General features: G+C 39.0%; 1 long non-coding RNA gene across 2 annotated transcripts; it reads left to right on the plus strand.

Moving 5' to 3' along the window:
- The first annotated feature begins 52,886 nt into the window (after positions 1-52,886).
- On the plus strand, positions 52,887-56,280 carry LOC117016162 (uncharacterized). 2 transcript variants are annotated; one of them, XR_004421838.1, is made up of 5 exons: positions 52,887-53,032; positions 53,338-53,400; positions 55,205-55,306; positions 55,478-55,632; positions 56,084-56,280. It is a non-coding gene; the product is annotated as an uncharacterized LOC117016162 (long non-coding RNA). The 2 variants fall into 2 exon arrangements; XR_004421839.1 differs by having other exon boundaries at positions 56,087-56,280.
- Positions 56,281-72,089: the final 15,809 nt, after the last annotated feature.

Consider the following 72,089-nt stretch of genomic DNA (forward strand, 5'->3'; position numbering starts at 1 on the left):
GAACCCACTTGTTAGTCTTTCTGGTGGTCCAGGATACGCATACAGTGCTCCTCCACCACCATATTTCGAATCAATTTGTTTCCTCTCAGCTTTCTTCAGAGTCCAACTTTCACATCCATACATAGTAATTGGGATTACAAGTGATCTTAGCCTTGGCCTAAGCAATGACACATCTTTGCTCTTGCTGCTCTTTCCTAATTCTTCTATTGCTACCCTTGAGTCTCAGCCTTCCCTTGATTTCTTGAGTGCAGGAACTCAAGAAATATAACAGTGAATAGAACATTGTACCTGTCTTTGAGGAGTTTATAATGAGGTGAGAGAGACCATTGAGGATTAAATATAAATATGGCCCCACTTCTTCACCTCTCTCTGTAGCACATCCCTTTGTCCTGTGACTTTGCAGCAGCCTTGATCAAGAGAATATCTTATATCTGGGCTCGACTTGTGACTTGATTTGACCAATAGAATGTGGTAAAAGTGACCTTGTGCCTAGTTCTCAGCCTAGACCTCAAGGCCTTGTGCAAGAAACTTCCCTGTCCCCTTTCTCTCTCTCTTCCTTTCAGAACCTGGCCCAGCTGCTTTGTGAATAAGTCAAGCTAGAGAATAGAGAGCACACACATGGACCAGAGCCAAGTCAGCCCCTTTAAGACCTTCCCAGTCAAGCTAGTGCCCACACAGCTGACCACAATTGCATGAGCAATCACAGCTGGGCACAGTCCATGGACTTACAAAGCCACTCAGTGCTGAAGAGATTTGTATGCAGCTATCTCTCACTAATAGAGAGATAGTCCAACTGATGTGGCATCAATCACCACATAGTCATAGAGATAAATGCAGGGCCTCAGAGGAGCTTTCCCAATGGGAGACATTACTAAGCTGAGGCCTGAAAGATAAAGATGAAGGAAGGAGATGTTTCAGGCAGAAGGAACAGCATGAGAAACCTGGAACATGAAGCACAAAATTCATTTTTTTCTGCATGCTTACAGGGACACATAAATATAAATATTCCTTTGCTCAAGGAGCTTCTTATGTAACTGTGATGTCAAGATTTGCACACAAATGAAGAAGTCAATTATTAAATAAAGTGAACTATATTAATTGCAGAATTTGTCCAGACCCTGATGCAAGAAGTGAGAAGAGCACAGAGAGAGATCAATAAGGACTTAAATAAACAGCCAAGAAGACTTCTTGAAAGATAATCTAACTGTGATGAGACTTAAGGAATGGGAGACTTAAGGATGGCTAAGAGCACAGGGGAGAGGAAAATGTTCTGGCACCATTTTGGAACCATTTTGGGAGGACCTACTTTGTCATTCTTGCCCACTGAACATGTACTGTTTGCTAAGGCCTGTGGGAGGAACCACGGGAGAAGAAAAAAGGCAGGAAACATTACCTTGTTTTCATGAAATTGAGAGTTATGCTTGCCTTTGGGGTGCCAAGCTCCTTTTAAGTTACATCTTGGCTTTTGCACAATATAAACTCAGCCTATCATGTCTTTTCTTTCCATCTGTATTATTGTGGTGGGGTGCAGGGGGTGTTACTTTGTGGTGGGGTGCAGGGAGAGCCATGAACTTATAGATCTATGAGTATACTTTCAGGTGTTCTCCATAGCAGCAAGGGGTTTGGTTGCCAGTTTTTCCAGAAGATGTTGTCTCATGACCATTTTTCAGAGACTGGGGAGTTTTGTCTCTCAGCCCCTGAAGTATGGATTTCATGCTGAGGTGAAGATTGGAGCCCCAGTACGTTAGCACCTCTTGAGAGCTTTATCTTCTCTGTTTGAAGTTTTTAGTGAGCCTTGTTGGGATTTAGAAGCTTATAGGGTGTTTTCTTAGGCATAAGTCTTTGTAAAACTTGATTATCAGAAATAAACATGAGCAACCCTCACCTTCTGAAAACAGTGTTTAAGAAATCCTTAATTTGAAGTGAGAGAAAGCCCAGACAGCTCTGGCACTAGCTCAGGCTGGCAAACCTGTGCTGAAGCAGAAGTGGCTGATTTGTGGGAAACATATTTATTGAATCATAAAAGAAAGCGGCCATCAAAACTAAGCCCAGACGTTCAGTGACATATGTGAGATAATTCATGCTGTCCCCTTTTTCAGTTTGCTAATGTCTTTGGGATGACAGGGCTGAGAGTGGGGGTAAAGAGTCTTTTTAAAGAGCCACATGAGCCCTCAGTGGCTAGTGGAGTCACTATTTCTAACCCTGTCTGTTCTTATCTAGGCTTTTTTCATGGGCTCTCAAAGACATTTGAAAATAAACAAGTGAGAAAGTTTTCTAAGACCATCCTAGCAATCCACTCTGACATTTGATGAGACAATAGGCCAAAGCTGGTCCTTGTCTATCACTTCTCTGGTTTAGCATTCTGAGATTCTTTTCCTTGTTAGTTCAGGAGTAAGGTTGTACATGTTACTGTCAAATGGTCTGGTCAGACAGAGCTTTAGTCTTTTGCCACAATTTTAGTGAACTACTGGTTCAATGTGTATATATATATATATATATATATATTCAATGTATATATATACACACACATATATATATATACATGTATATATAAATGTGTATATATATATGTATATATATAATTATATATATATAAGCTTTTAATATTATCTGTGGCTTCTGGACCCAAAGTCTCTTACTCATTTCAAATGTATTTAAATATAGTGGGCAATTGTGGGCTAACAGAGGAAGTTCCTGTGGTTAACTGTTTTCTCCTCAGTTTTTGATTAACTATACAGAAAAAATTGTAATTTATATCAGATAAAGGGTAGGTTTCCATAATATATAAAAAGTGCCTACATATCAATAAGAATAGACCAACACTTAATAGAAAAATGGACAAAAGATATGATCAGGTAGTTCACTAAAGAGCAAATTAGTGAAACAAATTAATCTTGCATATATAAAAAGCCACTCAAACTCATCCATGATAATATGTATATTAAAACTATAATAAGGTAGTTTTAACTTCCCAGATTATCAAACACCTAAATGTTTAATAATATATTCTGTTGAAAAGATGTGAAGAATCTGGAATTCTCGTACCTTATTAGTGGACATTATAAATTGGAACAAACAATTTGGAGGACAATTTGGTACTAGCTACAAAAATGGCAAATGTCCTTTGCATAAAATGTCTTTGGATACACACAAAAAATGGAAGTAGCATTTTCTTTCAGAAGTGATTGGAAGACAGAGGTATGAGGGAGAATTTATATTTTATTGTGTATCCTTTCATACATTTGGGATTTTGTATCATGTATATAAATGTATTACTCACAAAAAATCTGAGCCCGAATCAGAATTCCCAGGTAAATGTTCTTTTAAGATTTTCTTCCATTTGAAAATTCGGAATTGTTCTTCCTCAAACCTACCTGAGAGACTATTTGCTTCATGAGGTCGGAACCTATCATGATCTTCTTCCCTTTGCCTAATCTAGTGCCTGGCAGAGTAGGGTCTCACAAAATATTTGTTAGAAATATAAATGAGGGTGGCTGCGTGGCTGAGGTGGTTGGAGTGCTTTGCTCCTAACACCTAGGTCGTCAGTTCAATTCTCACTTGGGCTACTGAGCTGCGCCCTCTACAGCTAAGATTGTGAACAACAGTTCAACCTGGAGCTGGGCTGCCGTGAGCGGCTGGCAGCCAGCGGGAGCGGCCGGCAGCTGGAATGAACTGCCGGTGAGCTGCTGTGAGCGGCTGACTGACAGCCGGTGACCGGTAGAGCACAATGATCATAATACCAATATAGGCCAGTGAGTTGTGTCCTCCACAACTAGACTGAGAACAACGGCTTGAATTGGCGTTGGGGGCAAGGAGGGAGGGGGAAAAAAAGAAATATAAATGAAATCATAGAATGCATGAGATGACTTTACACAGAGGTTAGCAGATCCCAAGAATCCACTGTGGGGCTGGTTTATGCCCACCATGATTTCTGGGGGAGTAATTTTACATTGAAATTGATCACTTTCCTTCTTAAAGAAAAAAAAAAAACTGAAGAAAGGAAATGAACTTACTTGAGAATGTGTGATTAAAAACTGGTATGACTAAATTGATGGAACCACTCCTAGACTCCTAGACACAACCGTGGTCAGTGGTCACTGGTTACTGATGAATCCCTTCTGAGAAGATGGAGAGTGAGCAGAGGAATCTGTAGGCATGGCTTTGACCAGTGGTATACTGGTAAAAGTTTACTAACTGGCTTCTTGGAAACCAGCAAACAAACAAACAAACCCTGGTTCGTAGTGTCTGCCAGTTTCTACGGTGTAAATACTCCCACCATAGCTGATTCAGGATATCAAAGGGGCATCACTGAAAGTGGAGTTGGGAAGAGATGATAGCAATTGGCTGTCATCCAGTTGGAGCAGGTCCAGCACACCGTTGGTTACCACTAGGCAAGAATTCGCCTTCCATAGTTAAAAGCAGTTAAGGCTTTAGAGCAGGAGTGTCCAAACTTTTTTCAACGTTTTTACCAAGGGCCATATGCGGTAAAAGACACAAACAGCCGGGCCAAAGACACAAACTTCACTCGAGGTGAAGTAGGTATTGCCTCACCTGGTTTTTTTTAAGTAAACTAAATATATTTTTGGAATTTGCTGTGGGCCAATTAACAATGGATTGCGGACCGCAGTTGGCCCGCGGGCTGCAGTTTGGACACCCCTGCTTTAGAGCGTAAATGGACCCTTTGAAAGCTTAAGTAATTCTTCTAAGCCAGTGGTTCTGAAAGTGTGGCCCATGGAAATTGTGGGGCTCCAAACCTACCGAATCAGAAACTCTAGGTGGTGGAACCCAGCACTCTAGATTTTTAAAAGCCCTCCAGGTGACTTTGATGCATGCCAAAATTTGAGGGCCACTGCTCTAAACCTCTGCTTTCTCTGGAAATGGTTACGAGTATTAAAAAATATAAGTCTATACTAAGGATTGTACAGAATAGTAATTATAAAGCACTTGGCCCAGGACACATAAACTATGATAATGAAGATATTTTCTATGGCTCTGCCAGGCATTTAAGAGGCATTAAATAAGTTTGAGGTATACTGAATTCCTTTTCTGTCAAAGGTGCAAGAGCTGCACCAAGAGAAACATCCATAGCTTTCCATATAGTGGACCATGTATAATGACCTCAATTCTCATTGTATCATTTGGGAGAAGTGAACACCAGCACTGTTTTTCCATAACATGCTTATATAGGACAAGATACATCAGACTAAGGCCAGAGAGATTTCCCCTCCAATGCCAAGTTACTTGGCAGCCCCGAGCCTTTGCCTAATTGATTGAACTGACTTATTACACCTGCACCAAAAATATCCTCCATGAAAAGAAGATGATTAGAAGGAGTGGGAGATGAGAGGACATGTTTGGAGATGTAGGACTTGAATCTCAAGAAAGTTTCAGATTTGGGTCGCAACATTTGTTGTTTGGAGAATATTAACTTCATTTATTGAGCATCTACTACCTACTAGACATTGCAACATGACTTTTCACCCTAGGTATTATCTCCATTTTGTAGATGAAGAAATTGAGATGGAGAACTTAAGTAAGGTGTTCAAGGTCCCAGAAGAGACAGTTGGCCTCTTAATTGCCACTGTCCTCTTTTCTTTTATGCATTTTTCCCCTTTATGCCTTGAGCCTGTCACTGATACAGATCTTGGGACTAGAAGGGCCACTAACTCCTCTTACAGGCTGTTGTTGTTGTTGTAGTTGTTGCCTTTAGGCATATATCAGAAATACTCACACTGGAATGGTCCATGGCAGCCTTCCCTGAAGGCACAAAAATTAACTTCCAAAAAAGTCAGTGCAGTGCAGTAGTGAGAACATGTAGGTCTCACAGACCTGTGGTTGAATTCTGTCTCTACAACTCATTAACTCCCTGACCTTGAGTATATGATTTATTCTAAGTGTCTTAGGTCAAATTCCTTAGAGGCAGAGCCTGAGATGGGGGTTTTTGGGCAAATGTTTTATTAAGGGAGTGCTCTCAGGGGTAATCTGAAATAGAATGAGGGAAGCAGGAGAGGGAAGAGGAAGATGCTGAGCAAGAATGTAGAATCTGGTCAGCTGTAATCTAGCTTCAGCCTGATCCCACAGGAAGCTCTGGAGTGTGAATTGTACCAGACAGTTGATCCCAAGGGGTTCAGATTTTGCAGCCCCGTCAGTCAGTTTTTGTCTAGGGGCTGCCATGGAAGGGTATAATCTTCCTGTGAGGTGTTTCTGTCATAAGAGAGCAAGTCTCAGGAGAAGGGGACAGCTCTGAGCATTAGCAGACATTATTCACAGTAGCTAGGTCTCAGTGAGATCTGGGTAGGGCAGCATAGCACCTACTATAGCCATTCTCAGCTTTTTGTATATAAAATGTAGATAACAGTGCCCAATCAAAGGGAGGAATGGTAAGGATTAAATGATATGATGCATTCAAAGGATTAAGCACAGTGCCAGTCAGAATAATCACTAAATCGATGTTTCCCTTCCTATTTTGTTTAAAGAGACTGACTTCATCTCTTTGGTCGAGGTAAAGGATATTTTCTCAAAGGAATCAGCTTATTCCCACCTCCCCACACCTGACCTTCAGATTATAAGAAAATATTTGGGGAGCGTTATTTACTTTTCCTTCAAAAATATTTACTTAGCACCTACTGTGTGCTAATCACCGTTCAAAGTGGTGGGGATATAGTTGGAAATAAGACAGGCAAGGTCCTTGCTCTAATGTGACTCACCTTCTACTGTAGAGGAACAGACACTAAACAAAGAAATAAAACTAGCAAATATTAGTTATGATAAGTACTATAAAAATATATGTTAGGGGGATGGAATCCAAAATGACTTAGGTGTTCTAAGAAATTTTGATTTAATCCTAAATCTCAAAGGAAGCCATTGGTCAGTTTATACAGGGGAGTAAAATGAATATATATATACAGAGGGTGCCAAAAAAATGTATACACATTTTAAAAAAGAAAAAAATTGTATTAAAATTGCAATAATATATACTGATAACAAAAGATGAATACACACACACACACACACACACACACACACACACACACCGGGGATGTCAAAAAAAATGTACACACATTTTAAGAGATGTTATCTATGTATTACGTTTTGAAGTTGAATTGAATTACAGTAAATATGTGTAGTACGATGTTTGCTCAAAAGATTGTAATTGCAGAAGTCAAATGTGACTTGTATTCATCTTTTGTCATTGGTATATATTGAGTATTACAATTTTAATACAGTTTTTTCCTTTCTTAAAATGTCTATATATGTTTTGCCATATATATTAATATATATATATCTATCCATATATCTATATATAGATATACCCATATACAGATATATCTATATGTCTATCTACAGATATCTCTAGATATCTAGATATCTAGGTATATATATGTATATATGTGTGTGTGTGTGTGTGTGTATATATATATATATATATATATATATATATATATATATATATATAATTTCAACTACTTGTGACAAATGGATTATAGAACAAAAGTGCAAGCAGATAGGCCAGTTAGTAGATCATTATAAAGGTAATACAGTAGTACCTTGGTTTTGGAACGTCTCCGTTGACGAACATATTGGTTTATGAACGCTGTAAACCGGGAAGTAAATGCTTCGGTTTTCTAACATGACTCAGAAGTCGAACATGTCACACGGCTTCCGCTGAGTGCAAGATGCTGAGGCCTACCTGTCGGCTGTTTTCAAACATTTCAGAACTTGTGGGTTACGTTAGAAAACCGAGGTACCACTGTATTGTCTTGGAGCAAGGTAGTGGAACAAAGGAAATAGGTGTAAGTGGATTGGAGAAATGTATTGGAGGCAAATTCGGTGTTCCATATTGATGGATTGGATGTTGGCCATAAAGAAAAGGAGAAATCAAAGATGAGTCCTCCATTTATGGCATGAGCTTTAGGGCACATGGTTTAGCTTACTGAGATGGGAAAAACCAAGGGAGAGGTAGGGATCTTGTGTATCATAGAAAGAAGGAAGCATATGAAAGCTATAGGGAGTGAAAAGGCAGAAAAGGGATGTGCGACAATGTACAAAATAAAATGGAGAAAATGTAAAATTACAAGAAAATGAAGCACACAAGAATAAACAAAAGTTTAATAGTATTGGCTGGAAAATGTGCTACACAATATGACGAGATGCTTTGGAGTTTGAAAGGATTATTCAGAGGAGGATGGTCTGGTGATGAGCATTTTCAGAGAATGGCAAAGACAAATTTATTCTTCCAGTTCCTCTAAAAGGAAGCGTCTGGGGTATTTAGGTTCTGGAATCTTGGAAGGACTGAGAGTTTACTTAAGAATTAAATGTGTTTTATTATTTTTTTTTTCTCAAACCTAGCCATCAAAGCCATAAGTACCAGGGATGAAATCCTTCTTAAATAGGGATATTTTCTGAGTAGTATACTTTCAAAATCTCAATAGATGGGTAGAAAAAAAGCTAAGTCTCAGCTTTTTCCATTGGCCTGACTCCATTTTGGGGACAAGAGGCAGGAGCTGGCATTCTCTTTCCATCATATTCAATAGTAAAAAATTATGAAGCAAATGTAGCATTTCTCCTTCAAAGATTTAAAATTAAGAAAAATATTTTGGGGTTGGAAACTTGGGAGCGATGTGTTGCGCTGATCTGTCTGTCCAAGACCCAAAATTCCAAAGAGCTTAGAAGAAAACACAACAGAAAACCTCCTGTAGCTTTGTTCTTGGTTTACTCTTCTTCCTTCAAAGCAGACCTTATTCTTCCCAATTAAGTTTCCTTCTATTTTAATTTTTTAAGAACCCCAAAGATTAAGGGAGGAAGATTGATGTAGAGGTGATTGAGATGTTGATATTTTTTTTCCTGGCTGTGTTGTTATGTTTTTTAAAGCAGCTACCAGGAGCCAAGGGAAGTCCTGAGGATTCCTTCAGAACCATTTGAAACCATTTAGTGGCCATCCAGTTGGAGTTGGGACCCTCTAATCAGGAATCTCTCTTCCTTCTACTCCTCTAGTGGCAAAAGGATAAGATCTTAATGCAGTTGAAAGAAAATAAAGGTGGGTCTTAGTTGACAGTTCTAATGTCCAAGTCTAATACAACTGAGAAGATTAGAGGGAAAGCATTATTTCTTGATATCTACTATGTTCCTGGTCCTACATTGGACATGTTATACATCTCATTGTTTTATTCCTCACATCAACAGCTGAGCACTATAATTTCCATGTGAATGCAGTTCTGCCTAGCTGGATCTGAGGTAGGGACACATCAGACAGGAAAAGTTGAGTGACATGTCTTCCTCTAGGTTACTATGTGTACTGACTGGTTTTCATGGGATTCTAAACATTTTCTAGGGAAGGAAAATAATCTTGAATTGGAATGGACTTGGCAGGGGAAAGGGTTACAACAGAAAATTCAGGGAGGGACTCTGGAGACCCCGATGAGGATTAATCCTAATAGAAGAAAAAGAGCAGAATGAGGCAGATTCTGCAATAAGGCCTTCATTGATGTTGCTCCGGGGTTTAGCACTGAGGCTGGCACATGACACTCTGATAGTACATATGAACGACTGGAAGAAAAGGGCAATCTATGCAAGCTAGAACTCTAGTAGATGTTGTCCAGTAGCAATTTCTGTGATGAAGAAAATGTTCGAAATGTGTGCTCTCAGTATTCACTGGCTACATGAGGCTACTGAGCACTTGAAATGACTGAGGAACGGAACTTGACTTAAAAGCCTACGTGTGTCTAATGCCCACCACAGCCAAATGCGTCAGTACCTACAGTGCCGTGGGGTCCCCACAATTAGGCATAGCTCAGTAAAGCCCAGTTAGACATGTGGAAGCCAGTGGGGGCAAAGTACAGCAGAGAAACGTCAGATGAATACAGCCCACATCAATTTTACAGCCTGATAGCAAGCAACTTATGTACTGGATTTCCTGTATAAGTAGGAGAAGGTTCAGAGCTGGTAAAGTATGTGTATTAATGACCTCATCTGGACCCACGTAGTAATGAGCTTTGGGTTACACTTAGAAGGGGCAATTGGGCTCATTGCTCTGCAGAGTGCTCTAGTCCTTAGCACATTGCATGTGTTTAATAAATATTTGTTTTGGATGTATGGATGGATAAATGGGATATAAAGGTACTCACTCACTTGAGCTCATTATCATCAGTTAGCTGTCGCCATAGTAATGCTGCATAACAAACTGCCCCCAAAAGCAGTGACTTAAAAGAAGATTCATTTATTCTTGCTCAGAGATCAGGAGGTTAGCTGGATGGCTTGCATCGTGTGAATTCATTCACGGGCACTAGAGAAGCTATTTTCAGGGAAATGGCCAAAACACAAGAGGGCAAGCAGAAGCTTATATGAGTATGTTCTTAAGGTGGGTCCTCAGAACTGTCATGTCACTTCCATGCATGTTCCATTGGCCAAAACGTATCTCCTCACTAAGCCTAAAGGTAAGGGTTCGAGAAATGCCCTATGCCCACAATGCAAGGAGGACTATGAGTTTACATGGCGAAGAACATGCTCCAGGAAGGGGTGAAGAATTGAGGCTCAAAACTCAATCTGCCACAGTCATGTGGGAAGCCAGGGTCAGATCTGCAGTTCATTCTATTTTTTTTCCAGTTCCATAGTCTATGTTTCTTCCTCTACTCTACATTCTTCATGTACAATCAAAGACAGTTTTACCATCCATGTGACTCCTGGTCTCCAGGGCAGATGTTATGTTTCCATCCTTTAAAAAATCTGATATTCTGCGTTTTAAAATTTTGTTATTTATCTCATTGAATGATTGTCATTTTTGTGGTACTGGACTGCAATCAATCCACATGATTTGGCTCTGTCATAGCGTTGGAGGTGTAGTCTCATGGAGGTTCAAAGAATCTGTTAGTCTGCAAATATTTTTGCTTTAATCGTGGACCGTCTCAGTTACTAAGGGCCTGGGATGCGGCTGCCAATGGCTGAAGCACAAGAGGGTGGAACTTGCAGTCCCAGTACTCTGGGTTTGGTTTTCAGTTTTGACTGAGGTTCCTTGCTGCTGTCAGAATCTGCCTTTATAAAAAAGTTATTCACTTAAAAAAAAAAAATACACACAGCAAAATTCTCATTTTTTTGGTGGGTGTAAAATCCTATGAATTTTGACAAATGTACACACTCCTATAACTACCAACACAATCAAGATATATTCGTCACCTGCAAAATTCCCTTGTGCTGCCCCTTTGTAGTCAATCCTTCGCCACACGTCCAGCCTTTTCTAGAATGTCATATAAATGAAATCATACAGTGTAGTCTTTTTGAGTCTGGCGTCTTTTAGTTAACATGATATATCTGAGATTCATGATGCTGTTGTGTGTTATCAACAGCTCATTCCTTTTTGTTTCTGAGTAGTATTCCATTGTATGAATGTACAAAACTTTATTTATCCATTGTCGTGCGGGGCGTCCTGCGAGGTCTCTGCTCCTGCTCCCCACATAAGAACGCAGGACATGGTGAGGCCAAAAAGGAACACCCACGGAGCCATAGGTAGGGGAGTCATACCACTATACTCTCACTGGCGGCTGGGTTGGAGACACACAATTATCAACTCTCACTGTGCCGCTTGCAGACTCAGCCACCATCTTCTTGCTAGCCCCCATTTTTCTGCTAGCCTAGCCACGGCAGTTATATTAGTGCCCAGTGGCTCACTGGTTACAGCTGAGGGCCAACTAGCCACAGCTGATGGCCATTTGATCCCAGTCGATGGCCATTTACTACCTGAGCCAGCACCTTTCTATGTGATGCCGAGAGCCTGGAAACTGCTTTTTGGTGCTCTGTCCCCACATCCATTCTGTAGTTGAGGGACATTTGGCAGTTTGTTTCCAGTTTTTGATAGTTATGAAAAACCTCCTATAAATATTGGCCTATAGGTTTCTGTGTGAATGTAAGTTTTCATTTTTCTTGGGTAAATGCTTATAGTGGAATTGCTGGATTATATGGTAAGTGTATGTTTTAATATTCCAATTCCCTATTAGAATATTGGAATCCAAACCAACTTTTTAAGAGACAGCCAAATTGTTTTCCGAATTGGCTGCACCATTTTCATTCCTACCAATAGTAAGAGGTCCTACTGTGATTTTTAATTTCTCTATTTTCCTCTCTGCTACTTACTTCCTTCTATGAACTTCCAATCCTAGACCCCATTTACTTCCGCAAATTGATTTTCTTTTGGCCTTCCCTGGTAGTTTAAAAAAGGCTGTTACCTGGATCAGATCTTTTTTGGAATAAAATACATCACAGTTCTCTGCATGGTGTAGTAGATGAGCATACTGGAGTTTCGAGTGCATGGGGTTGAAATATTAATTTGCCATTAGTATACTGATCATCCAAGGGCAATGTCCTTCTTGACCCTTGTGACCTCAATACAAAAATAGAGAACACGTACAGTTTCTATAAAGCTGAATCAATGATTTCTGCTTTCTTAGCTTTAGCTGTTTGCAAAAATTTGGGTCATCAACCTACCATCATTTTTGATACTTTTTTTTTTTTAAACGTGCGCCCATTTATTTTTTTTTATTGGGGAATATTGGGGAACAGTGTGTTTTTCCAGGGCCCATCAGCTCCAAGTCATTGTCCTTCAATCTGGTTGCAGGGGGTGCAGCACACCATCCCATGCAGGAATTGAACAGGCAACCTTGTTAAGAGCTCGCGCTCTAACCAACTGAGCCATCTGGCCACCCCTATTTTTGATGCTTTTGAAGCTGAATTCCTGACTTTGGCCTTTACCATTTCAATACATACCGACCCATCTCTCAACTGCCGGTACCTGCCTCTTTTTGTCTGAGAGCACTCTCCTGCCATCAAAGTGTACTTGGCTCATGTGCATGGCAGGTTGGAGTGCCATGGAATTACACCACCAGCAGCAGCCCTCAACCACTGACTGACAAAAGAAATAGATTAAATTGGTGTACAAACACTCCATTTCTCTCACACTCTGGGTGGGATAACTCTGAAGTTCATGGCTGTACACTGGGTTTCAGAGATCTCCGTGGGTTTCAGCTCCAGTTGCCCACAGTAGTAACTTGCTCGATAATTCAAACTTTATTTCCTGCCTTCCTTTCCTTGTTTGATTTCTCCACTCCCTTTACCTGCCAGATCAACTATTTGAAATCAGTTCTTGACTCTGTGTCTGCCTTTTGGGGAACACACATCAAACCTGACCTGTTTCTGATTTAGATTCTCAACTCCGTTATTTTGGTTGCTGTATTCCTGAACTTCATGTGTTCTATTTTTCATTAACTGAGTCAATTCAAACTTATATTTAGTTCCCCAGATCCTGACATATTCTGAATGTCTCTGCTCTCTTGCTGCCCATGAACACGATAGAGCATTTGGTGTGGTGGAAAGGTCATGGCTGTGGGAGGCACATTAGTGTGAATTTGTGTAACTGATATAATTTATCCAACTTTACTTATGACATCTTTAAAATGAAGTCCCATCAGGAAGATGGTTTAAAACTTAAAATTTCTTGTCGGTGTTTAGTAGGTTGTATAGGTCAGCAGCATAAATTGGTTCTGCTGTTTCTCATTGTCTGATCATTCAGAGACCAATTCTTATCTCTCTCATGGCTGACCACTTTTCAAGAGCACACGTCAAGGAGTCAGTCTGTTTTTATCTATGGCACTTGGTTTTCTGTTGATGGGAAGTGGTGTTTCCCATCAGTGGTAAAAACTAATGTATTTGGTTTTTCATTGCTGGGAATATGACATGATATAGTTGTGCCATAGTTCCTGTCTTGGTAGATTATTTCAATAAAAGAAATATTTCCTTTCACTGTTGCAAATCAGAAATTTAAGCAAAAATTACAGAGTTTTCATAAGTGTATATTGAGGTTGGGTGAAAAAAAGTACAATATATGAAAAAAAATGACTTATTTTTGCTTTCAACCCCGACTACAATGAAAGAGAGAAGACTCAGAGCAAAACAAAACAGGATCTTAGAGTTAGAAACAACATGAAGGGCCACCTAGTAACAATAATAGTAATAGTTAATATTTATTGAATACTTGGGATGTGCCAGATAGTTTTCCAAGTGCTGTATAGATGCTCTCTCCACAACAATCTTCTGAGGTGGGTCCTATTATCATGCCCATTTCACAGATTTCAAAAAAGGTCAGAAAAGTTAATTAACTTGCCCAAGGTTACACTGCCATTAAGTAGTGAGGCAGGAGTCAAACCCAAGGGGTCAGACATCAGAGCCAACACTTTTAACCTCTGTGCCATGCTGCCACCCCAGCCTGAGCAGTCCTGTCGTGGAGAGTCAATGGTTTTCCACGCATTTTGTTTTGTGTTGAATAATCTTAGTTCTTTATCTTGAGTATAAATCAGCTTCGAAGTTTCTTGAACCCTTTGATCCTGGTTTTAACTTTCAGAAAAGATTATTTCTACCTTGACAGCCTTTGAGGCTTACTACATCCCCCTGCATATTTTCTCTTCCAGAATAAATAGGACCTAAAAAATCCTTTCTATAAATCACTTGTGTATTATGTGTATTCATGATCACTAGAAGGCTGCTGCACATCCCTACTGGTCGTTGCTGAAGCTAGTTCTTCACTAGGTACCAGTTTGTATTAGGTTTACATCATGCCCAGCCTTAGGCTTGTTTTCAAGGAAGGAAAATTCAAAGGGACTGAATGGAAGCAGAAATGTAATGTTCTACAGGAAGAAATGAAGAGCTCCAGAAATAATGCATACATGGGTAAATACAGAGGGTGCCAAAGGAATGTGTACACATTCTAAGAAAGGAAAAAACTATATTAAAATTGTAATACTCAATAAATACTGAAGACAAAAGATGAATACAAGTCACGTTTGACTTTTCCAATTACAAGAGGTGCTCAAAGAGGTTACCATCAGCATCCAGACACTTCTGATTATGGCGAACTACTGCTCGAGCAACATTGACCAAAGTGTCGACTTGTATACATTTTTTTTAGCACCCCCAGTATATACAATTTTTTTCTTATTTATTTATTTATTTTTAGAAAGATCATTGACTATTTCAAAAAAAGAATAAGCCATGTATTTTGCGATTTATAACATATGATAACAGTCACATAAAGATGAAAGTGAAGTAAAAGGAAGACTACTGTTGTAAGATGTATATATATATATTAAATGTGACATGGTCTAATATTAATTCACAATAGATTATGATAAGTTAAGAATGCATATTATAATCCTTAAAATGACCAGAATAAAAATAATCAAGAGGTATAGCTAAAAAGATAGTAGAATAGATAAAAAAGAATACTAAAATATACTTGATCAACCGATCCAAACGAATACGGTAAATCAGAAACAAAGGAACAAAGAAAAGAAAAAAAAGGAAGAGTGTAGTGTCAAACCCAGCCATATCACTAATTTCATTAAATATTAATGGACTAAACACTCATATTAAAAGGCAGAGATTGTCAGACCGGGTGAAAAAATAAAGTCTGCCTATGTTTCATTTACAAAAGATACCTTTTTGATATCAAGACACAGAGAGGTTAAAAGTAATAGGATGAAAAAGGACACACCTTGGAAGGGACTGACCACATAAACTGGGGATGTCTGCCTTACCTGAAGCAGAAAGTATAGGGTACCTATATAGATGCCCACAGCCTTAACAGAAAAGGAGGAAACATGAAAAGAATGACTCCTTGGAGCAAGGAAGTGCCTAGTGCTGATGCCTGCTGAAAACATTTCCCCAGAGATCCAGCAAGTTTAGCAAACAATCAAATAATGTCTTTCCCTTTCTTCTTTCTAGACAACTGCCAATAAGTACCTATGTGTAGTTGTGTGGAAATGGTGTTTATATGCCACCTCTGCCAGGATGGATCTTTAGTCTCACCCAACATCTGGGCTGTAAGCAGTAGAAATCGCATGACTTGGGTACCAGTTTTCTTCACCAGTTGTGTTTTGGTGATAGAATTAGCTGGCTGCCATATTTTTTTCCTGGTTCAGTATGTCCTCTTTTCCTGCTGGCCCCATGGCAGGGGCTGTTGCCAAAGCAAACAATGACAGAATATAAGAAAGACAAATGATCTGTTGGCATATTTATTGCTCCAATTTTGCTGGTGGACTGAAGGGTGTAAAAAGGAAAGAGATGTTGTTGTGGCTTTGTTCATCATGCTTTGCTGTGCGGGTGTTATTTAGTAAAAAGTAAGCTTTCCGAGTGGCATGTTCTTTTCTACACATGCAGCACATATGCAATATGTACCTAGCTCTTCCTGAGCTGAGAAAACTGCCGGTCCTCTGTGGGGGGGACGGGGGGGAAGGAAGCCTGCAATATTCCCTCTCTCCCTCTGCCCTCCTGCTAAGACTCCTGCTTAACATCCCTCTAAAATGCTCCTCAGCTGGGCAATTGCAAGAATGTAATTCCATTGACAAAATTCATGGTTTCAGTCCAGCACATGAAATGAGTTTCAGCTAAAATGGGGATTGTCTGCTACTGTGATCCAGGGTTTGACTGGGCTGTGGAGAAATTTTCTGTGGTGGGTGGTTGTTTTTCTGGGAGTGACTTTAATTAACCTGTCTTCGTTAAGCCTGCACACTGGAAAGACTCTTGAAGGTGGCATTTTCCCCTGGCTGTTCAAAGGGAATGAAGGTGACAGTTGAGTTTATTCTCAGCATTGTTAACTTAGTTGATATTGGGACCTTTCCAAAAAAATTACTAAAGCTATCATAGAAAATGAAGGGTAACACATTTGAGAAGGATTCTGGAACATTTGGCTCTTGTAGTGGCCTGCATAATGTCTGGCAAAAAAAAAAAAAAAAAAAAAAGGAGGGGGAGAAGAAAAAGATAAATTCACTATCTCCAAATAGTGGAAAATATTATAAATGGCAGTAAATGAAGTAAATGGGAGTTTCCACTGTAATGTACAATTCTTTAAGCTAGCCACCCAGAAAGAACACAGCTTGGTTTGCTGGGTGGGGAGTCTGAGCTGAAATGCAAGAGACTGTTCTTGGGCTCCGAGCGATGTTTGGGAATAAGGCATTCCTTCTGCCGCTGTGGATCTTCTGGTTTATTGATCATCTGGGCTATGCATGTCTTGCAGCCTGTTGAAATGAACCCATATGGAGTTCTCACCTCTTCAACTTAGATCTGACCTGAGGGTGTTACTTTCCTGACTGACTCAGCCTCCAGGGGAAAAGAAAATAAGAGTCTAACTTCTCTTTTTATGAGGAAATGGTCTCTCTTGCTTTTGGATGCCTCTCCTGCAACACAAAAGCCATTGGTGTTTCTCCTGTATCAGTGGGATCCATTCCTAAGCATGTCTGCTCAGGCCTGGGCTATGACGCTTCTCCTCTGCAGACCCCGCCCTCCTATCCTGGGGGCTGAACTTGTGACTTGACAGCTTTCCCACACAGCACCAGAAAGCCGAGTCCATCACCACCACCACTACAGTCTTCCTCTCCTGCTATAAAAGACCCGTGAAAGGGATTCCCCCACCTTAACTGGCTTCTTGATGCCACCTTCACCTAAATGAGTGAGTTATCCCCGGCTCAGGGTGGAGGCAAGGTCCACGTGAAGGGGTTATCTTCTGTTCTTCTGGCTGGTATAGTGAGTTATCTACAGCCTAGCATCTTTTCTTGCTTTCCTTCACTAATTTTAGTGATTTTTGAGAAACTGTGAAATATATATAGGTAATTATAGGCTCTTGGTACCTGATATTTGCTATGGATTCCAGAAAATGGGATAACTATGCCTATATATAAATTGTAAAATAAACTCATCTCTAGGGTTCTATTTTCTACATTTTATTCTGACTACAAACTGCCTTGTACTGAGCAAAAAACAGCCCTGAAGTTTGGTCTGTGAATTCTTGCTGGTCCATGGAATTTGAGGGGTACTTGTGCCAGATTTAATTCTACAAGTATTGTTGAGAACTCACTATGTGCAAATTCCAAAAGAAATATGAGTCACAGCTTCAGACTTTAATAAGCATAAAATCTACTTGAAAAGCAGAACAAACACATATGAGTATGGAACACCTGGTATGTATTTCCTCCTATTTGATGTGTGTGTACGCATATGTACATACACACATACCCATACACATAGGCATGCATTCACACATATACATATAAACATATACATGTCCACACACATACATGTACACATAAAAATACTTATATATGTGTATAAGACATGTATATACAATAATACACACATATTTAAATATATATATAAATGTATAGCTATTTATGCATAGACACATATACACACATATGTACGTTCATGTATTTATACATACCTACACACACAGCATATACACTCATACGCACTCTCACACACATATACTTATTCTCTCACACATATATACATATACAAATGCACGTTCTCACATGCATGTACACACACATATACATTCATACACATGCACATCACATATATACTCACATGTACATACACACTTGCACACATATACGCACTCACTAGTATATACACTCATACACTTTTACATACACAGACACACACACACTTTTTTATTTTGGTCCATTAATTTAATAGTTAGAACCCCTAGACTCATATTAATAGTTGTGTGTCCATATTTTAAAACTTATTTTGATGTAGGTACTACTAGTGTTTCACTATTAAGACTGGTGCTGACTTTTGTTTTGAAATATGCATTTACATATATATTTTACAAACTATATTGAGAGACTTTCTTTCTGTCCTTAATTTACTGTGGGATTTTTTGTTGTTGTTGTTCTGAGAAATTTGAAAAATACCCCAAACTATGATGAATAATGACATATTTATATAACAACCAATCAGAATTCAGGATTGGAAATATTTTGCTCCATTTATTTCGTCCTTATTTAAATGAAAGAAATAAAACATTACAGAGAAAGCTGGCACTATAGAGAAAGATTTTTTTTGTCTTCCACCTGCAGTTTTTTCCTCATGCCCCAAATCCTGAAGAAAATGTGAACTGAGCACATATCTTTTTCACTTCAGTTTAATACACTTACATACATATGTATGTCTCAATAAATAATCTATAATGTTTAGTTTTTGATTTAGAAATTCGACATAAATATCAAGGTGTGTGTCATCTGAAACTTGCTTTTTTCCATCAACGTTCCACATAATTGGAACTCCAACTATATGACTGAATAGAGAGAGTTACATTATTTTAACAGTTGCATAGTATTCTAGTGTACGAATATACCAAATGTTAGTTATTCATTCTCCTATCGATGTAATGTAGAGGTTTTGTTCCCCATATTTTGACAAGCTTTGCAATGGAAACAATCGGACATGTCTGTTTATAAACATAGGGAAGAATTTCTCTAGAATATATATATACTCAAGAGTAAAATTGCTTGGTCACGGTATGTAGGTTTTCAATTTTATTAGATACTGTCAAATTGTTTTTCAAAGTGATTAGACCAATTTAAAGTCCCACCAGGAGTATTTGAAAGTTGTTTTCCTACATCCTTGCTATCTTTTTTATAGTTTCAGATGTTTAAATGTTAGCCTATATGGGAATGTGAGGTGGTATTATATTGTTGTTCAATCCCATTCTTTAGAAATGGCAATAAATATTGTTTCTATTCAATGCCTTTTCTGAAAAATATTGAGTTTTTTTTAGCCATTTGCATTTTTAAATTATTTTAACTGACTTTTCATAATTGAATCACCTTATGATTCCCATAGCTCATGATTTCTTATTTGTTTAATGCACTGCCAAATTGCATTACTAATATTTAATTTATGAGTTTTTCATATCAATATTTATAAATAAGTTTGTTTTATAATTTTTTTTCCTTGGGCAATTGTTCTCAGATTTTGGTATCAGTTTTATGTTCTCATCATTAAAAATTTAGGAAATACCCTTTTTTTAAACTCCAGAACATATTATGTAGTATCGGAAAAAATCTCTTTGTTTTTAAAAATCTCTTTTGAAAAATTTACTCTTGAAGCCAGCTGATCCTGGTAACTTCTAGATTTCAGATAGAGTAGTTTGGGAGGGGCTTTGGGGAGACATGGAGGTAACTCTATATAAATGTTCACAGTTTCTTCCTTGGCCATTCATGTTAGATTTTTCTACCTTCAAATTGCTTCAACTTTGCTAATTTTGTCCCTAGAAAGTCAGATATTTCCCAGGTTTCAAATTAGTTCACTTATAGTGAAAGTCAGATATATTAGTGATCTTTCAGAATATATAGAGCTATTATAATTCAACAATAAAAAGACAACTCAATTTAAAGAAAAAAATGAGCAAAGAATCTGAATAAACATTTCTCCAAAGAAGAGATACAAATATCCAAAAACACATGGAAAGATGCTGAAAATCAGTAGTCATTAGGGAAATGTAAATCAAAACCATAAAAAGATAGGACTTCACACCCACTGGGATGGCTATAATAAAAATGATAGACAATGACAACTATTCACTAATACGTGGAAAAGTAGGAACCGTTATACATTGCTAGTGGGAATGTAAAATAGTGCAGCTGGTTGGGAAAACAGTCTGACAGTTCCTTAAGAAGTTAAAAATTAAGATACCATATGACCCAGCAATTCCACTCCTAGGTATATACACAAGAGAATTGAAAACATATGTCCAGGGCCGGCCCGGTGGCTCAGGCAGTTAGAACTCCATGCTCCTAACTCCAAAGGCTGCCGGTTGGATTCCCACATGGGCAGTGGGCTCTCAACCACAAAGTTGTCAGTTCAATTCCTCGACTCCCACAAGGGATGGTGGACTGCGCCTCCTGCAACTAGCAGCGGCAACTGGACCTGGAGCTGAGCTGCGCTCTCCACAACTACGACTGAAAGGACAACAACTTGAAGCTGAATGGCACCCTCCACAACTAAGATGGAAAGGACAACAACTTGACGTGGAAAAAAGTTCTGGAAGGGATTTTAGAGGTCATCAATGTCAAACTTGATGTAATAGAGACGGTCAAGATCTTTGGTTCAGGTCCTTACTTCTCTAAGCTGGAGCTCAAAACCATTCAAGAGAGATGACTCAATTTTTGACCACAAGAACTTAATGGTCAGAAAGAGTTCTTTTTCATTGACTTGAGATCTTCTTTAAACGATCTCCCACTGACTTGTGTGATAATCAAAACAGAGGAAGTCTCTCTGCCACATGCTTCTCTGACACATATTTAAAGATAGACACCATGTCTCGTCTATGTCTCTCTTTCCCAAAAATGTTGATTTGGGGACAGTAATATTAGCGGAGGTTTCATTTTGTATCTCCCCTTTTTGTGTGTGTAGTTTTTCTAAAACTATTGCAATATCGTCTGTGTTATGTAATAGGATGAAAAAGATATTGGTAAAAGATGCCCTTTCCAAATGGAGACTGACTCGAGCGGGGGAAGGGGCAGTGGGTCTGTTTATTTATTTGTTGCAGGTCTAACTTAGGGCAAGATTTTAAGGATTACAACTATGTCAACTCCCTTTCGTTCCCCAGCCTTGCTGATTGAAGAACCATATTTTCTTTGTTTCTCCTTATTTGAAAGCACAGGGAGGCAGAAATGGAAAACCTAGCTCTCATCCTCAATTAACTCAGAATCTTTGCCCTCCAAAAGATACCAATTTCCCTTAATAGCTTCTAATTTTGCAATGGTAGCAAAGAATAGAAGTCCTTTTCTGAAGAAGAGGCTAAGATGAATAGAAATACAGGTAAGAGGGCTTAACAAAAATCCGTATGTCCCGTGCAGGAGTGAATGAATGTGGTTAGAATCAAAGAAGAAAAGAATGCCTGTTTCTTTTCCTTGCCACAAACATGCTCCTTGGATAAACCTGTCAGACACAAAACACTGGGCAGATGGATCCTAGGTCTGACCCAGTGCAATTGAAATTAGGATTCATCCCTCTTCTCACTGACCTGTGATTGATGGACTATGATGCTGGTTAAAAATGCAGATTCTGTAAGTGATGGCCTGGGTTTGAATTCCAGATCCATCTCATTTTCCTCCTCTACGAAATGGGGACGATAATGATTACAACTTTATAGGATTGCTATGGGGATTACAGCTAATACATGTGTATAGACACTGAAATTTATGTAAATCACACACATTCGTATACATACAAAAAGAGAATAAGAGGTAGAGAGAAGAAAGAGAATATTGAAAGCAGCTCCAGGCGCATAGTATGAGCAATACAAACATATATAAATGTTAGCTACTGTCACTGCTATTGTTTTTGCAGGTGGTGTTTAGGCCTTAATCTAAATTTGGTTTATATTTTAAAAGTATAGCACATGCTAATTTTTCATTTATATTCAATGGACACTCTCTACTTAATCTACCTATGGCTCCTGCTGACCTAGATTTGCTGCCTTTTTTAAAAAAAAATGTTTCTTTATTATTTCTTTCATTCTATTGAATGCTATATGACATTATAACTTTTCTTTTATTATTTATTTATTCATCTATCTATTTATTTATTTTTCACCCATTCCCCTACCCCTCCCCTCTGGCAACTATCAGCTTGTTCTCTGTATCTATGGGTCTGTTTCTGTTTGTTTATTTATTTGTTTTGTTTTATAGAATCCACATATAAGTGAGATTATACAGTATTTACCTTTCTCTGTCTGACTTATTCATGTAGCATTATATTCTCCATGTCCGTCCATGTTGTTACTAATAGCAAGATTTCATTCTTTTTTTATTGCTGAGTAATTATATATATATGTATATCTATATATATTTATATAGACACCTAGGTTGCTTCCATATCTCGGCTACTGTAAATAATGCTGCAATGAACATAGGGGTGCATATGGTTTTTGAATTAGTGTTTTGGTGTTCTTTGAATAAATACCCAGGAGTGGTATTGCTGAGTTGTATGGCAGTTTTATTTTTAATGTTTTGAGAAATTTCTGTACTGTTTTCTATAGTGGCTGCACCAATTTACAACCCCACCAACAGTGTATGAGCGTTTCCTTTTCTCCACATCCTCAGCAGCACTTGTTATTTGTTGATAGATTTATTGTCTTTATAATTCCTCTTCCAGCTTTTCACAGCAAAGAGGCCACATTGCAAAGCTGAATAGGAAATGGTTCAATGATGAAGCTACAAAACCTCCAAAACTCCCTAATCCATAGGACAGTTTTTGACTGCTTTATCCCCAACTGCCCTCCCCTCCGCCTTCCACATAGGGACCTGCTGGATTCTCATTTTCATGTCTCCACTCTGTGGCCTTTTACTTGGTACTCTGACTTCCCTGTATTCTTCAATGGGTGGAATGAGGCTGGAATGAGGCTCTTCTCTGCTTAACTGTGTCTTATGTTCTTTGTGTTCTTAATCATGCCCAAAATGAGTCATCCATTCATTCGTTTGCTCAGTCATTGATTTGGAGTCTTTATTGAGAGCCTACCACATGCTGCACTTTGCAGGGGATGGATTCACTCATGAATCAAACAGATATTGGCCCCATCCTCAAGGAATGAGTAGGATATATGGTATTGAAGAAGGTGGTATTGACTTTTCAGCATCAAGGGTAACTCCCAGACTTTTTGTAGTAAATTTGATGAAGGAAGTCATTTAGGAAATCCTAGAGGAGAAAGAGGTTGGGTGTGAGAACAAAACATAATGTTTAATTTTTGATATGTTAGTTTAAGATCCTTGAAAGACCTAAGGGAAGATGTGGCTACATGGTTCTAGAGTAGAGCTCTCCAGTATAAATATAATACAAGCCATATATGTAATTTTAAGTGTTCTAGTAGCGACATTAAAATAAGAAAGAAGAAATGGGTGAAATTAATTTTAATACAATTTTTATTTAACCAAAAATATCTAAAATATCATCATTTCAGCATGGAGGAAATCCTGCCATCTGTGAAAATAGGGTTGGAACTTGAGGGCATTATGTTAAGTGAAATAAGCCAGACAGAGAAAGATACTGCATGGTATCACTTATATGTGAAGCTTAAGAAAAAACTCATAGAAACAGAAAGTAGAAAAGTAGTTGGCAAGGGCTGGAGGGTGGGGGAAATAGGGAGAGGTTGGGAAAAGGGTACAAACTTTCAGCTATAAGATGAATAAGGTCTAAGGATCTAATGTAAAACATGGTGACTATAGTTGATTTATATACTTAAATAGTTCCAAACAGAATTAACAGCATTCCAATAGTTGAATTGAGTATCATTTTTAAAAAACCTAAATAAATTAAAATTAAATTAAATTTAAAAACTCAGTTGCTCAATTGTTCTAGCTGCATTTCAAGTGCTTAATAGCCATATGAGTATGCAACTAGTGGCAACTGTATGCAACTTGTACGCTAGTAGAACTGTAGTGCAGTTCTAGAGCTTAAGAGACGGATCTGGGCTGAATATTCCTCAGCCGACAGATGGGATTTGACACTAAGAGAATGAGTGAGATCACCCAGGAAGAATACGCATACATAGAAGGAGAGATTCTGAGTGATCTCCCTGAGCTGCTCCTCTCTGTGCTACTACTGAGATTTCAGCCACTATTTATAATGGTTCATTACCTTAGATTTGGGGATATGATCGAGATCCTAGGCTATGTTTGAAAATGGGGCCACTGAGATTGTCATTGAGATGTGAGTATCTACTCTGTATCTTTTGCTTGAGTACAAGAGTATATAGATGTTTGGTTACCCCTCCTGTGTGCCGAGCCCATAAGTTTGCTGAGTCCTTCTGATTCCTTGGAGATCGGGGTTAACGCCTCACTATCCCCATCTCAAGGCCTGCAAAAGTCACTGCTGTCCTGAGATTCCTTCAGCTCCTCCACCTCCTGTAACCTACAGGGTGGCTGTGCTCTCTGTGTCACTTTAAGTTAGCTGGTCTGGAAACCTTGACCCTCCACTGCTTTCTACAAAAACTTCCTGTTGGATTTGGACACCTCACAGAAGGTTGGGGACGTTGAAAAAGTGGGCAGCTGTTAATGACTTCTCTGGCTCCCCTCTGCACCCTAACCTCTTCTTTCTTTTGCATTGCTCTCCTCCTCGTTCAGGGTCAAACGACTCTCTGGTTTCCCCATAACAGTTCAGTAGCTTAAACTGGTTCTTGGTGTATTTTCATAAATCCTAAATGTCCTGTCAGACTTTTTCATCCAAACAAATACAATAGCTTCTGTAAGAAAAAATTTAGGTGCATGAAATGATCCCCACTCATTACAACTGCTTTTTGAACTGTCTCTTTAATTCTTCATCTCATCTTGTGTCATGGCTCATCTTCATGTACCCTGCAGTGCCTGCGCACAGAAAGTGGTCAGTTTATATTTGTTTAATGACCACCCCTGTTTCCTACTTCCCATAAAACCTCCCTTTCAGAGGAGAATTGAACTAATTGCTCCTTTACCCATTTTATCCAGGCCACAGACAAAACCACAGCTCATTTGGTGGCTGAAGTTTACTGAAAGCTTCCTTTCCTCTTGATGCAGTCAGTTTATTTAATCACATGTCAGGGTTGGCCTGAGGGTAACAATGGACAAGAGTTGTTGGAACAGTTACTGGTTATGGTTGTGGGATGAGGGCCTTGCCTTCAAGATTTAGCATGCTGCGGCCCAGGAAATTAAACCTTGATGTCTACAGACTTGCAGTGAGTGTGATCAAGATGGGAGTATTGGTTGATTTTGAGACTCATGAAGAAACAAAAAATAAGTTGGGTATTTTGGATACCTACTGATGGCTGAGGAAGAGAATAAGAATTTGTGTAGCCTTAAAGGGTAAAAATCAGAGAAATACCCATGGCCTTCGATGCATATCATATAGGCAAAGCAAGGTGGAAGCTTGAGTTGCCAAGAAATTATTTTGTTTGTTCAGTCATTTATTCAGTAGGCATCTTCTAGGCTAACATTTATTGATTAACATATATCAGACAATATTCCAAGTACTTTTCTTGTATCAACTCATTTAATCTTCCCAATGACCTACTAATCTGACACTATAAGAAGTTAACTTGCTCAAGCTTACATGGTTAGTAACTGGTCGAGTCAGAATTTGAACCAGGATGTCTGATTCCAGAATCTTTGACTTTACTACTAGATAGGTGAACAGATTGTGTTCCTGCTCTCGTGGACTTTACATTCTAGTAGTTGAGACAGCCAATAAACACGTAAGTAAACATTAAACAGGAAATATTATTTCAGATAGTTAGCAAATATATTATAGAATAACAAGATTGACTAAGTGGGAGGGTCAATCTGGCTACTTTAGCTCCATGGCTACTCAGAAAAGATGACACTTTGTACAGGGCTGCAAGTGATAATGAGAAGCTAGACACATGAAGTTCTGGAAGGAAAGTGTTTTAGGCAGAAGGAATAGCTAAAATAAGTTCTTAAGGTGAGTCTAGTAAAACTGTTAATGCCCTGACTAGATTCTCTTCCCTAGGCCAACGCAGCCATTCCGTAGTTGCTGTGAGTGTTGGCTGCTCACAACTACAGTTGCTCTCAGCTGGAGGAGAATGGTTGACATTATGTTGTCCTTTGGAGGTGGATCCCAGCCAATGGCTGATTGATAGTGTGGTACAGGATACTGGCCCCTTTCCTCAAGTGGGGCCATGAGATCATCAGGCTGAGCCTATTCTCCAGTGGAGACCACATTTTCGCTTGGCTTTTTCCCTTTTCTTGTTCTGCTTCCCTCACTCTCAGTTTTGTCTTGAGATTTTTCCCTCAATAGACCACATGTGCAAGAACCTCCATCACAGGCTCTGCTTCTAGGAAACCCAATCTAAGACAATGGAAGGACAGCAAGGGAGGCCAGGGGGGCTGAAGCATAGGGAGAGAGAGAGAGAGCGTGTTGGGGTGTGAGGGTACAGGTGGGACAAGGCAACAGCTGAAAGAAAATTATGCAGGCTAGGTGAAAAGCTTAGATTTCTTTAGAAGGACAATGGGAAGCCTTTGGAAGTTAATTTAAGTATTTCAATACTTTCCCCAATTGTGGTGTGGAGAATCAACTATGGGGGCAGATAAAGCAGAAAGCCTAGTTAACCAAAAATTATAATATTCCAGCCCCAAACTGATAGTGCCTTGAATTTTAAAAAAGGTAATATTGGTGAAACAGGTGAGCACGGGCTGGATTTGGGAAATATTCTAGAAGTAGAGTAAGGACTTTTTGTCAAATTAGACATGATAGAATTAAGAACTCTAGGTGTAGTTAGGCAAATGGCTCTAGGTGTGGTGGGAATGGTACTTGCTTGTCCTTAAGCCCTGGAAATTTCTCAAATGGCTTGTCTATTTTTAATCCCAGCTTCCTCATTGGTGGGTGAAGCTGAAAGCTAATACAGTTTTGAATTAAAATGATACAAAATGGCAGTTAGGGGAATTTACTGGAATCATTTGATTGTGTTTCTTTCCATTAAGGCTTCCCTCTAATTGTTCATACTTAAGGGTGTTTGCTCTTTCTTGCTCTTCCTATTTCTTGAACAGCTCTGGTATGGCTTTGATCAGATTCTCCTTTTAAACTGGGAGAAGGCAATTCCATAACACCCTGCTTTCTTCTGGGCAGGCCACCTTGTACCTGGCTTACTGCCACAGCAATGGCCTTATTAAGCAAAGGCCAAAGAGCCACGCAGCACCAGGGAGGGCCGGACTCCATTCCCCCCTTGCTCTCAATTCCAAGCGGATGTGAGTGGGAAAGAAAGCATGGAGTGACTGTTTGTGTGAGGATGATTACCTTTCCCTTTGGAGGGCCTCCTGGAATATGGAATAGATTAGGATACTCGGAAGCTGTGAATGCCGCAGATCATGCCCAGAGGGGTCGTGACCATCCCAAGGGCCCAGGCCTCCCTGATTTCAGGGTGAGGCCTGGAATTGATGGGACGCCCCAGATGTGGAGTCGAGGCTGCTGGCGGAGGAAGGGAGCTTTCCTTAATTCTCCTTTGTTCACAAGAGACTTTTTTTCCCCCTCTAGTGGGAGGTAGGACACACGCATAGCCCGAAATTTATTAATTCCTCTTAATTTTCCTTACTTGGGGGCAGAAATGTCAGCATCAGTGTCTTCCAGCAGACGATCACTCACAGAACTCCTTGGGATTTGGGGATGTCATGATTGGGAAAGCAGATCCAGGCACTCATGCTAAAAAGAAAAGTGAGTCTTGATCACAGAGACATGCTTAACAGACCCACAAATAATTGGAAGGACAGAGTCCACATGGGCCTTTTAATTGATGGAAGTAAAGCATTTACACTGTGAACAATAAGTGGAAAAGAGGTCACAGCTTTCCTAAATCCAGTATGCCCAAACCAGACACCCCCATTACTTCCTGTTTCATGCATTGCCCTTGTGCCTTGACTTGCAGCCAAAATAAGTACTGAATTTTCTATCTCTAGGTGTACAAGCAATGTTTGTCTAATTTTGGGTGATGTCTGCATCTGTTATCAGTGTCTTGCACAGTGTAAACGTTAGGAGGATCAAGAGGCAACATTTAGTGCCAAACACAGAAGTAGATGCAACTTTGCCGCTTTGGGTCAAGATCTGGCCTTGTCCCCTATCTCATACTCTTCCCCTAGCCAGGTAAAATCATCTTTTGCTTTTACCTGAAGGCCTGTTGAGCCTCAGAGTGACACCAGCTCCTGCCCCCAGCCAGAATCATATAAGAAGATTCCTGAAAGTTATGCAAAATTATGCATCTTCTCTTTTCATTCTGCCCCAATCCCATTTGGCAAAGTGGTTCTTGTTGTCACATGAATTTTGCTTAACTAGAACTTGAGGAGTCAGTGGGCCACACTTAGAAGGATGTCAGGTAGGTGGCTGAGGTGTTTAGCAGGTGATGGAGATGTGGTCTGGAATTTTGAAGTGAGTCAGAAGTGAGGATATGCCTTTGGGAACCACATAGTAAAGATGGGAGCCAATGAAAATCCTCATGGGATAGAGATAGTGCAATGAGCAGAGAACAGGCCAAAGCTGGTATTTTGGGGAATAATCTACATTAAATGATAGACAAAGAGTACAGAAAAAAAAAAAAAAAAACCAACCACCAACAAAACAAACAAACAAAACAAACAAACCCTGAAGGACACTTCAAATGAGCAGTAGGAAAAGTTGGAAGGAAACAAACATCACAAAGACCAAGGAAGACAAGGGTTCATCTTGAGAGGCGAGAATGCTGCATACACAAGCAGGATGGGCAGCAAACAGGCCTTTGATTTTGTTTGACCTTTGTGAAGACAATTTCCAAAGACAGGAGAGAGGAAGAGTCAAGATGCATGAGACTAAGCAATGAGCCTTCCATTTATTTGATGCCTTCTAAACTTCATGCTGGACAGCATTCAGACAGTATCTTATTTTAGTGAGGGTTAAGAGAGCTCAGGAGGCAGAAGACTAGGAGGGAGATTGGCAGAAAAAGGAAGGAGAGTAGATCTAGAAGGGGTGTTATTGGTGTTAGCATATTTATTTCCTTTTGGATGAGAAGATTTGAGCATGTGTTGAGGAACTGGACAAGCAGCTGGTGGGGAGGAAAAACAGAGACCATAGTCATGAGAGGGAGGTCCCATCATCATAGGAGGCAGGTGAAGGGGTTAACCTGTCTGTGTGGCAGGGAAAGTTTCTTCTAAGATGGGCGGGAAGGAAGAAAGTTTGGGTGATGATCCAAAGAAAACTTAAAGAGTTGGGAGGAAACTTGTGGGAGTTCTCATCAGATGTTCTCAATTTTCCCAGGGAAGTAGGTGGAGAGGTCATCTTTGAGAGTGAAAGGGCAGGAGAGGAAACAGACCTGGAGGAGAATGAAGGCAGTAGGGAAGGCTGTGGTGGTGAATTTCATGACAGGGAGTTCTCTGTGGGTGATAAGAAGGATAGCCGCCAGGCATGGAGCACAGCTACTAAGGTCCACCTTCTCTTTTCTCTGCCCCAACCCCCTCTGGATGTGAGGCTGACAAGCCTAGGAGAGGCTTTACATCCTCAGAGATTTATTAAAAGAAGGGGAGATAGTAAAGGGAAAACAATTTTGAATTGCTCATAAATAGCCAGGGAAGGCTTTACAGAGGAGCAGAAAGTTTAGAAGGGCTTGATCTGAGAACACAGAGAAAGTTTGTGGAATAATAAGGGATCAGATGGGCCTCTCCGGAAACATATCCCTAAGCTTTTTGGGAGAAGGGGGAGAAGAAATTATTATTCAGTGGATTACCCGAATTCCTCTTTTTACTTCATTGTATTACTGCCAGAGATTGATTTGTAATGCAGTTCAGCCACGTAACCACATCTTACCTCTTATAAATGATGGATTGGGGGTTTTTCAGGTTACATGTGTTTTTCAACCATTGGCTTTATGACTGAGGGACTATTTTCATTGCAGTAGGTATATGTTTAATGCCATCTCCAAGCCAGGGATGAAAGTTGTATTTGAAGTTTTACTTTTAAATACATTCTTAACCATGATCTTGACCTTCAATTTGTAGAGACTTCCTTATTTTTTTCCAGTTTTGATGGAGAATATCCCAGTCTGGAAATCCATCTGACATTAACTTCCTTCGATTACAAACTGAAAACAGTGATCTACGTACATATTCGAGTGTGGGTCTGTGCCTCTAAGTTTATCAACTTGAATCTACTGCAGAGAAGGCTCAAGGCAGATTATTTTAAAATAGCTGGTGATGTTTAGTTTGCTGATAACTGAGCTGAAACAATCAGGACTGGCTATATAATTTGCAGGTCCCAGAGCAAAATGAAAATGTGAGTTCCTTGTTCCAAAATTATTAACAGTTTCAAGATGGCAACAGCAGAGCTTTAAACCAAGTGTGGGGCCCTCCTAAGCATGGGTCCCTGTGAAACTGCCTGAGTCACATGCTCACAGTGCTGGTCCTGGAAATAATCCAAGGGCAGTAACACAAGTTGCAGAAACCTCACCAACTTTCTCCATCCCCTGCCTCTCACTACGAAGCTGTAGTTTTGGATACTTGGCCTAAACCCTGAGCCAGGTTTTAAAACCCTTTCTCTTTTAACCCTCTCTCCTTTTGGAAAACTGAAATCAGCCCAACACATCACTGTTATGATCTGCTGCCCTGTGACCACCCTGGGAGCCTGGGCAGGGAGGTGACAATGGGATGATGTGCTGGACAGAACTGGGCATGGGTCAATATGGGAGCCATGTCCCCGTAAAGGACCACACGTTGGCTCGTAAGTAATTTGTAATTCTTGCCCAGAAGTGACTTAATTGGCAGTCAAAGCAGGCGGTTCAAGCTAGGACAATCTTGCGGGGGTTGGGGTGGGGAGCCCATGTTGCCATTGGGCACAGGCTTCCAACTGGAAGAAGGTATGTGTCCAATTTGTGAGCTTATTCACAGTAGAAATGTTTCTCCCTTCTCAGCTTTCTTATGGAGAGTATTCTAAGCCATAACTATGAAGTTTTGACTTCAATAATTAAGTCTGATAAATCTCATCTAACTTAAAAGGTTTGAGGGTGGGGGAAAAATTCTCCATCCACAAAGGAACTTCTGTAGCTGCGGGGGGAAACCTATCGAGGGGTCCTGTCAGACGAGAGTGAAGCGGCAGGGATTTGAGATTCAAGAAAGACCATGGGTTAGAAACCCTGAAGCCTGTTAAAAATTAAATGCAAATAACTACGCAAGTTCAGAATAAGAAGTAGGTCAGAAGTCAAAGAGAAGAAGGAGAATTGGTGGGGAGGGGCAGCCCAGTCCCTGGAGGGCTTAACAGAAAGGTGCTGGAAGGTTTAGGCAAACATCATCTGGGGGAGTGGTGGGATGTAGGAGGACTGGACAAGAAAGACAGCCAAAGGGCCAGGCCATATGAAAACGTTGGTTACCAAGGCAACTTGTTCTACATGTTCTCTTATTTCCTCTAAGGTATGTGAGGTCCAGTTGCCAAGCAGAGGTGACCGTTGGCTGAAGTGGGCATGATGAGAGGCAGAGCAAGAGGAAGTTCTGTAGAAAAGAGTGTAAAAACACGTAAGTATGCACTTCTCTTGTTCTGAAGAGGAACTCTTTGCATTCTCTATTTTTGGTCTGATAAGTAAGCTCTTAAGGGCAAAGATCATTCATTCTATTTTTGTCCTTCTATAGCATATGACACCATTATCGTGCCCTCCGTCCCTCACCCTAGTTGTATTATTGAGCCATAATTTGAATACAAGTAAAATTAACAGATTTGGAGACTAAGCTTGATGAATTTCTACCTGTGTAACCACCGCCTGGGTGAAAATAGAGAACATTTCTGCGAGTATTCCTCCAGAAAGTTCACTTGGACCCCATTCCTAGTCAATACCTAGTCAACAGGGGGAGTCACTGTTCTGACCTTTACCCCTATGCAGTAGTTTTGACTTTCCTTGAACTTCATATAAATGAAATCAAAGAACATGTTGTGGGGACAGAGACAGGAGTGCAGTTTCCAGGCTCTCGGCCTCACGTGGAAAGGTTCTGGCTCAGGTAGTAAATGGCCATCAACTGTGATTGGATGGCCATCAGCTGTGGCTAGTTGGCCGTCAGCTGTAACCAGTGAGCCATTGGCCACTAATATAACTGTCATGAATGCGCTAGCAGCAAATGGGGGCTAGCAAGAAGATGGTGCCTGAGCTAGCAAGAGCAGATTGCAGTTAACACAGCAGATTGCAGCTAGCAAGTGAGGCTGGTTAGCAGAGACAAATGGACAGCAGGTTGCAGATAGTGTGACTCTTGCTTCATGTGTCTCCAACACAGCCGCCAGAGAGATTATAGTGGTATGACTCCCCTATCTATGGCACCGTGGGTGTTCCTTTTTGGCCTCACCATGTCCTATGTTCTTATGTGGGGAGCAGGACCAGAGACCCCTCGTGACACCCTGCATGACAGTGTCCTCTTTTGTGTTTGGTTTATTCTGTTCATCATTGTATGTGAAGATTCATCTGTGTTGTTGGAGGTAGCAGTAGTTCATTCTTGTACATTGCTGAGTATGACATTGCTTGTATGACAGACAATACCATGATTTGTTTATCCATTCTCCTATATTTGGGCATTTGGGTTGTTCTCATTTTGGGGATATATGAATAAAGCCACTATGAACTTTCTTTTTTTGTGGACATATGCTCTCATGTCTCTGGATGCCCTCCTTTTGAAGTACTTTTCTTCATTTGGCATCCAGGATATGGCTTTGTCTTTACCCTCATCCTATTTCACTGACTTATCTTTCTTGATGTCCTCGGCTGTTTTCTCCTTACTTCTTCAATTTCTAAACGTTGGACTCTCCTACCTCACCCGTTCACATCTTGGCCTTCTCCATCTAGACTCATATTCTGGGTTATCGCCTTCTTTTTCGTGGCTTTTACATACCACCCACGTTCTTATGATGACCAAGTTTATATCTCTACCCTAGATTTGTCACTTAAGCTCCAAATTGATATATTCAAATGTCTTTCAATATTCATCCTTGGATATTTAATCGGCGTCTCACATTTTATAGGACAGAAACTGGCTTCCTAATCTGACCCTCATAACCTGTTTTACCCTTGGCCTTCCCCATCTCAGCTGTGGCCACTTTGTTCTTCCAGGTGCCCAATTTAAAAACTTGGAGCAATCATTGACTCCTCTCTTTTTCTCCCATCTCACATTCAATTCACCAGAATCTTGAATCCATTCATTTCACCACATCCATTTCCATTTCCTAAGACTTACATCCTCCTTTAGGTTTTGCCCCCTATAGAAACCAGAACAATCTCTTAAAAGCAGAAGCCAAATCAGGCCGTTTATTTGCTCAGATTGAGTCCTCCAATCTCATCTTACTCATAGTCAAAGTTAAATCCTTTACTATGGCTTATGAGGCCCTCCATGAATTCCTGCCTGTCTCCTACAAACTCCTAGTTTTTCCCTCTTGCTCCCTGTTCCAGCCACATTGGTTTCTTTGCCATTCTGTGATCAAGCCAAGAGCATTTCCACCTTGGGAACTTTGCCCTTGTTGTTTGCTTTCCCTGGAATGGTATTCCCCAGGTACCTGCTCAGCTTACTCCATTCCCTCCTGCAGGTGTTTACTAAATATCATTTCGTTATGGAGAATTCCTCTGAGTATCTTTAAAGCAGTAACTCTTCCTCACCCCCTGCGATATGGAAGGACGTGCCATATGTTGACTTTTTTATTTGTTTATATCCTGTCTCTTACAGAGAGTTCCTTAGAAAGAGTTACCCTTTCTCTGTAAAAACAAGCAATTTAAAGAAACATGTTTCTCTCAAATTAGGTTATAATCTCAAGTAGTTTACATTTATTTTTATCCTCCGCTATACTCAGCCCAGTGATGTTAATGCTGTTTGATAAATAGAATTTGGTTGAAGCATAGAAAAAATGAATAGCTTAATCAAATCAGCTGTGGAGAAGTGGTGGTTACTAAAGGGACTGTGGTTTTTACCAGTTACACATCATATAATCTTAAGCAAGTGGGTTGCTGGCTCTTTCTGAGTCTCAGTTTCCACATCTGTAAAGTGAGGGTCATAATTCTTTTATATTAGACTCAAAGGTGAATTCAGCATGAATCAAATATTTAAAGCAGGCTAACTGGCATTTGAGGTTATAGGTGTCTTTTTGGAGAGCACTAAATTGGATGTTAATAAAAGCATATATAAACTGTAAGATGCAGAATAAAGTATGATATTAAAATATTAAGGTATTGAGTAATTGTAATCCTGGACCTCTCTATCTGTGGATGTCTCTATCTATATATGAGTTTCTCTTCAGTCATTCCAACAATGTATGTCTGAGTGCAGTGTGGTTATTACATGAAGTCTCCACTCTTCTGGAGCCTTCTGTTACATGCCTCTGGTCTTCACAAAGTGATCATTAACTTCCAGGTGGCCTCCCATTCTGACTCCGGCAATGGGCCAATTCCTTGATTCTATCTCACAATGTAACTTCCAAAGTAAATGTCTATTAAGCCTTTGTGTAAACATTCCAGGCCTGTAGCAAAATCAACTGAACATAAATCACCCAACGAAAGGGCTGCAGGAGAATGTGTAAGTTTGAAAAATGAAATAATACAGTTCAGTTTCATTGTGGATCTCTGGCCTCAGTTACCTCTACGACTTTCTCTGGTCTACATCAAAGTTCATCCACAAAGGTGGTGTTTTTCAGTTCTTCCAGCGAACCCTACCCAAAAACAGAGAAAATAAGCCCTTCTGTATAAAAAGACAGAAAGATGCCTATTTACAAGTGGGCCGAACCAGCCTTCTAAATAAAAACCAGATTCTACCATCTCCTCATCATGAACGATATCTTGTTCCCATTTAGAGGGTTTGGCTGGCAATCAGGGTTGTTGTGATAAGTTTGGTTGTTTTCCTTTGGTATTCCTTCCTTCTTTACTTGGAAATGCATGGTGTATGAAAGCTCTTGTTTTTATAAATTGATTTTGGAATTGTATTTCCTTGGCAAGAAGGGTAATAAGATGAAATAAAAGACCTGCCTGGAGGAATGAAGGGGAGTGAAGGGCAGGTATTTGACAAAAGTTAAGGAACTTGGTTGGATTCTTGCCTTCAGGGGCTCAGGTGTGCATTTGTCTTTCACATGTAAGCTTGTCAACTTGGCAATAGTGGCTCCAAACTTTACTTTTTCCAAAAATACAACCCAGGAAGCAGATGTGTGAAGCTACTTCTATGCGGAGAAGTCAGGCTACTTGAAGATAAATATTTTCAAATAGTTTATCTCATTTTCAGAGTAGGGCATTTCAGCTAAGAGAACGTTTTCCTTTCCATACAAGTACACCTACGAGGCTCTAAAGCAATGTCATGATTTATTAAAAATACTTTATTTTACCAACTACAATATATTGTCAACCTTACTCTTTTTGGAGTGGGCAACTAAATTCCCCAACTGCCTCCTCCCTCAGAGGGACAATTTTGAGATATGTTACGTAAAGTCATTTAGAGGGTCTGCAGTGGGATTGTGTCGTTGTCCACAGTGGCAACTTGTTCATAAACACAGCCTCAGTAGCTTCCTTTCCTCTCATTTCTCTACTGGTTCTTCACCTCTCATATAAGTTACTCGTACCCAAATATTTGTCTCAGGGTCTGCTTCTGAGGGAACTCAAAGATAATATATGACCTCCTTACTTAAGGAATTGCTTAAGCCAGGCATGGAGTCTGCCTGGCCTTTATTTACTTAGCTCTAATATTTTAATAATAATAATAATAATAATAATAATAATAATAATAATAATAATTTAGCACTCACTATGTACCAGGTATAGTTCAAACGCCATATATATATGGCCAAAAAAATGTGTACAAGTGGACACTTAGGTCAACATTGCTCAAGCAGTAGTTCACCGTAATCAGAACTGTCTGGATGCTGATGGTAACCACTTTGAGCACCTCTTGTAACTGCAGAAGTCAAATGTGACTTGTATTCATCTTTTGTTATTGGTGTATATTGAGTATTACAATTTTAATAGTTTTTCCTTTCTTAAAATGTGTATACATTTTTTTGGCACCATATATGTATATTATAGCACCATATATGTATATATAGTTAAATACACACACACACACACGCACACACACACATATAAGTTTAACTCTATGAGGTGTGTAGGTGACTGCCCACATTTTGCAGATACAAAAGTGGAGGCATGGGGAGGGGCAAGTAATTTGCTCAGTGTCACAAAGCCTGTAAGTTTTCAAGCTGGGACTCAAACTCAGGCATCTGCAACCAGCATTCCTAATTGCTAAGCCATCCTGTGTACTCCTTGAGAATCAAATAAAAGAATAAAAATGATGGTGACGAGAGAAAAGAAGTTCTATGTAATTGAGAGAGAAGATTATAACTAAAATCTTCCTAACTCCATCCTTCTAAGCCTCCTCTGTGGTGAGAGGACTTGTAGCAAAAGTAGAGGCTGGCTCCATGTTCACTCCAGTCACTGAAAGCTGCTAACAAATGAGTGGAACTCAGTCTAAAAGGATATTAGATTCCATTTCCTAATTACTGTTTGTTTTTTAGAGTTATTGTGAAAAAGTTTGTTGTCAAGATTAGGGAGGATTCATTGCAATGGATCGTAAGAGGCACTGGAGCAGCTGATACACTGAGGTGTCGTTAAGAATAATATCACTACCGAAGGATAATCTTGTTGCAGACAAGATTGCTTTGGGCGTGTGTTTCAGTGTAGGTGCCAAAAATGCTAAGACTTGGAGAAAGGAGAGGAGAAAGTAGAGCTACTTCCTCTTGCTGCTTGGAAGGGAGACAGAAAAACAGCAGGAAATGCTCATATCTTCTCTTGGGATCATTCAGGGACCTCCCACCTGAACAGGATGGTTGAATTTTGTATTGATAGGAATCACTTGCCAGAAGATGAAAAGCCTTACAGTGCAACATGAGTCCCTGTTCTTCGCAGCTCCTGAGGAGATTCTGGCTGCAATGTGGTGCGAGATAGTGTACAAAAGGTGTAGGGACAGGTGCGGCTCCAGCTACATGGCTGACAGCTTCCCTGCTAGGGAAGCTCCAGCATGAGAAGTTGGGAGTCAGAACCCTGAACAAAGAAGAAGCAAAGAGCCATTCGGCTTTTCTTGACTGTCTTCAACTAGACTGTTTTTTGAGGTGCATAAATGTGGTCATGACTTGACAGGAAAAGTAGAAAAGATCTGATGTATACGGGGCCAGAGAAAAACTGCCCATGTATTCCAAAGGCATAGGGGTGGGAAAAGAAATTCAGAATCCTGAACTCTCATCAGGCCCCAAAGTGTAAGTCGTGGGTATAGTCGACGATGGACTTGACCTCAGTTGACTTGGTGCTTTAGTGAACTGTCTCAGGGTTTGGCACACTGCCACCCTTCCAAGGCAGATGGGGGAATAAACACCATTAGTACGTTGATAAGTGTTTGTTTTCCTTTGGCATTAAGGCTAAGAAAAATAAAGTGGGGAGGGTATCAGGCCTTGGAGTAAGCCCTTAAAAGGTTCCCCCTTTTGATTCTTTTATGATTGTCTATTTATAATGGCAACAATCACAACAGAGAGAAAAAGACTTCAATCACCCTTGGGACACATTTTTGTCAAAATTACATTTAAGTACTTTTTATATATGAGCGAGAAGCATTATCTTTTATTATGTCTTTAAACCAGTGAGGGGAAGTTGTGTGTATAAAACAAGGTGTTGCTGTGGCCTGTTGTCTTTTTTTGAATCCCTGGAAAGGATCACCAAGAAGGATGCTTCAGATAATTCTGTCTGCCAGGTAGTTTGCACAAAAGGAAAGAGGCCTTTCTAAAATCCATTAAAGATGATTCATTCCTATTGGTCACACACACATTGTGTTTTATTACTTAAATGCATAAATCATACATTGACAAGTAATTGTATGTGCCGCACTATTTTAGGCCCTGGGAGGACTAAAGAGTTACAGGATGTGATTATTATTCCCAGGGAAAGTGCAGTTTAATTAGAGGAGACAAGACTACCACATGTGCAATAGTTACAGACTACACAAAAGCATGATTAAGTAATGAATTGTGAATTACAGGCAACAACTGCTGTGATTCTCTGGGTTGTCACACAAGTGGTGTCATGGAAGCAGCAAAGCTTGAGACAAGTTTTGAAGGACCGGTACAATCTGACTATATCGAAGAGGAGTGGAGAAGTCATTCTGGATTAGGAGAATGGCATACACAAAAGCACAGAGGTGACAATGCATATATATGTCTGTGACACCTAAAACAGCAGCCTGCTAGATCAGAAGGTTTGGGCAAACAAAGAGTGAGCAAGAAGATGAAAGAGAGCAGTGCTTTATTTGTTCTGAAATCATGCGTTCACCTTCGTCAGCTCTATTATGAAACGACATTAGATCACTTTGTTTTGTCCATTTGCTTGTTGTCATTTTTTAAAGGAGTAATTTGTGTACACAGCACTGTTCTAGGTGACATGATTTATCTTTATTTGGGTTTCCCCAGAGGCAGACCCTAATAAAATCATCCAGGGCAAGTAGTCTATTGGGACGTGACCCTAGGAAATTCTAGTAGCAGGGTAGGAAAGTAAGACAGGGAGGTATAGGAAGGCGGTAGGTATGCATTATCAAGATATTTACCAGTGTGGATAACTGGAGCTTAATCCTACCAGAGAGCAATGGAACTCAGTGTATGCTTCAGCGTGGTCCTGCTGAAAGGGTGAGGGAGTTGCGATATTTATCTACCACTTCCTTCAGTCATTGGTTGAGAGCTGATGTTGAAGGCAGTAGTTCCCTAACACTTTTCCTCCAGAGAAAACGTCCACAAGCAAAAGTTGCAGGTGTTTTCCGTAGGCAATCTTGGTCCTAACATACGCATCAGTGTTTTCAGACTGGAACTTAGGCACCCTGTGTCTTAGTCAGTTCGGGCTGCTAGAATAAAATACCACAAACTAGGTGGCTTATAAATCTCAGAAATTTAGTTCTCACAGTTATGGAGGCTGGAAGTCCTAGATCAGGGTGCCAGCATGCTCAGGTACTGGTGAGTGCCCTCTTCCTGGAGCCAGAACTATCTTCAGTCCCTTTCATAAAGACACTAAAGACATCATGAGGGATCCAACTTTATGACCTGATTATACCCAAAGGCCCCACCTCCAAATACCATTATATCAAGATAAGGATTTCAACATATAAGTTTTTTTGTTGTTGGGGGATCATGAGCATTCAGTCTAACGCACTGTGCTTCCGATCCACTAATGAAGCACAAGTCACCCTGGGACACTGAGGAAAAAATCCTTGGCTAGCTGTTGTTGACCTCTTCCTGTTTCTTTTCATGTTGCTGTGGTCTGCTCCAATGCAGAGCAAACATCAGAAGACAAACTGTACAGATCAAGATGTGAATGGAAGCATGAAGAAGAGGTTTAGTTATAATAGAACTCCACCTAGGCTGGTTTCCTTTTAGTCCAAGGATTTTCCAACACAGCTGTGAGGGAGATTAATAAATATGATAATGGCTCAAATCCAAAGGAGCCAGAGTAGTGACTCTGGATCACTTAAGTGATTCTGGATCACCCTGGGTTTTCAGTGGAGAATATATGTTAGTGAACTGAGCTCATGTTCTATTTTCATGAGAAAACCAAGATGGCCTTACTTAAAATCTGCAAACAAAATATCCTCCCACCATATACACACATCCCTTTCCCTGCCCTCAATGACATGTAGCATTTCCACAGAGTAGTTAAGAAATGTAAATTTAATCAGAGGTTTAACTTAGTAATTTATTTTTTCTCTCCATCGACAGCACCACTCTATGCCAGTTGGGTTATGATCCAGTGGGAGAAAGACCAATTAAAGGGAAACCACAGTAGAGAAAGCATTTAAGAACAACATGCTTTCTTCTTTCCTAAATTTTAATTTTTAAAATTTGCTTTGGGTTTTGTTCACTTAACAAAGAGAAGAAAAGAAATAAAGAAAACCAAACAACAGTTTGTTTTTCCATGCTTTTGTGGAATCCTGGAATTGGAAGAAATCTTGAAAGGCCATTTTGATAGTCTTGATTTTCCATCAATATTTTTTGAGTTGAGTTAAAGCTGTATTGCGTATGAGGAACAGACAGAAGACATACAGAGAAACTCAAATTCCCTCAATAACCTGGTATTTATCCATCCATCCATCCATCCATCCATCCATCCATCCATCCATCGTGTTACTATTAGGAAATTGTTTTATGTCAAGTGCTGGCAGTGCCAATCGTTCTTTTCAGGAAATGAAGAGAAGAAAAAAATCTCTGTATTACAAACATTAGTAAGAGTTAGATTATATCATTTTTCTCTGATCAGGGTTCCTTTCTGGGTGACTCAGACTAGCTTTTTTCCCTGGATAATTTCTATTTCCACTTTTTAATCTAGTTTTACTATATGTAAGATCATAGATTTGAAAATAAAATTTTGACTTGGATGAACAATTTGGGCACTCATTATGAATGATCTGAAAAACAAAAGATCACTTACAAATGGGAACACATGTTCATAGATAAGAGAATATGATAAGGAAGCCAATTTTCCTTTATTAATCTATAAATTTTATGTAATCCAAATAATAAAGTTTTTTTTAAAAAGGCAAAGGCAGAATGATTGTAAAGTTTATGTAGAAATATAATCAAGAACGACTGGGTCAAAGAAGAAATTAGAGGAGAGATCAAAAGATACATAGAAGCAAATGACAATGAAAATACATCCTACCAAAATTTTTGGGATGCAGTGAAAGCAGTTTTAAGAGGGAAATTTATATCATTACAGGCCTATCTCAAGAAACAAGAAAAATCCCAAATAAATAACCTCATGTTACACCTTAAAGAACTAGAAAAAGAAGAACAAGAGAAACCAAAGGTCAGCAGAAGAAAGGAAATAACAAAAATCAGAGCAGAACTTAATGAAATAGAGAACAAAAAGACAATAGGAAAAATTAATGTGACAAAGAGCTGGTTCTTTGAAAAGATTAACAAAATTGACAAATGCTTGGCTAGACTCACTAAGATAAAAAGAGAGAAGACACTAATTAACAAAATCAGAAATGAAAAAGGGGAAGTTATCACGGACACCACAGAAATACAAAGGATCATCCAAGAATACTATGAAGGACTATATGCCACCAAATTCAATAAACTAGAAGAAATGGACAAGTTCTTAGAAACATATAGCCTTCCAAGGCTGAACCATGAAGAACTGAAAAATCTAAACAGACCGATCACCAGTAACGAAATTGAATCAGTCATCCAAAACCTTCCGAACAGCAAAAGTCCGGGACCAGATGGCTTCGCTAGTGAATTCTACCAAACCTTCAAAAAGGATCTAATACCAATCCTGCTCAAACTCTTCCAAAAAATTGAAGAAGAGACAGCACTTCCTAACTCATTTTATGAGGCCAACATTACTCTGATATCAAAACCTGGTAAGGACAACACAAAAAAAGAAAACTACAGACCAATATCTCTGATGAATACAGACACAAAAATCCTAAACAAAATTCTAGCAAATCGAATACAGCAATGCATTAAAAAGATTATTCATCACGACCAAGTGGGGTTCATCCCAGGGGCACAAGGATGGTTCAACATACGCAAATCCATCAATGTGATACATCACATAAACAAAGGACAAAAGTCATATGATTATATCAATTGATGCAGAAAAAGCATTTGACAAGATACAACATCCATTTATGATTAAAACTCTTAATAAAATAGGTATAGAAGGAAAATACCTTAACATAATAAAGGCCATATATGACAAACCCTCAGCTAATCTCATAATTAATGGTGAAAAACTGAAGCCCTTTGCTCTATGTTCAGGAACACGACAGGGCTGTCCCCTATCACCTCTGCTTTTCAACATAGTGTTGCAAGTCCTCTCCAGAGCAGTCAGGCAAGAGAAAGAAATAAAAGGCATCCAAATTGGGAATGAAAGGGTTAAATTGTCACTCTTTGTAGATGACATGATGCTATATATAGAAAGCCTAAAGACTCCACCAAAAAGCTATTAGAAACAATCAACGAATACAGTAAAGTTGCTGGCTACAAAATCAACGTACAAAAGTCCATTGCATTCCTATATATTAACAATGAAATCTCAGAAAAAGAAATACAAAAAATAATTGCTTTTGCAATTGCAGCAAAAAGAATAAAATACCTAGGAATAAACTTAACCAAGGATGTGAAGGACCTATATGCTGAAAACTATAAGACATTTTTGAAAGAAATTGAAGAAGACACAAAGAAATGGAAAGACATTCCGTGCTCATGGATTGGAAGAATCAACATAGTCAAAATGGCCATATTACCCAAAGCAATGTACAGATTTTGTGGGGATTTAATGAAATCCCCACCAAAATCCCAATAGCATTTTTTAAAGAAATAGAACAAAAAATCATAAGATTTGTTTGGAACCACAAAAGACCCTGAATAACCAAAGCAATCTTAAGAAAAAAGAACAATACTGGAGGTATCACACTCGCTGACTTCAGCTTGTACTAGAGGGCTACAATAACCAAACAACATGGTATTGGCAGAAAAACAGACACATAGACCAATGAAATAGAATTGAGAACCCAGAAATAAAACCACATAAATATGGACAGATAATTTTTGACAAAGAAGCAAAAAACATACAATGGAGGAAAGACAGCCTCTTCAATAAATGGTGCTGGCAGAATTGGATAGCCATGTGCAAAAGAATGAAACTGGACTGTTATCTGTCACCATGTACCAAAATTAATTCAAAATGGATCAAAGACTTAATGGATAAGACCTGACACAATACACTGCATAGAAGAAAACATAGGTACTAAACTTATGGACCTTGGGTTCAAAAAGCATTTAATGAATTTGACTCCAAAGGCAACGGAAGTAAAAGCTAAAATAAACGAATGGGACCATATGAAGCTTAAAATCTTCTGCACAGCAAAAGAAACCATCGACAAAATAAAGAGGCAACCAACTGAATGGGTGAATATATCAGACTGCCTCCGCTAAGGGGCTAATATCCAAAATATACAAGGAACTCATGAAACTCAACAACAAAAAAACAAACAACCCAATTGAAAAATGGGCAGAGGACCTGAAGAGACATTTCTCCAAAGAGGACATACAAATGGCAAATAGACATATGAAAAAATGCTCAACATCACTAATCATCAAAGAAATGGAAATAAAAACCACAATGAGATATCACCTCACCCCAGTCAGAATGGCTATCATCAACAAGACAAACAGTAACAAGCGTTGGAGAGGCTGTGGAGGAAAAGGAACCCTCATACACTGTTGGTGGGAATGCAGACTGGTGCAGCCGCTATGGAAGGCGGTGTGGAGGTTCCTCAAAAAATTACAAATAGAATTATCATATGACCCAGCAATCCCTCTCCTGGGTATCTACCCAAAAAATCTAAAAACATCTACACATAAAGACACGTGTGCTCCAATGTTCATTGCAGCTTTGTTTACGGTGGCCAAGACATGGAAACAACCAAAATGTCCTTCGATAGATGAATGGATAAAGAAGTTGTGGTATAAATACACAATGAAATATTATTCAGCAGTAAGAAAAGATGATATAGGAACATTTGTGACAACATGGATGGATCTTGAGAGTATAATGCTAAGCAAAATAAGTCAAACAGAAAAAGCAGAGAACCATATGATTTCACTGATATATGATATATAAACCAAAAACAACAAAAGAACAAGACAAACAAATGAGAAACAAGAACTCATAGACACAGACAATAGCTTAGTGGTTACCAGAGAGTAAGGGGGGTGGGAGGTGGGAGATGAGGGTAAGGGGGATCAAATATATGGTGATGGAAGGAGAACTGACTCTGGGTGGTGAACACACAATGGGATTTATAGATGATGTAATACAGAATTGTACACCTGAAATCTATGTAATTTTACTAACAATTGTCAGCCCAATAAATTTAAAAAAAAACAAAAAAATAAAATGTCTTCCTTTCAATATTTCCTTTATTTTTGGGGAAAGAAAGAAGTCACCTGAGGGCCAGATCAGGTGAATAGGGAGGGTATTTCAATACAGTTATTTGTTTACTGGCTAAAAACTCCCTCACAGACAGCGCCGTGTGAGCTGTACATTGTCGTGATGCAAGAGCCATGAATTGTTGGTGAAAAGTTCAAGTCATCTAACTTTTTCATGCAGCCTTTTCAGCACTTCCAAATAGTAAACTTGGTTAACTGTTTGTCCAGTTGGTACAAATTCATAATGAATAATCCCTCTGATATCAAAAAAAGGTTAGCAACATCATTGCAACAAGTTTGCAAATGTAATTGTCAGACCTTGTATAGTTTGTAAAGCTGACTATATTTACTTTTATTCCTTCTATAGAAAAAAAATTGCTGATCCCTGCCCTCCAACTTGGAAATATCTATAAAAATTTTAAGTCCCTTTTGACATAGTGACTAGATGAGTAGGAATTTATTGTGCAGACAAACCTGTGTAAATGTGAAATAAAATATGTCCAGAATATCCATTACAGTGTTGGTTGGCTAAAGATTAGCCATTGACTAAATATTTATCAATAAAGGACTGGCTATATAATTAAAATACATTCACACAATGAAATACTATGCAATCAAAAAGAATATATATGCTCAAATGGAATAGCTTCTGAAATATATTAAGAGTAAGAAGCAATATAGAACGGTTGATAAAAAGATGGATACTGCCATTTGTGTAAAAATGGGGGAAATAATGTATATACATATATACACATTTGTATATGTCTACACACATTTTGTCACATATATAAAAATTATCTCTAAAGATTACACAAGAAACATTGGTTGTCAAAGCAGAGAGTAACTGGGTTATTACGGCCCAAGGCTGGGAGGTCAATTTTCATGAGCTTTCTTACTTAATTTTAATAATTTTAGAATTTTTCACCATGTTTTACCGTGATTGTGTTACGTATTCAAAAAATGTCTTATAAAATTTTCTTCCCTTACCTCATCTAGTTATTCTCCATCTCATTACTGGTAATATTTCTTCATGCCACATATCTCCAGCTCAAATTCTTTTTCCTCTGTTTACTTCTCTAGTGTCTTTCCTGGACTATAGGCATTTTGGGATTAGTGACTGTGTCTGTGTTGCTGGCTGTCCCAGTGCTAGTACCTGGAGCCATTTAGGATGAAGCAACCAGCACCACAAATTTGCGTAGTGAGGCACTGTTGGGATAAATGACATGTAATATGGGGGTCCCTAAAAGATGAACCCTCGTTGAGCACATGCATGGTTCTTAGACGATGGGAGTCATAATTCCATAATCTTTGAGCCCTCCAATAAATCTGATCTTCTACCACTACCATGATCACAATTGAAGACCAAGGATGCATTGGGACAAAATCAGCAATCAGCAAAGTAAATAAACCAAAGACCTTTCTGTTTCATGTGCGTACTCCTGGTGTTACATACTCAAATGTGCAGCATCGTTTATAATAGCAAAAAATCAGAAATAATACAAGAATCCATCAACAGGTGCATGGTGGGGAAAACATTGGAATAGCACACAGATATGAGGAAGAAAAACGATAATTATAAATTAACTTGAAAAGATGATCAAGAGATATTAAATGAAGAAAACAGATTGCAAAATAACGTGTGATATGATTGTATTTTTGAAAAAGCTATGCATATGCATGAAAAAAATTAAAAGCAATGGTGGACATATTCTATGTTGTTGGCAGTGGTTCTTTCTGGAGGCCTGTGAGAAAAGCGTATTTCACCTTTTCTGTTGCATATTTATGTAATATTTGAATGTTCATAAATTTCTTGTGCAACGAGAAAGAATAAGTGAATCTACATTTTTATATAGCTCTCTGTGTTACTATCTGAGTTCCCGTCATGGGAATCTTATCATTGGGAATACATGTAACTTACCGACAGAGCTCATGAAGGGGTAAATGACAGGAAACTAAGATCTGGAATCTGGAAAGGAAGTTCTGACTCTTGGAAACTAGAAGAGTATATTCATTTGATGTTGGTTCCCCAAGAGAAGCTGTAGAGTTCTGGACATGGGGGTGGGAGGGAAGAGGATGGTTGTCAGAATATGGAGGCCCTGGTGTTAAATTTCAATCATGTGAATTATAATAATGTTGAAGCAATAATCCAAGGACTAAAGTGGCTCCAGTATAGGGTTGAGGAGCCATATTCATATACCACCCCCTATAAACACCTGCTGTCTTTGTTATTATGTCCTGCTCTTGTTTTCTTCATTTTTCCCAATGCAGCTGAGACAACAAGACAGGGTGGTCCAGCACTGGGAGTGGAGACACCTGGATTCTAGTCCTTCCTCTCCTCTGGACTTGCCCTGGAACTTTGGGTTGTCCACAACCTTTCTCACTTCCTCAGTTTCCCATCCCCAGCAAGGGACTGCTCCTGGTTGACCAGGTTTTCATGGTCTCAGATGAGGACGTAGATATCATGAAATTTGGATTTTTCTTAGACAAATGGTTTCTATAAATGTGTGTGTGTGTGTGTGTGTGTGTGTGTGTGTGTGTATGTCTGTCTGTCTGTCTATTTAATCTCAAGTTCTTTGTTTTCTGGCATCCTATCCAGAACTTTCTAATTTATTCTCCCTTTGTATTTTTATTCTGATGGTCATCATGCTGAGAATGTATAAACCATCTGGTTCGAATCCAACAGTTTCCAAATGAAACCCCAAGAAGACTGAATGACATGGTCTTCTCAAACTTTAAGGTACCTAGGAATTACATAGGGATCTTGTTAAAATGCAAATATTGCTTTAATAGGTGAGGGATGGGCCTGAGATTCTGCATTGCTACAAACATCCCAGGAGACTCCAATGTTCGTTTCACAGCCCTCACTTGGGGACTAGGGGTGTAGGATAGAGAGCTTCTCAGAAGCAAAGCCTGAATGAACTTGGCCCAATTTCCCTCATTTATTATCTAGTACTCTCTGTTACAGAGGGCACTAGAGGGCCTGATTATTAATTCAGTTATTTCAAGACCTAAAACTATTACCTACATAAGAAGGTTTTGTGTCAGAATCACTTGGGGGAATTTTTAAAATTTGGGATGTCTAGGCCTCTCTCCATGAGTTTCCTTTTGGTTAATACAGGTTGATGTCTGGGAATTAGTATTTTAATAAGACTCCCTGATTATTTCAGCTTGTTCAGCTCATGATCAACTTTTGGAAACCACTGTCTAAGTCATTTAGGAATATTAAACTGTAACTGTCATTATCTAAGTTTTAAACTTTATTTTAAATAGTTATTTTGTTAGTGCTTATTGATTCCCTGTGTATTTCTTATCTCTTCCTTAATCACTGAAAAGATCAACGTACTGAAGAAAACTCATGTCCATTTACGACTACCAACCCTTAATACAAAAATACACACATCCACGCATGCACACCTCAAAGATATCCTGAGCCAGGAGGTAAACTGTTAGGGAAGATATTCTTTAGATTTCAAAGACTCTTAGAAAACCTTTTCCAGAAATGCATTTATTACCACCTCATTTCCTTGGTATATTTGGATTAACAAGACCTAAATATCATCTTAAAGTGAAGAAACATAGGCTTTTTCCAAAAACTTACATCCCAAAGATTTTTGAATGTTTATTCATGTTAACGTCTGGCAGATTTTCTCCTTTTTGTCTTTTTTTTTTTTCTTTTTTTTTTTGACTCTTGTAACAAACACACAACTGTGGGATTTTCTCTCTCACCATCAGTGTTCCCTTTGCAATCTGATCGGGGAAATCATTCAAAAGCAGCCATGTGCTGGAGGAGCCATATTAGCCTACGGAGGTCGCCATCAGTCTGGGGAGAGATGCCTATGTTTTGGTTTTTCTCTCAATCCTTTATGGCTTCATACTATTGTTTCCCCCATAGTACCACAATATGGATTGACTAATCTATGTTTTCACAAGCACAGTTCAGAGGCATGCCTTTCCCAAGGTTCTCAGAAAGAGCTGTACTTTGTTCTAGCACCTGACCTCCAGTAAAGATAGACTCATATTTTATCAGCAATTAATTGCAATCACTGCTGCTTTATGACCTGACAAAGACCTTCCTCTCTATGGTTCAGTCATTATTTCCTGCTCTTTGGTGGGGCTCAGTGATCACCTTCCCTTCCCACTGTTCACAGAGGTGCTAGCCCAGATGAATTTTCCGGGCTGCAACTGGGTGAGGCAGTTGCTGAATCATGTGAGTTAAGTTTTGACATTTAATAAGACATGAGTTATCTTTGAACAATGTATTCCTGCCTCTAGCCTACTGCGGGCAACTAAGAACATGCTTTGCCTGCATAATGACATCTCAGTAATGGAAAGAAAGGATGATTATTCAGAAGCATTGGCATCTAGGGGAAAATTTGGAAAGTGTCAGGCCTTGGCCTGTTGTCACTTTTATTCTACCTCATCGAGGGCCCATAATATGCCAGATGATGGGTGGATGATGACCTGGAAAATATAAGATGGGGCAGCAGGGTGATAGGTGATGGTCTCATTCTCTTTAGCTAACAATGGACTATCCTTTATGTCTGTCATATGAAATGATTTGGTGGTACTCAAAGTACAAATAAAAATGTTCAAAATCGGATGAAATAAGTTTGCATGGTTAAGTCACCTCCAACAACTCTTTTAAGAACATGGAACTGTCAACACGCTTGAGAAACTAATTTATTGTTCTGGCAAGAAATAGAAGCAATGGTCCTAAATTCCCAGTATTCTCAGAGTCTCCTGGAGCATTGTATATACTGTTCTCCACAATTCTTATTTATTTCATGCATATTCACCTTGTCTCCCAAGTAGACTCTGTATTTCCCAAAGGCAAAGAGCAGGCCTTTGTGTTTTGGTTATTTTCCCTATTGTTTACACACAGCATGGAACTGTTCCCAGCCCATAATAGAAACTGAATAAATCCTTGCTGTTGTTAATAATAGCTACATTTAGGGGCCTTGACTATGAGCCAGTTATTAATCTGGGTGCTTTACATAATAGACCATTTTATTCTCACCACAAACCCTGAAATGGGGGCTAGTAGGTGATGGGGAGATATTCTGTCTCTTTTGAGACTGTAGGAGGGATGTGAAAACTTGCATAATTGCAAGGGCCAAAGAAAGAATTTGAACTCCAGTTTTGGGGGGCCCTTTTCACTATACAATTTTATGGATTACTCCAATGTTAATAAGCGTTGTTTTGGGTCTAGAATGTTTCTTATTAAAGTAAAGCAGACCCTGACCGTCTGGGTCTAGCCTCAGACCTTTCTCGACTCAGTAGCTAGATGATGTTATATTGAGAAACATGTAAGTGGAGTCCTGCTGTGAGCAAAGAGTAGGTATATTCTGTGATGTTCTTGAATTTTTTTTGTGTGGGTTTGATCATGCCTTCTGGATTTTGGATTTAGTGTGAGCCCATGTATTCATTTTTGGATTAGCCAGGGTAAAACCCAATAGCTGACCAAAACCCTGCTGTGCTCACCTTTCTCAAAAACAGCCCAGCTATAAGTTGAGAGAAAGAAGTGTTGCAAGAGGGGCCCAGGAGATGAGGCTCAGCTTACCCTGTGAGTTTAACCTAGTTGTGGGAATCAGTCACTGCTTGACTGTATTTCATTTTAGTGTAAAGGAAGATAAAATAACCACATAATAGAGCCATCGGCCGGAAAATTCCTGTAATTTACTGATTGTGCTAGAACTGCCTGAGGCCTAATATTCCTTTTCAGTATAGCACTCTTGGTAGGTTCCACTAACCAATTGGAGTTGGCATATGGAATAAAAACTATCTGTAATCCCTGACTTAGAGGTTTCTCTCTCTCTCTGATGTGTCTTTCTTTCCTATTTGCAAAACAAAACACCAGGGAAAGGTGTGCTTTTATTTTTGGTTGAGGCCACTGGGCTTTCCCTGGGGATGATAGCTGTTGGGCTGGTCTCTTACCAAACTGAGCTGGTAACCCAGGAGCAGAAAGCTTCCTGTCTGGTTACTTCTTCTTTCAACCAGTAAGTAATACAGTGGGTAAGGAGAGGGGAGAGAGATTTAGCTTTCTCCTGCTGTTATTTAGAATGAGAATGCAAAGACTTTTGGTGGGATTAGATGGTACTTTGTCTTACGTGGGTAAACTGAAAATTCTATATACCATCTTAAAACCCAGAGGTACCAATCCTGAATTTTTGTGTAAGTGAAACAAAGGGACCTCAAATGTCTTCACAAGTAGGATAGATATGTGAGGAAGACATACTGTTAAGGGAAAACATACAACTCACATGATCTGTAATATTCTAGGATATTTGTGACAGAATGATTGCGTAAACGTGTCCAGTTTTTTTTTTTTTATCACTTTCTATATCCTTGTGATTGACATTGTGCTCTTACAGCTCATCCCATGAAGAGGTGGACTCTGCTTCCCCTCCCCTTGACTCTGGGTCGGGTTTGTGACTTGCTTTGGCTAATAGAATGAAATTGAAGGCATGGTGTGCCCATTCTGAGCCTGGACCTCAGTAGATCTTAGGTGCTTCTGCTTGCTCTCTTCTGCCACTGCCATGTGAAAAAACCTAAAATATCCTTTTATAGGATGTGGAGCAGAAATGAACTGTCCCAGCTTAGGGCATCCTAGATCAGCCAGCTCCCAGGCAATCCGCCAGCTACCCAAAGGAACATGAGTGAACTCATCTGAAATCAGTTAATCCTGGCATGAATCTGCAAAACCACCCAGCTGACCTCAAGGCTCATCAGCGATAAGTAACGGTTATGTTTTGAACTACTACATTTTGGGTTGGTTTGTTATGTAGTAAATGCTAACTGATACATATTCTGCTTCTAAAGATTATTTTGATGGATGATTTACATAGCATGCATAGAGCTACTAGCAATGGGTTTGACATCTAGTAAATATTGGTTCCTATCTTCCTGTCCCTTCCCTAAAGAGAGGTACTGCCAGATAGGAGTTTGCAGGTTCCAGCATAGAATAGCGAGTTGGAAGTCACATCGCGTTGATGTACATGAGTGATCATATTTCATAGCAGTCTGTAGGGTCAGGGAGCAGTTTCTTTGTAGTCTAGACAGACACTGACATTTCTTTCTTTCCTTGATGTCATCTGCTTCCTGGGAGAGAAGAGGAAAGAGACCTCAAACATTTTAAAATATACCCCTGAATTACCGGCAAGTAAATGATACCTTTTCTGGTTTATATATTCTTTTCTTTAGACAAAAAACTGTCAAAGTATGGAAAACACTGTTAGAAAAATTAAGAGCCATGAGTCTTATAACCTTATGCAAGTCACCAGCTTTTTCTGGGCCTCAGTTTCCTCATCTCCAAATTGGGAAAGTTGGACTCTCCAACATGACTCCCAGCTCCAACCATTCATAACTCTTTTGGCAGTAACGTAGTAAAGTTAAGAACTTGAAATCCACAGCCAGATTACTTCCTCTGATATCTGGCCTTGATGCTTTCTAGTTTGGGCATATTAGTTATTCTCTCTGTGCCTCAGTTTCCTTATATGAAAATGAGACTGAGTCATGGCATGGTTCTGAGGATTACATGATATAATCCATGTAAACTGCTTAGAACATTGCCTGGCACACAGAAAGTGCTTAACAAATGTTAGCTATTATTTCATTTGGCATAGAGTCATGTCTTATGCAACTGCACTTTCATGGGATTTAAATGATGAAAGTTCAAATGGTGAACATCATCAACCCAGTAGATAAAACTGCCACATATTTTTGAAATTCATACACAAGCAAAAGAGTATTAATTGTCCTCAAGTTCTTAGATCCATCCTTCAAAAGGTTTTCTTCTCACCTAGCTGGGCATGGTAGCTTATATAAATGAAATTGACCACGTTAACTCTGAACTTATGTTTCTATTTTGCTGTTACTCTTTGGTAGAATTTAATGCAGAATTTAGTTTAATGCAGAATTAAGAGTACGGGGTGCTAATTCTGGCTCGGTCATTTACTAGCTTGGTTAGTTCTTTAATTACTCTCTCCCGCCATTTTCTCACATATAATACGTGGGTAATAATAGTGCCCACCTCATAGGATTATTGTGTGAACGTGATATATTTAGAAAAGTACCTGGCACACGGTAGGCTCTTAGTAAACACTATGGATTAGTATATCCTGCGCCACTGGGATTGTTATGAAGCAAGCTTTAGGTTTCCAAACATTGTCCAAAAGAATATATTTTGAGACAAATTAGGATGTGAAGTATAGAGATGCTGCTGCTGACCCACCCAGATTCCCTTTGCCAGGCTGCTGTTCCCATATTCCTCCTGCTATGAGCTTTGGCTGTAAATAGCTTACGGCTGCCTCTTTCTCTGGAGAATTGCCCTAGGCCAAATGGGAGTTGCCGAGCCTGGAATTGCCTGGGAAGTTAAGCAACTCTTCTGCTCCTGGGAGTGGCCCACAGCCAAGGACTGACTGACTCAGGAGCACAAAAGGACCCTTTGCCTCAAAAAGGGAAGGGGGCAACTCCATGGTGCAACCCAAGCTCCAGCGTTCCCTGCGGGATCAGACTGAGACTGGACTCCAGCTGAGACCACACCCTAGCTCTGCTTCCCTTTCTCAGTCCTGCTTTCCTCACTTACTTTCTCCTTTCTCATTAAATTGCTTCCATGTGAATCTCCATGTACGGCTCTGCTTCTAGGCCCCGGACTTAAGATAGGAAGGAAAGAGGAACTGAACCATAGCAACTGCAGAGCATTTGAGACATTACAGTTGGACTTTCAGCAGGGCAAACATCACAGGTTGGTGTAGTTCTAATTTTGTTCAAGTCTTTGTTTGGGAGAAGAGGCTAGAGGGGCTGAATAAAAGTTGGGATAATGGTAATGGCATATGTGAACTAGCAATAATGGGCTATGTGTTACTGAGGTCTGTACGCAGATTTTGATGACTCATATGAACCTACACATATATTTTGATAAACTATGTTACTATTACAATTATTAATACCAACTGTACCTAGAGTCTTCCAGGACCCAAAGGACCTCCATCTTAAATTTTGTGCTGACTTCTTTTATCTATGTGGAAATCCACTTTTGTGTTTTGACAGTGGCCTTCCTTCCATACTTACCAAGGAAGATTGTTCAAAGGACTTTGGGGATAAATTAGGGTGGTAAGTACAAAGTTGCCTGCGTATGCCATACTGCTGGGCTGGAGCATAAGACAGGTTTGCCATGATAGGATCACTGTAATTTGTCCCAGAAAGAGATAAGAGTTAAAATTACCTGCAGATTTAGGCTTGAGCTTATAAGAACTGAAGAACCAGTTACCTACTTGAATTCCAAATTCCATTCCATCCTGATGTTTCAATGGAGGAGTGAGATGCAGTATCTTCCCAGAATTATCTTCCTCTCAGAGAAGTGCATAAGGGAGCATCACTTGTTTTTCTTTCATTCATTCTTTCTCGCTATCTCTGTCACTCTGTCTCTCTTTTCTTTTACTCCAATTTATATGTGACATCTTATAAAAATGTCTCTGTAAACTCAACTTAAAAAACTAACATTTCTTAAAATCAGTTATTATTTCCCTCTTTGAAAGGATCTCATGAAATGTGTCCTTTGCGTCTCAAAGGCATGCAAGACTATCTACAGGATAGAACCTGGTGCTGAAGGTGATGTTACATAACTTGTAGTACTAGTTTTGTATTGGAAGGGGGCACAGATGATTTAGAGTAGTATATAAGTAGTACATTAACTTTAAAGATAAACATGAGAATTCAAAGAAAGAGGTTGCAATGATGGCTGACTGCAATGTGTTCACCCCTCAGACTTCTGGTAGTACAGTGTTCTCCTATGCTAAAAGGACAACTTTGGTGGAAGTGTCTGAGAAACACTTCTAGGTACGACTTCTACCAGTTCAGAAGATAATGTAAACAAGCCCTCAAAATAACTGTGCAATGGTGGGGGGGCGGGAGGGAGAATAAAAGGGAAAACTTCTAGTGCCATTTTCATCCTGACTAGAAATGTCAATAATATTCCAAATTTAGATGACTAACTCATGGTTTAGCTGAAAATATTGTTCTTCACCTTCTCTGGAGTGAAGAATTCACCTCAGAAGAATTCAAAACAGTTTTGTTTGGGTATATGTCGTGGGGGGGACAGGCCTGGTTGACCCTGCTGGTGGTAGATAAGATATATGGTCACTCAAAGTTTGCTTCTCAGAAGCGATTAAGTGGATGCCCAATAAATGAATAGTGGCCCCATAACTCTTTGGCTGGGAAATAAGAGAGTTTATAACTTACGAATGAATTGGCGCTGTTCAGTCCTGGGGACTTTGCGGGTCTGAGAAAAGCCTTCCTTCTCAAGGATTCTTAATCACTATTATGAGTGTGTTGCTACTACCTCTTTGGATATGACGGCATGTGACCTGAGTTAGACTCAGGAATCATTCCAGGTCATTGAGGGAGGCCATATTTCCTCATGTAAGAAAGCAATGGTATTTTTGTCCAGCAGGTGTGAGAGCTCCTTGAGGCTGAGCAATGAATGCTCTGGATAGACCTGTGCTCCCTCAGAAAAGACAAGCAGAGAAGCCCCACTTTGGGTCAAGGTTGCTGTTTTTATTCTGGGCAGGGTGACTTTGATTCTGACATCTTACCTTTCTAGGAAAAAGCTGTACAGCAAACTTGAGGAGATGAAAATTGGACCATATCCATAGCCTTTTCATAAGGTGGCAAAACACAATACATGGAACAGAGCTCAAGAAATGTACAAAGAAAGACCATCGCATATAAAATCTAGAAAAGAGTGTGAGGATATTAGTTCCAAAGAGAGACCTTGAGAAACAAACATGAAATAAAGGAAAGATTAGGAAACCAAATCCTATTACTTGACCAGAAAAATCTTTGTTTCCTCTGTTTATGGTTCTGCTCTTTGACATTCTGTGTTTAAGTTTCTTAAAGCTACCTCTGTTTTCTTTAGGGAATCTTGGGTGAACAGAGTCTAATCTCACAGGACCTGAGGCAGGATGGAGTGAAGTGCACACTAAGACTTTTCATGATGATTTTACTTCAAGCTGTGGGGGTAGATTCCATTCTTCCATTCCTTTCTGCCCTTTCCCATGAAGCATATAAATGAGAGGGTGGCTCAGCCAGAGATGCCCAATAAATGTTTGCTGGTGAATATAATGGAGGGAACATTGATGACAACAAGGTATTCATTTCTCCTATCCAACCCCCCTACTGCCTCTAAAAGGTGGCCCCAATGTGGTCCTGATCCTGTGCCTGTGGAGGATTTCATGGCATTTTCTGAACCTGGAGGCCCTGGCCACACTCCATCTTGCGCCATGCTGCCTACTTGAGTTCCCTGTGCAGTTGCTACCTTCCAGAGCTCCTTGTTCCCCAGAAAAGGTATCATTTTTTTTTTCCTCCTAGTGAGCATACAGACAGAGAGAGAATTAAGGAGACAAGTAGAAACCACCCAGCAAGAGGACCTGAATAGGGTGCAGGAGAGGGTGGGGGAAAGGAGGAAAGAAAAAATTTGTCCAAACAATATTGTGTCAGTTCTATAACTTTCCACTAATCCATATGTGGATTTGTATTAGCACTCATGTCTTATAATCCAAGATGAGAGCCAGACAAGACTGCTTGGATTTAATAAATCCAGGAGAGAGGTTTGTTTATTAAGATCTCTCATTGTTTGAAAATTCAACATCTGTCAAAGACGTGAAAGTCTTTGCCCCCCACATTTTGGACAGGTGCTTCTGGTCTTAAGCCCTGGTGAGTGGATTTAAAAGAAACATTCAATGGGAAAACACAAGGTCATCTCTATCTAACCGTTGCCACTGCCTTTCCTTCCAAGCAGGCCTCCTCTTCTCTCACTTGGACTGCTGTGGATCTTCCAAATGGGTCTCCTTGACTCCCATCATTTCCACTCACGTTGATGGAGAAACTGACCTAAAATGGTGGCCCGAGAGGAGAGAGAAGTCCCCAGCCTAAGCCCCAGCCCACTTCCGCCTAAGCCCCTCCAAGCCACACCCCGAGCCAATCGCCAGACGACACCTACCCCTTCCCCAACTCAAAGAAGTCCCCAACCCATGAAAACCTGCTCAAAACCTTGCTAGGGGCTCAGTATTTTGGGAAAGATCCTGCTGAGCCCGCCGGTGTAATAAAGCTGAACTTCCTAACTCTCTGAGTGCCTCTTGGGTTCTTTCTGGTCCTGGCATCTGTAACAACGTTAGTTTTCCACATGGCAAGTTGTCTTTCTAAATCCCAGATCTTAAAAATTTATTGAAACTCCCCAAAATTCCTAGTAGGAATCTTCAAATTCTGAATTCTTTGTTTTTTCCAACCTATGTTGTTCTTTTGTTGTTTTGTTTTTGGCCATTATTCTCCATCAGATGGTCTTTTCTTATATTTTTAAATGTAAATATTTTTATGGAAGTATAACATAAATGTATAAATACATAAGTACTGCTTGATGAATTCTTATAAAATTTTCATGCCCACAAAATTGGCAACCAGATCATAAAACAATACAACGAGCACCCCAACAGCCATTCAAGGTTTTTTTCCAGTAACTATCCCTCCAGGGGTAACCATAGTCCTGACTTCTAAACCCGTAGATTAGTTACTTTTTTTGGAATCATAGAGTAGGTATCTTACATAGGTGGAATTATAGAATAGGTATTTTACAATGTCAGTTAAAATTAGGTTTGTTTCATCCATGTGGTGCATGTGGTTATAGTTGATTCATGTTCTTCACATATAATATTCCATTAAAAAGATATTTATTTGCCCATTCTACTCTTGATGGAAATTTGAATTGATTACAACTTTTGGCAATTTTGGATAGTATGATTTTCCTAAACAAGACCTAAAAAGTGCTAAGCATAAAGAGAAAAGTTGATAAATTGTGTATGTTAAGATTCTTTGCCTTGAAAAAGACATCATTGAGAAAGAAAATAAAACCCATAGAGCAGAAGATATTTACAATATATTCATCTGGAAAAACGACTCATATCTTGAATATATACCGTGTTTCCCTGAAAGTAAGACTCAGCTGGACAATCAGCTCTAATGCATCTTTTGGAACAAAAATTAATATAAGATCTAATTTTTTACTATAAGACCGGGTCTTGTATAATATAATAAATATAATATAATGTAATATAATATAAAAGACTGGGTTTTATTTTACTATAATATAAGACCTGCTCTTATATAATACTAATATAATATAATATAATATAATATAATATAATATAATATAATATAATGTAATACCGGGTCTTATATTAATTTTTGCTCCAAAAGACGCATTAGAGCTGATTGTCTGACTAAGTCTTATTTTCGGGGAAATACAGTAAGGAGCTCATATATATCAATAAGAAAAAGGCAAATGACCAATAGTAAATAGTCAGAAGGCTTGAATAAACACTTCACAGAAGAGCATATCTAATGTGCAGTGGCCCAGAACACAAGAAGAGATGTGCAGACATTACTTTTCAGCTTTACTAATCTTTTCACCACTCCCATTAGGCCACAAACTTATCTATTTCAGTATCTTTGCACAGGCTCTTTTGGCTACCTGGGATATCTTAACCTCCTTTTTCACTTACTTTTCTTTTAAAAACCAGACAGACATCAGCTCCTTCCTGAAACATTCCATGATTCCACGAGGCAGAATTAATATTAATTGTTTGGGATCCCAAAGTTTGATTTCTTGGAAGTAGGATGTTTAACTAATATGTCTTCATGTCCCCAGTGCATAGCATTGCACTTGGTGCATAACAGAGGAATGATATGTGGCTTTTTTGGGATGAATGTCTCACTTTCCCCTAAAACCTCCAGATAGGATCTAAAACCAATGAGGTATATATGGTAACAAAAGCTCCCTATGTTGAATATGGGAGTGTTTATTAGCCAATACAAAGGTTACTTCATAGGGGAAAATGCTGGCTTATTTCCCAAGCCATAGCTCATCTTTAATAAATAGTATCACCACAAGCCTGTGGAGAAAGACCCAGTGCTCTATAAATTGCATGTCAAGATATATATTAATAAGTAGGTCTGAAAAACAGCATTGCCGTCTGCAAAGGCAACTGAAATGAGTTGTTGGAGTCCTGCTGTAGGTCGATAGCATTTATTTAACACATAAGGGAGCTCAACAATAGTATTAACCCGAATTTAAAGTCAGAGATCTGGTACAATGGAGAGAGGAGGAGAGAGTTTTCCGCCCTTTCCTTGTTGTATGATGAAATAGACAACATTGCTGTCTACAGCAAGGTTTCTTTTGTTATTTTTATTTCCTTTTACATTCCTTCCTTTACAAGAAGTTGGTAAAAAAAACTTCTCTTTTTTACCAGTTAATGCTTATATAAGGTTCTAACTTCCCCTGTACCCCTGAGTTTCATGCCTCTAACTACCTTGTCTCCAGCCTCATTTAATTTCTTCAATCCCAAATTTTCTTCCCTTACTGCTTTAACTTAGTTTAGCCAGATGATAAGAAGAAAGCTTTTCACATTTCTTTTCTTAAAAGACCTGCCCTTTATGGAACTTGTATCCCCGCCTAGATAAGCTTAGAGCCCTATACACAGTGGGTTCTCAATAAATATTTATTAAATCAATGGCTTGGCAATTTCTTACTAAAATGTGAATGATTGCTGACATCTAAATTTTCCAGAGACATTAACATTTTTTTTTTTTTAGTGAGATGCTCATTAGCTCAAATGAATTTCCACCTTATGGAAACTCAGATACTAAGGAAAATTATTGAAAATATTTAGGAAATTGAATGGGGAAAGAGATTCTGAGACAGAGAAGGCAACTTTTTCAAGGAATTTGGCCGTCGGTCCTTAGGTTGATTCTTTAGACACAGTGTTTTCCCTTTCTTTTATTTTTGGGAACTCATTTCCTAAATCAATAATACTTATTTAGAGTATGAGAATTCCTATTTAACATCTTACATACTCAAAAATATTGAAATTGATAAAATATAAAATGACCAAAACTTACCCTGAATTGAACATTTATAGGAAGGTGAATTTTAGTATTACAACATCTATATGTATTTGTTACAATTGGTATAGTGTGTATGAAGCATCTCATTAATATAGTCTACAAATGAATCTTGGTGAGCAAATGAATATATGAATCCTTGTCAATAACTGTAAGGACTCTTGGACTACTGTTGAAAAAACTGTACCTTTTTCCTCTCCAGTGACATTCAGAACATATGGTGGTAATTGTTTATACGCACAGGTTGAATGTTAACTGGATGTTGCCTACAATTATTGGTGGGGTGGATGCTGATTTCATGAACATTTATTTATGGCTTGTCTTAGGTTGAGTTCCTAGAAGCAGAGCCAGAGAAAAGGATTTGGGTAAAAGTTACTTATTGAGGGAGAAAGGGAACGAGAGAATCAGTGCAGGAAATGAGAAGAAGCATAGCAAAGACAAGGTCATGGGTAAAGTCTAGCTTCAGTCTGATCCTGCAAGCAGCTCTGGTGTGTGACTGGCACCATCACCATTGTTTCACCTGAGAGCTGGACTTTTGTCCTCCATGTACCAGACAGTCATTATCTCTGAGATGCCTGAGAGGGATTATAAACTGACTACAGGTGAGGAGCTGCAGATGCCCAAGGGTAATCCTCCAGAGAATGGTGTAGGCATGAACCCCTAGCTGAGATGAACAGAACCGGTAAAGAGATCTGGATAAGGCACTAATTGTTACATGGCTCTTTTATTCATTCATTCATTCATTCATTCATTCATCCATATACCAAATATTTGTTGAGTACCTACTCTGTGCAATTTCCTGTCCTAGGAGCTGAAGATAGAGTAGTGAACAAGTGAACTGATAAGGTCCTTACTTTAATGAAGCCTACACCTTGAGACAGAAATAAACTAATTGATAAATGTAGCAACAAGATAAATTCTGAGAGTGATAATTTTCTAAGAGAGAAAATAAACAGTTAAATAGATTATTGAATGACTCGGGTAAAGGGTGGGCACTTGGACAGAGACCAGAACGGTAAGAAGAAACAAGCTGTGTAAGGATGTTAAGACCCAATGTTGGGCAGAGAGAATGGTCATTGTCAAGGCCCTAAGATGGGCAGAGGCTCATGCGTTTGAAGAACAGAAAGAAGGCCAGTGGCCCTGTGGTGGACTTCGGAGAGTTGTAAGAAAAGAGTGGAGAAGTGGGCATAATGGATGGAGGAAGCTAACATTAAAAGTTGTTCAGTGATATTGCACTGCAATTGTAGAAAGGAGTTCCTTGGCCTGCATTAAGGTGGTAAAAATAGCAATTTGTCAGACTTTGATTTAGATTTTCCTGAACGTTGTTTGTCAGAAGAGGTGTTTTATTAAACAGATTCACAGAATGAATTAAAAAATATAGGCTTAAAGGACAGCTCACTGTTTTCAAACGATAGGAGAATAGTAGGCATTGAATTCAGACATCTTATATGGTAATTATGAAAACATTTTCTCTCTGTGTTAAAACATTCCCAAAATTTTAAAAGATATATTGTTGGACTCAACCTTCCTTTGTCCTTGGCAGTATCACAAAGCAGCATTTTTAGAAAAGAATGTAAGTTGTACTTGACCTTGGCTATATGCAGGGAAAGTTATCAAGGTCATTTTTTTTGGTTTGTTTTTACTGTAGTTGCTATTAAAATGAATCAAGAAGTAAGTAGAGACCATCTTTTTGTTGCTCAACATTCTGCTCTATGCTGAGACCACAAATTTTAAGTGCAGATCTATTTTCCAATTACGAAGTAATGATGCATTTTCCTTAATCCTCTGAAAATCCACTGGAAAAGGTACCGTGGTCACAAAATGACACTAGATCATGACCATAGAAAGTGCTTCCCAGACTTTATTCCCAAGGAGAGATAATACTTATAGACAGACCATTGGCCTACACTAAAGCTGGTAAATGGAACCCAACAAAATTGTATAAAAGAAGCCCAGGAAACAACATTTGCTATCTGATCTATCAGGTCATTGTTACGAACTGTCAGGGAACAGTTCTTTACACTAGAACAAACTTAACATTCCAAATCTGGATGAACTGAAATATAAGTAGCATTTTAATTTGTTCTAAAAATGGACTTTTTAAATGATTGTGATTTAACAAAAATCTTTTTGTCATACTCAACTCCCGCTCCCATCCCCTTCACGTGTAAGACCCATGTTTAATTCAGGAAGAGCTTAATCCATATTTCTGATTCATTTACACAATGTTCTTTGGTGAGAGCTACTTGATGTCCGAAGACTCTTCTGGGAATTTTTATAAGTCTTTAAAAATTCTTCAAGCCAGAAAATCATATTTTCCACCTCAAAGTGTCCCACTAAATCAGAAATACTCTTATTAGGCCTATTGGAAAGACTACTTTGAGGAGGCCTTAAACTCAGGCAAAACAACTCCAGTTGTGAGCTGTGCAACGGGATCCACTTGACCAGCCCCTGAGAGACAGGAGAAGCAGAGGAGAAGGGGCACAAAAGGAACCTGATTAATATAGGGATGCTTGGACCTTGGTTTTTCCATTTCTAGGAACAACCAGTGACGTCCCACAACCTATAAAGTCAGATTCAATTTATGATGCACATCTGGAGCCAGATAATTTTCAGTTGGCTTTGTGCAATTCTCTGAGCAAGGGCAGAGAATTCTAGAACAGCTTTTGGATTCATAAATATAAAAAGGCTTCATTTGTAAGTGCACTTAGTAGTTGCTGAGCAATTCAATGGCCAGGCTTTATTTTCTGGAAAGCATGATAAAGTCTAAAGATGAAAAATTGCTGACTGTCGAGTTAAACAAGTTTGCTAGGAATATAAAGCTTATGGACTTTTTAAGGACAAGTGAAGGACTGTTGGCCACAATATGCAAAAGTATAAGAATTATTTTCTTCAGACAGTTTGGGGAATATAATCAATAATGTTGTAAATATTTGGTAGGGTGTGACATGGGCACTTGTCTTATTAGGGAGACAAATTCATGGATGGTATAGATGCCTGACCACTGTGCTGTACACCTGAAGCTGATTAAGATTGACTGTCAATTATAATTATATATATTATACATATATAATTATATATGTATATATATGAAATACAGCATATATATATATATATATATTATATGAATAGGGAATAGAGTCAATGGAATTGTAATAGCTATATATGATGTCAGAGGGGTAGTAGATGGGGGAGGGGGTTTATCACTCTGTGAAAGGTGTAAATGTCTAACTATAACATTGTTTTGTACACCTGAAACTAATTTAAAAAATGCCAAAAAAAAATTATTTTCTTTGTACCATTGACTTCAGCTGTGCTATGACTCATCCCTGCTTTTTTTTTTTTACTGTCCTTTAAGGGCACCTGACATCCCTGGGTAACAAAATGATCCATAAACCACCTTTTGTAACCAAGTACTTGGCAATGCATGCTTACTCATCAGAAAATGGTCATTTTACTGACAAGAGCTTGGGTTCATCCTAGCTCATGTGTCAGTTATTTACTGGGGCAGAAATGTGCTTCTATATTATCATAATCCCAAATTTGGCTTTTTTCCCAAAGTATGTTGCTATTCCGTTCTCCTGAAAAGTTTTCCAATGCCACCAGACAGCAGTAAGGTCACTTAAAAAGCAGAATGGTGATAAACTTTTCCATCTCAACAAATGCCACTATCATCTTTGTAATTTCTCAAGGCAAAACAACAACAACAACAACAGACTAACCCTCGATTCTTCTCTATTCATATCTTCCAAATGCAGTCTATCAATAATTCTATAGACTCTTGCTTCTGAACTGTGGTCTTTTCAGATCAGTAACATTAGTATCACCTGGAAGTTTGTTAGAAATTTAAAATCTCAGGCCTCATCCCAAAACTGCAGAATCAGAATCTGCCCTTTTGCAAGCTCCCAGTGGTTCTTTTGCTGCGACGGTCAGCTATATCAGAATTAATCTATCCGAAAATTTTGTACATAAAAATAATGTCATTTATATACAAAGTAGCTCAAATTGTTATTATTAAATGCATAAAATAGTCAAAATATCAACTTTTTGTTTTTTGTGGATTTCTGACGTTTTGAAAAAAAAATTTTGAAATCATTTAATGCAGTGAAAGTCTTAAAGTTTGAGAAGCACTGCTAGACCATACCTCCATAAAATGCTTCTACATTCACTGCTCTTCTCTTGCCTGTTAGTACAATTCTTTCCCAGCTTCTGCCCTTGTCCATCTATCTATTCTCAATTTGGCCACCAGAGTATCTTCAAAAAAATAGTTAATCATATCAATTTATTTTGTTTTATTTTAAAACACAGCACTTCCCATCACACATGAAATAAAATATGAACTGCTTGCCATCACTTAAGAGTCCCCTATGAAATGGCCTCTGCATCTCCTCAACCCACTCCGTGGTCATTCTCTCCTCCAGCCACATGGTCTGTCTGTCCCACACAGCCAACACCAGTTGACTCCACCTGAAGTGTTCTTCTGTAGAGCTTCTCAGCATTTAAGACATCTCAAATGCCACCTTGTGATGAACTCTTGGCCACCAAATTTAAATCTACCTCCAAGTCACTTTCTACCACATCACCCTTTTTAATATTTAGTTGCTTTCGGAACCATCTAAAACTAGCTTGCTTATTTGTTTATGGGTTTATTGATGATTATCCAGAATGGACACTTTACCCGTCTATTCCAGTTATATCTGCAACACCTAGAATGGTACCTGGAACAGAGGAGACACTGAGTACATATTTCTTGAATTAATTAATGGATAAATGTATATCTGTACAGTCTGGACAAAAGCCAGGGTCTTTTCGTTTATATGTCTTTCTCTTCCCTTCCCTCTTTCTCTTTGACAAATATTTGCTAAGAATTTAACCTATGCCAGGTACAAGGCTAACTAGGGAGAACAGGGAACAGACCCAGTCTCTGACCATATGGAGCATAGACGGAAGTGGAGGAATGGATAGTAACCAAAATCACAATAACGCCATTTCATGGAGCACATAAAAGTCTTCCTAACTTAGTTCAGGGGCACTACTGTGACCCGAGGGCTGAAGGATGAACACACTAACCAGGAGAAGACAGTGAGGGGAGTACACAGAGGAGAGTATTTTGTGTAGAAAGAATAACATATCCAAAGGCAGCAGGGCATGTTGACGAAACAGAAAGAGGAGCAGTAGGGTAGGGGTCTAGACAATAAATGGGGTACCATATGAGGTGGGGCTGGCAAGGTAGGAAGTGGCCAGAACAGTAGGGCCCTACAGGTAAGGTAACTGTAAATTCTGGGTTGTCTGGGAGAGTTCCAGTTTACATTTGCAACCTGGTGTAATTATTCATTAACTTTTTAGTCACTTACAGGCCATATCATGGGCTTTTTTCTTAAGAAGCTCACCACAAAGCTTAGTGGTTAAGAATGTGGACTCTAGACCCAGATTTTTGGATCTGAGTAAGTGGTTTGCTATTATTTGCACTCTGCATTGTTAGGCAAATTGAGAAACTTCTCTGAACTTTGGCTTCCTCATTACTAAAATGGGGATTCAATAAGTGTTATACTCAACTCATAGGATTAAATGAGTTAATCTTGTAGCATAATGTCTAGTACACATAATAGCTAGGTACCTACTGTTAGCTATATTATACTTATTAATATTTTTGATGTTTGGATAATAATGAGAGCCTTTGAAAGTTCTTAGAAGGAGAACTGACTCTGGGTAGTGAACATACAATGTGATTTATAGATGATATATTATAGAACTGTACACTTGAAATCTAGGTAATTTTGCTAACCATTGTCATCCCAATAAATTTTAATTAAAACAAAAAAAAGGAGATGAGATGGCCGGAATTATGTTTTTCAAAGAACATTTAGACTTTCATGTGGAGTGATATTTTGGGGGAGGGATTAAATGAGGAAATGCATATGGAGTTCTCCTAAAATGCCTGACACATAGTAGGTGTTTCATAAATAGATACAGTAAACGATCAACATGATCATTACAATAGTCTTCTACTAAGAATAGAAGAGGCCAGAAATAACATAGTTCCTAAATATTTCTGACCAATTTCCATTTGATAATATTTGGGGCAAAGTAGCTATTTGGAATTTGAGAGTCAATTGAGTAAGTATTGTTTTAGAACCAGTGGGAGAAATAGCAAAGATCAGAGTTGGAAGGACCAACCAGAATACTATAGTATAAGCCAAGTTCTATACTCCTCCAAAAGTAATGCAGTTAAGAGTCTTTGGATTGCACAATGGATTTCCATATGGATGACCTGTTTGGTATTCATTAATTTCGGGGTGAGGGCGGGGAGGAATTCAGCAACCTCAGAAAGGAGTTGGAAGATTTCAGCAAATTCCTCCCAGGGGGCCTTGCCTTGAACTTTCCAGGTCTGGAATATCTCCTCCACAGCTCCCTGACACTCCTGTTACCCCAAGGGTGAAAGGAAGCAATGTGAGTAAAAAGGGGCCCTTTTCTCCTGGGGTTAGTGTGGGACACACCTCATATTCACTTGTCACTTTGAAATTCTACTCTCCCAGGAGTGTGGAGAAGGATTACAGAAACCTGGCAGATAATTAACATTTCCTGGTGTGAAAGGAAGGGATTTGTCACACAATGACTTGAGCATCGTGACTTTCTTACTAAACCAGGGGACAAGTAGGTAGGAATTTACAAGAAAATTTCATTTAAGGATGGCTGAGAAACAGGGACATTGTAGTAAATTGTTAACCATTTGATTATCCAGAACTCATCATATTCCCACATCTGGAGTTCCCAGTTTAAAGACTTAGAATGTACTAAGGTGATTTTAGCAAACTAAGTTCATTGACCTTTCCCAAGGCCTTTATAAGACTTTGGGAAGCCATTCTAATTGATGAGAGTGGGTGGGGGGAAATGTAGCTTTTCAAATTCTTTGGTGGCTTGGCTTTTGAATAAAAGAGGATCTGTTCTATTAAATCAGACATCAATGGTGAAAATATTAGAGAACACTAGCAGATGATACCTGAGAAAAGAACAGAGCCACCTTTGATGTGAAGCAATCATTTAATCTCCAATTCCCCAATAAAAAGATTCTACTTCTTTGCAGTTGATGGAGAACTTAAAGCTGAATTTCTATTTTTTTTTCAGGTCTGAAAGGATTAAAAAAGACATTTGAAGTCATGCTGACTATTATGAAGATATTTTAAGGAGGTGGGTCTTAAGGTTGGTTGAGAGAGATGGAGAGATGAGGAGAGTAAAAACTGGGACAGAATTCCACGTGGGAGGAACAGGTGGAACAAGGCAGGCAATCTTTCAGGTACAATACGTAAAGGTGTTAATAACGAAGACGAAGATAATGTTAACATTTATTAACTTCTTACTTATGTGTCAGCATCTCATTTAAAATTCTTCTGAACAACACTATCAGGGAATTTATGTTATTTTTATTTCATAGATCAGGCCAGACGGCGAAGGAACGTGAGTGCCAACCTAAGCAGTTCATGACTGTATCCTTTATGACAGGCAATTTTGTTAACTTCAGTGGAATGCAGTATATTCTGAGCTTTTGGAAGAGTGATATGGACTTTCAAGTGCCTGCCTTATAGGCAATTTTTATGCAGTAGAAATTAAGTTAATATAAAAGTATTCCGTTAGGAAGGTATAGTCTAGTTCATAAGTAGGTAAGACAAATATTTGAAGAATATGATGTGTGAGAGAAAAGGCGAAACCCCTACCTCAAAATATCTCTCTTATTGATCAGGATAAGTATATGAATTTCCACGAGTGTAGATGCTTTTCTTGGAGCCCAAGAATATTTTGGAATTTTCTGGCATCTTTGTTTTTTTCTTTCCTCCCTCCCTGTGCCTTTTTCGTTTTCTTTCTCAAACACTTTTTTAGCTCCTGTTTAGGACATGGAATTTTGCTTCAGATTGAGGATACAAAAAAGAAAAGCATGTCCTCCTTGGAAGGTCCTTGGAGTCTGGTCAGGACATCAGTCATTATCACACAACTCATCAAGGGCAGGACATGGGGAAAACCACTTTACAAGAGGTTGAGACCATCAGAAAAGATTGGGTGGAGAAGTGAGTAAACTAGCAGAAGTCTGAAGGATAGATAAAATCGGGAACAGGCATTCTAGTCCATGGCGACACCCTTGTCAAAGGTGATATGAAAGGAAACCATTGTGAGTTGAAGAATGGTGAGCTACTCATGTTTTTAGGATATAAATTGGGATGAGTGGGGCATTGATAGAAGGATTTGTATGGGTCAGTCAAGGGCCATGTTTTTCCTATAAAAGAGTTTAGATTTTATCCTGGAGCTGGTGAATAAATTCTAGTGACCAGTATTCTTTCAACTAAAAGTAACTACAAGGTAATGAAGGGGACCAAAAGTTTTGCGTTTGGGATATTGATTTTTAAGGTGGATATTAAGAAACAAAAGATTCAGAAAGAATCTTTGATCCTCCCCACTCTCCTGTTTAACAGATTCAGATGGACAAACCTGCCTCATGAAGGGAACTTGAGCATAATCACCTTAGCAGTAGACAGGAAGACTCCGAGCAGGAGCATGCTTACTAGATTACCCCTGTGTATTTTTGTTTCTGGGTTGCCTAGCAAAAACTTACCTGCCACGTATGTTCTGGTCATCTTCAGCTACCTGTAAATTGCCTATTTCCTTTGATATCTCACACCGCTAAGCTCTCTTTCTCTTTTGTCTAAAATGCCATATATATCCAGTTTTACCTATCTTTGGAATTTTTATGCTTATGTGCACTCCCTGTGCACATGTATTAAAGTTTGATTTTTCTCCTGTTAATCTGTCTCTGTTGTTAGCCCAGCTAGAAGAACTTAGTTGGTGGAGGAAAAGTATTATCGTTTTTTAGCCCAGACAGTAATGTATAAGCATTAGAAGGAGTCCAGGGCTGTGTTTGACTCCAGGTACAACTGTATCTGTTTTTTTCTTAACTCTGGTTCCTATGGGTCAGCTTCATTCTTAGGCAAATATGGCACCCAAAGGTCTACCGTGTTTCCCTGAAAATAAGACCTAGTCGGAAAATCAGCTCTAATGTGTCTTTTGGAGCAAAAATTAATAAAAGACCCAGTCTTATTTTACTATAATATAAGACCCGGTCTTTATAATATAATATAATATAATATAATATAATATAATATAATATAATATAATATAATATTATATAATAATATAATACTGGGTCTTATATTAATTTTTGCTCCAAAAGATACGTTAGAGCTGATTGTCTGGTTAGGTCTTATTTTTGGGGAAACACGGTAGGCTTACATGTAGCAGTTCTTGCAAAAAGTGGGTAATGTTTGCATAATATTTCCATCAAAAGTCCCAGGGAGAATTCTCAGTGGCTGTACTCAGGGCAGGTTCCTTTGTCAGAGTCAGTCATTGGAAATAAGGACATGTTGATTAACAGGTGATATGGGCATCCCTGAAGTGGGGAGTGGGTTCCACCTAAACCCCAGGAGCATTTCCCCAAAGAGGTGCTGGACAGACCACAAATATTAATATTTCCAGGAGAAGAGACTTTCGAAAATTTTGATGAAAGATGTGATATGATTAGTTTGGTGCTGGACACCTCTTTGTCTTTAAAATACACATCATTATGCGCTAACATAAAGAAAACATTTTATATTTTTTTGCCAGCAGTAAGATAAAACACAATTAAATCATGGCCCCCTCAAATATTGAGCAAAATTGTCTTGGAAGATGGTCTATGTTTATACAATGACCACACATACCTATTCTAGCAGATGCTATATATACCTACCCAGATCCCCTTCACCAGGCTGGTGGGTGACTGTGAATGTCGGCTCCCTGTCCAACAAACTGGACCAACTACATGTTGCCATTCACTCTCTTGAGTCCCCTGAGTGGACCAGGATAAGTGTGGATTTCTGAAAGCACATCTTTGCCCGACTTTTGCCCTTGCCTCATCTTGCTCCCATTTCTTCCTTACAGGTTTCTCCTGTGAACCCTCCCTCTGTATTACTTGCACAAGTACCTTCATTTGGAGTTCTGCTCCCAGAGAACTTATCTAAGACACCCACAGACACATTTCTGTGTAACTCAAGGGCAATACTCGCCTAAGATCTTTAAAGGGAGTCAGTAAGCACCAGTTGCTTTCTAGGAATGGAAACTGAAAGAAAGGACTGGAAGAAAAAGAAGATAAGCTCTGTGCTACCTCACTGTTCCGCTGTGGGCCAGGTTGGCCTGTTTTCTCTGAAATTGTGTTGCTTATTTTTTGCTGAGCAAATATCTATTGCTATGCGCATTTTGGAATTTTCTTGGGAAAGTCAAGGTCTGATTTGCAGCTCTCACAATCCATGTAACCCCGCCCTCCTGGAGCCTTGAGATACAAAGGAGAACACACAGTCTTACTCTAACCTTGTAGTATTCTCCTGAAACTTAAAAAACCTTTTCAAACAATCTTAATGTGATATATGTGGTTGTATTTTAGCTCAACCTGAGGCCAGTCACATAGATCTCAGAGATATCTAGATTCGACTTTTTTTTTTCATATATATAATAATTTTTTTTTTTTTAACAGAGATTAATTAAACAGAATCTTTGTCTGGTTCTGGAAGTGACTGGGATTTTTGTAATGGTTGCCTTTGGATTCTGCATGAACAACACAGAACAGCTGCACAGGTTATTACTGAAAATATTCAATTGAAAACAGCAACACCTGCTGAGTTCCTAAAAGTTCATGAGTTAGAGATATATGTTTATTTTTAGTCATTCCAACTATTCAGTCTCAGAATTCTTCTACCTCCGGAAGAGGCATCACTTAGGGAAAGTTTATTGAAGACAGGGTGTTGGTTTTATAATCTGACCTTTATTTAGGAATCTCAGCAAAGTTTCATGGTCCAGTGCCCAGTTTTCCTATCAAAATACTTACTGAAAAGAATATTTTATTCTATTTTAATTTCCACTGCAGAGAGGGTGTCAGGAACTGGGAATTATTGACTAAGCTTTTAACAGCTATTTCTACCATGGAAATGCCTGTAAGTCCAAAGAACCTGAAAAGACCTGCATCTTAACCTGATATCAGGTTGATTGTTAAGAAGGGCGTAGGTCATGGAGGAAATTCCTTGGGTTTTACATAACAATGAGATCTACATACTAACAAGTCTGCTAATAAAGGCTTCACTTATTTCTGGGCTCCACCTAAATTTGTCCATCTGCCATTTGTGGTTCCACCCATAAGCAATTTTCCTAGTACCCTACTCCCTGTGGTATCACATTTTTTTTTCTTTTGACAATATTTTTTTTCTTATTGTAACTTTATTTTTCTCCACTCAGTCCAAGGACAAGTTGTCTACAAGTTCTGACAATTAAGTTCGCAAACTCATCCCAGAAAAAGTGCTACATACCTCATTGCTGAATATCACTATGGTCACCTTCAAAGTACTCTCCTTGGGAAGCTATGCACCAACTCCAGCGCCTAGTCCACCCTTCAAAGCAATTCTGAACTTCTTTTCTGGAATGGCCATCAGAGCTGTCATTGTATTACCCTTGATGTCCTGAATGTCATCAAAATGTCTTCCTTTCAATATTTTCTTTATCTTCGGGTAAACAAAGAAGTCACTGGGGGCCAGATCAGGTGCATAGGGAGGGTGTTCCAATACAGTTATTTGTTTACTGGCTAAAAACTCCCTCACAGACAGTGCCGTGTGAGCTGGTGAATTGTCATGATGCAAGAGCCATGAATTGGCGAAAAGTTCAGGTTGTCTAACTTTTTCACGCAGCCTTTTCAGCACTTCCAAAAAGTAAACTTGGTTAACTGTTTGTCCAATTGGTACAAATTCATTATGAATAATCCCTCTGATATCAAAAAAAGTTAGCAACATCGTTGAAGCAAGTTCGCGAATTTAATTGTCAGACGTCGTACATTGAATTTTGCGCTAATTCCCACCTGAGGCAGCTATATTCCTTTATCGCCTCACTGCTTTCTCTTTTGGATGCTGTCGTTTATTACCTACATTTTTTCCTCTTCTTACTTCTTCAATATTTACCTTGCCAGGTAAGCTTTCAGGAAGAAAATAGAGATCTGAACCAAATGGCAGTTGTTTCCCTTTTAAAAGGTAGCCTGATGGCTACTAGATAATTTTCCAATACAAATTTCTTTAGTTTGCTTCTGCAATGTTTTCCTAGATTTAGCATGAATAATCCAATTGCCTTTTTAACTCACTGGAGGAAATGCAATAATATCAGATGTTGTCAGGTAAATGATGTGATTTTATGACAATAGCACTGGAAAGATTTTAAAAGTTTTTGTAAAACAAATTACAGAGAGAAAAACTTTGCAAAGAAAAATGCAGCTTAGCAAAATGTAATCATCACCCAAATGTTCTCATGACAAGTCTAAAAATAAAAATAGAGTGTACACAGTAGACAATAAAATGATAGCATCCAAGAACAAAATCAATTAATAGAACTTTTCTAGCAATGACATAAAAGGAGAGGAGTTGGGTATAGTTTAAGTAGAAATTAAAGTGGCCATAGAATTGGAAACATATATGAAGATAGATTTGTGTATTTAACACATCCAATCATATTCATTGGACCACGTACAGATCAGAACTTGGAACTTTGTGTCAGTCACCCCCACACAGCTTGGCACATATCGCTTTCACTTTGGTGTGTTGCCTAGGTATTTCATCATAACTTCAGGAAAAGCAATGCTCCAATTTTTGTTTTTGCATGACAGTGCCAGCCAAAAAAGCATTTTCAGTCTCTCCAGTTCATACTTATCTATGAAATTTGACCATATTTTCAGATTTTAGAGGCACTTGATTTCTGAGGATTTCTTTCGACTTCCAGGTTCTGTTTGTCATTGAATT

Source organism: Rhinolophus ferrumequinum, chromosome 23, assembly GCF_004115265.2.
Source record: "Rhinolophus ferrumequinum isolate MPI-CBG mRhiFer1 chromosome 23, mRhiFer1_v1.p, whole genome shotgun sequence".
Taxonomy (NCBI): Eukaryota; Metazoa; Chordata; class Mammalia; order Chiroptera; family Rhinolophidae; genus Rhinolophus; species Rhinolophus ferrumequinum.